Raw genomic sequence first — 72,089 nt, 5'->3', positions numbered from 1 at the left:
TACCGACTCCGAGCCGACCAGTCCTTGTTTTAGCCCCTTAATGCCGAGCGCCAGACAGGGTAACAACAAGTACCATCTTTTAACGTCTTTTGGTATGACGCGGCCGGGGATCGAACTCCGGACCTTCCGCTCTAAAGCGCCGCGATTCGCTGTGCCGAGTTGCGTCCCTTGGGCACGCCAGAAACCTATGATTGTGGGTTCGAATCCCGGTACGCCCCAATTATGTTTCTATGTTTGTCAGCACCATACCCGTGCTCGTGGGTTTCAGCGAAGTGGTAAACGTCTGAGACCTGCATCACTTCGGGCTTTCCTCCCACATTAAGCTGACACGCCGCGATGTAAATGGAATAATGTTAAAAGCGGCGTTAAACCCAACTCACTCACTCATAAGTTATCTCCCCCTCTAATTGACTTAGTTATTATGAAACATTGATAAAACAGATAAATGACTTAATAAGATGTTATGTTCAAAAACATACAATTTACACCACTTTATATGAGTCACGTTTATTTTTTCCGTTAGTATAACCTACCTGAGTGTTTAATAACCGTAAAATTATATTCAGATGTATTCAAAAATATCCTTTTTGCAGACAATCTGCAATGACTACACCTGAAAGGTCAAACCCCAAGAGGGACCAATCTACTGATGCAGCACGGGCAAGCAGGTCACGCAGGGGATGTATGGAAAATGCAGATTTTCAGAAAAGAGGTGATCAGGTAATATTGGAATATTTTATGACGTTTGAGACCGAGATCCGGTGCACGTATCCACCTAGCTGGGAACATCAGGGAACGTCCATGTTTAATTCCTGTGGTTTGGTCTAACTTGCTTTGTATATTTGCACGCCTTTGTCGTAGATTGGATTTTTTAAAATTAACTCCGACAGTCATTCGTCTGTCAGAATCCTTCGTGCAGGCGTTTCCAGAGTGGTAAGCAGCCTTTAGCCTTTAGTGGTAAATAGCCTTTAGCCTTTAGTGGTAAATAGCCTTTTGTTACAAATGAAACGTAGGAGAAATCGTTATATTGTCTGCTTATAGTGGCGTCATTTTGGGGTGGATTCTAGCATCTCCTAATATTTTCATGGAAGCGAATTACAGGAATACTAAAGACTTTCGTTACCTGTTCAGTTGTTGATTACAGGTGAAAAATGTATAGCACCAACATGATGCTGTTTTCATCCCACTGAACCCCATCAAACACACACTTTCACATATCGAAGATCACTGTTGAAACAAAGTTGATACAATGTTTTTCAACGTACGTATGAATCTCAGATAAATCAAATTTCAACATTGGAACAATGTCATGTATATGCTGGGTTTAGTCTACAGTATTAAGGTGAGGGGAAACTGTTAGACTATCTGCTAAGTGACGTATGTTAGGGCTGTGTCCTTTAGACGTGGATTCCAGCATCATTGGTTCGAATCTCAGGTTGAACCTGGTAGATATCAGTTTGTCAGCGTCATACCAAAGTGGTAAACACCTGGGACCTATCTTCCAAACACTGCGTGATATACCTGACATACATTTAATAGCGGCGATACTTCAACTGTAATTTTTTCACATTTAGCCAAAATTCCTTAAAATTGATAGGTAGCATTAATATTTTAATGAACGTGAATTGCAGATATTATTAGGAATTGCGGTACCTGTCCAGTTGGTGATTACAGGTGACAAATATATAGATCCACTGTCGTGCTACTCATGTCTGGTTTTATCTAATGGACCCCATTTATTGCTAGATGTGGAACCCAGGGCCAGGTACCTACAATCCATTACCCCAATCGGAGAGAGTTCGTTGTAGCTTCACATTCGGATCAAGACACAGTGATTTATACCCCTCGGTGAGTGAGTACGGGTTTGGTGTATGTGGGGTTGTCGGGAAATTGTTCCAATACCTGGGTACGAGGTAAATGAATGAATGTTTACTCATGTACGAGTCCGAGTCCGTAATAATCTTTAACGACCTTCACATATGTGAGATCAGCTCACACATTGCAACACATGATTCACTGATTGCTTACGATCATATGGTACTTGTGAAGCATTTTTCAGTGAATCCCCATGGGAGGCAATCCCTACGGGCGGGAATCACGCGGTAAGGGGAACCAATCGACTCGCAGCACCCAACCGGGTTCGAAGATGCATGGACATGACCTGCAAAATAATTCCACAGGGAGACAATATTTGGGTAAAGGTTACCTTTGTCTCCCCATAGGCTCAAATGGAACAAAGCGTGGTGTAGTGAGGACCTGTTTTGCACTGGGAACCAAACGAGTGAACATCTTCGGTCAGATCTGTGAAGGAAACATGTTAAACCCATCCCCATTTAAACGCGAGTAAATAAGAGGCTGGTGTCGAGCACCCTTTAGCCTTTAGTGGTAAACAGCCTTTAGCCTTTAGTGGTAAATAGCCTTTTGTTACAAATGAAACGTAGGGGAAACCGTTATATTGTCTGCTTAGTGGCGTCCTTTTGGGGTGGATTCTAGCATCTCCTAATATTTTCATGGAAGAGAATTACAAGAATACTAAAGACTTTCGTTGCCTGTTCAGTTGTTGATTACAGGGGGAAAATGTATAGCACCAATATGATGCTGTTTTCATCCCACTGAACCCCGTTTATTGCTTGGAAGGGATCCCAGGTCACACACCATCAAACACACACTTTCACATATCGAAGATCACTGTTGAAACAAAGTTGATACAATGTTTTTCAACGTACTTATGAATCTCAGATAAATCAAATTTCAACACTGGAACAATGTCATGTATATGCTGGGTTTAGTCTACAGTATTAAGGTGAGGGGAAACTGTTAGACTATCTGCTAAGTGACGTATGTTAGGGCTGTGTCCTTTAGACGTGGATTCCAGCATCATTGGTTCGAATCTCAGGTTGAACCTGGTAGATATCAGTTTGTCAGCGTCATACCAAAGTGGTAAACACCTGGGACCTATCTTCCAAACACTGCGTGATATACCTGACATACATTTAATAGCGGCGACAAATCAACTGGATTTTTTCACATTTAGCCAAAATTCCTTAAAATTGATAGGTGGCATTAATATTTTAATGAACGTGAATTGCAGATATTATTAGGAATTGCAGTACCTGTCCAGTTGGTGATTACAGGTGACAAATATACAGATCCACTGTCGTGCTACTCATGTCTGGTTTTATCCAATGGACCCCATTTATTGCTAGATGTGGAACCCAGGGCCAGGTACCTACAATCCATTACCCCCATCGGAGAGAGATAGTGGCCCCTCCTTCTCATTCGGATCAAGACAAAGTGATTTATACCCCTCGGTGAGTGAGTGCGGGTTTGGTGTATGTGGGGTTGTCGGGAAATTGTTCCAACACTGTTGGCACTAAGTAAATGAATGAATGTCTACTCATGTACGAGTCCGTAACATTCTTCATCACTACGACCTTTTTCGATTTATCAAACACACAAGTACTTAGTATGAGCAACGATCCACGCTGGAATGGTGAGTTGTGAGATCAGCTCACACATTGATTTGGTATGACGCGGTCGGGGATCGAACCCCGGACATTCCGCTCTCCGGGCGGACGCTCTACCACTTGACCACGGAGGCGGTCTTCTTTGTTATGAAATTCGATCATACACTATCGTGAGAATTAACCTTAACGTATTTGTAAGGCTATTTTCTTACCTTTCTTGTTTTTTTTATTAAGAACTCCCCAGGTCCTTGTTATGGAACACCACCGCCATCCTTGCTGAGTCCGGGGCCCAAGTTCTCCATCACCTCAAGACACATGCCATCCCGCTTTGCCATCGCAGTAAGTTATACAAAGGTGGAAATTGCTTGAAAATATAATGTTAACAAATCCCATGTTGCCTATTCAAAAATGAGAGTTTTACTGAAACTGATTTACATTGTGACTTGATTCTGCAAATCCGATATTCGCGGTCAATTAGCAATACATGTGAAAAGGAGTGAGTGAGTTGGCTTTTTAACGCCGGTTTGAACGGTGTATCAATTATATGATAGCGTTTCAGCTTGATGTGGGAGGAAAGCCCGAAGTGATGCAGGTCTGACGTTTACCATTTCGGTGAAACCCACGAGCACGGGTATGGTGCTGACAAACCTAAAAACATAATCGGGGCGAAACGGGATTCGAACCCACGATCATAAGTTTCTGGCGTGCCCAAGGGATGCAGCTCTGCACAGCGAATTGCGGCGCCTTAGACGACTGGTCTACACGTGGCCCCTGAAATTAGGAGACAAGCATATTTTCAATGTACAGTTCGATTACCTGTATATTTCATTTAATTTAATTTGGAACCGAGCTCAGTTATCACAAATGTGCATTTTATAACCTACACCCGTACCGTATCATTATTTCAAAATGCCGCCCGACAATGATTGAGAAAGAAGTATTTTTGTTTGAAATATTAGCTTCCACGGTGATGCGATCGAAACTCAGTCGTTTCAGTCAGAGGTGGTTGTTGATATTTGAAACTTCTGATTGACCAATTGGAATCGACGAATCGACTCTCCATCTCACATTTTCCACATTAATGACAGCATAGTTTGTAAATAATTACAGATACATTTATTGATTACGGAACAATTACTTGAAACACGGATGCCTCCTCGAATCCGGAGGATCAAGATATTATAATGTTACGATACAATATACTTAACAACACACACAAATATGAAAACACATAATGTTTATCGACATTGTAAGATACAAAGGTAACAAGTAATTTTCCTAATGAATTCTCACAGATGTGAGGCATAAATGACGTCATTCGGGAATGCTATGACGTATTTTTTTCAAAATTGAGATTGACAGCAAAAAGATACTTTTCAAGATATGTATTGCTTCAAAGTGGACATATTAGTCAGAACGATTTCGTGATTTAACGACGTTTTTCAACCAATCAGATTGCAGCACTACCGTCAATTTTACAATTTACAATGCCCTATACAATGATGAGCTTATTGTTATATTTTTACCACACCTGTCCAGTTTTTATTGATAGAGTTTGTCAACACTGTGCTAAAACAAACTAGCATCTTTTTTGCTTTGAAGTTTCAGGTATATTTTTGAAACGACTGAAACCTATTGTTTTAATCTGTTTTCTTTACAGATCGAAGAGGATTAAGTGTTATTTCCGACATGCGTACACACTGATCAGGAGCGGGAATGCCAACAGTCGAAACAAACAAAAAGCAAAAAACAAACAAAAAAAACCAGTCGGTTTATTGTCCAATGAAGTGCACTTATGCCCAACGAACAGCAAGTGCTTGGAACAGCAATACGAATAACAACACCAGTGTATTATGTCTGCGTTATGGTGAAGGCTCAGGAAAGTGACCTTGGAATGTTTGTAAACATATATGGCTAAAATTTTGGGGAGTAAATATGTACGTTCATGTTTTTTTTAAAAAGATTCCTATTTAGTAAATAAAACATGTTTATCTGGAGGAGATATGTGGCTTAATGTTGTATTGATCGAACATGTACATATGAGGAAGTGAGGATGTGGACAAGTTGTGGACAGTAGTGCGAATGTGGAGGAACAGCAGATGGGGTGAGGCGAAATGGGGTTTAAAGTCGCGTCCAAGATGATTGCACTTTTAAAGCGACGTGCATTCTCGAATCTCATTAAAATCAGATCTTAGTTCTCGCTACTGCTAAACAAAGATCTGAGGACATCCCATTACAGGTCACGTCAGACCGACCTTGCGCGAACTTTGACCGACCAATGGAATGACCAATCAGAAGGCAGCTTTCTCGTGCTTTAGGGCACTAATTTCAAATTGGCGACTACGCTTATATTTTGACAAATCTCGATTACAAATTTGAAACCTGAACAAAAGAACATTCTGGAATGGCTAATAGATGGTCTAGATTGTATGGATTCAGCCGTTAAACCCTTATCTATCGTTTGGAATATCCCGCGTTAATGTTTTCGTGTTTGAATGATTAGAAATCACATTCCGACTGTCACTTTGATGATCTGGTAAGTGACGCTCTGATTGGTCGGATGAAAGGTCGTTCTGACGTGACCCGTAATGGGTTGTCTTCAGATCTTTGTTTAGCGGTAGCGAGAACTAAGGTCTGATTTAAATAAGATTGTGCATTCTCGTGTGTGTGTGTGTGTGTGTGTGTGTGTGTGTGTGTGTGTGTGTGTGTGTGTGTGTGGCTGCTTGTACTAGTCCGGACTGATGCCGATTTATAGTGAAAATCCCCTGAGAGACCATGCCTCAAGTTTAACAGACAGAGTGACAACCAGTATCATCTTTTAACGTCTTTGGGTATGACGCGGGCGGGGATCGAATCACGGACCTTCCGCTCTCCGGGCGGACGCTCTAGCACTAGACCACGGAGGCGGTCAGAAAAGCAGAAGGATGAAGAAGACGTGGCGCTGTGGAGATGCTAACACCTTCCGTACGACACATACATACCTGATCCACCCCAGGGCCAGGGGACGACAAATAATGGTTAATATGTAATCCATTCTTTTATGACGGAGCTTATTCCATCCGCGATTGAAACGAAATACTTTTTTGCGAATTTATATATTTGTTGAGAATTCTCCCGGGGAGGTGTAATCACACACAATTAGCAATGAAACCATGAAAATTTCGTTAGTTTATGTTCATAACCCTCCTTAAAATGTGTCTGTCTTAGATCATACCTGTCCAATAACCCGGACGTGTAATAAACTAGGGGCGGTCGGGTAGCCTAGTGGTTAAAGCGTTCCCTCGTCACGCCGAAGACCCGGGTTCGATTACCGACATGGGTACAATGTGTAAAGTCCATTTCTGGTGTCCCCCGCCGTGACATTGCTGGAATATAGCTTAAAGCGGCGTAAAACAATACTCACTCACTCACTGTAATAAACTAATATCCAGAAGAAAGTATACCATGCGTTTGAAAGACTATAAAAGAAAAACAAAAGCGTGTAGAAAGTGAATTTGTAAAATATTTCAATAGAGTTGTGTTTGGAAATATTTCAATAGAGTTGTGTTTTAACATAAGGTCTAAACAATCTAAACGTTACGACTGACTGAGACAATGACAAATGGGGGTAAAACATGATACGTTTCACAATAACGCTTGTTCAACATGACTTTATAATCTCTGAAAGCACATTCAAAACCAAATTACTACCGAGTATGTCCACCTTGTGCATTAGTGCAGACCTGAACACGACGACGCACCGATGACGTCAAACATCGGATAACGTTGGGGGTAGTCCGCTGCCATTCCTCAAAGAGAAATTGTAAGGATATGTAACTGTTTACTAGAGCCGCTGGTCGTCTTCTGATCTGTCAGTCAAGGTGATCCAGTACATTGCGATTGGGTTCATATCAGGAGAAAATGCCGGCCAGGGTAAAACGTGAATGTTGGCGTTGTTCAGAAAGTTCTGTGTGAGCCTTGCAGGAAGTCAATGCCACGTGGCTGTTGTGACAGTGACAGTGGGTGAGACAGTGACAGTGAGTGAGACAGTGACAGTGAGTGAGACAGTGACACTGAGTGAGACAGTGAGTGAGACAGTGACAGTGAGTGAGACAGTGACAGTGAGTGAGACAGTGAGTGAGAGAGTGACAGTGAGTGAGACAGTGACAGTGAGTGAGACAGTGATTGAGACAGTGACAGTGAGTGAGACAGTTAGTGAGAGAGGCAGTGACAATGAGTGAGACAGTGAGTGAGACAGCGACAGTGAGTGAGACAGTGACAGTGAGTGAGACAGTGACAGTGAGTGAGACAGTGACAGTGAGTGAGACAGTGAGTGAGACAGTGACAGTGAGTGAGACAGTGAGTGAGACAGTGACAGTGAGTGAGACAGTGACAGTGAGTGAGACAGTGATTGAGACAGTGACAGTGAGTGAGACAGTGAGTGAGAGAGACAGTGACAATGAGTGAGACAGTGAGTGAGACAGCGACAGTGAGTGAGACAGTGACAGTGAGTGAGACAGTGACAGTGAGTGAGACAGTGAGTGAGACAGTGACAGTGAGTGAGACAGTGACAGTGAGTGAGACAGTGAGTGAGACAGTGACACTGAGTGAGACAGTGATTGAGACAGTGACAGTGAGTGAGACAGTGATTGAGACAGTGACAGTGAGTGAGACAGTGATTGAGACAGTGACAGTGAGTGAGACAGTGATTGAGACAGTGACAGTGAGTGAGACAGTGATTGAGAGAGTGACAGTGAGTGAGACAGTGAGTGAGAGAGACAGTGACAGTGAGTGAGACAGTGAGTGAGAGAGGCAGTGACAGTGAGTGAGACAGTGAGTGAGACAGCGACAGTGAGTGAGACAGTGACAGTGAGTGAGACAGTGAGTGAGACAGTGACAGTGAGTGAGACAGTGAGTGAGACAGTGAGTGAGTGAGACAGTGAGTGAGAGAGACAGTGACAGTGAGTGAGACAGTGAGTGAGAGAGACAGTGACAGTGAGTGAGACAGTGAGTGAGACAGCGACAGTGAGTGATACAGTGACAGTGAGTGAGACAGTGACAGTGAGTGAGACAGTGAGTGAGACAGTGACAGTGAGTGAGACAGTGATTGAGACAGTGACAGTGAGTGAGACAGTGATTGAGACAGTGACAGTGAGTGAGACAGTGAGTGAGAGAGACAGTGACAGTGAGTGAGACAGTGAGTGAGAGAGACAGTGACAGTGAGTGAGACAGTGAGTGAGACAGTGAGTGAGACAGTGAGTGAGAGAGTGAGTGAGACAGTGAGTGAGACAGTGAGTGAGACAGTGACAGTGAGTGAGACAGTGACAGTGAGTGAGACAGTGAGTGGGACAGTGACAGTGAATGAGACAGTGACAGTGAGTGAGACAGTGACAGTGAGTGAGACAGTGAGTGAGACAGTGAGTGAGACAGTGACAGTGAGTGAGACAGTGAGTGAGACAGTGACAGTGAGTGAGACAGTGGCTGAGAGAGTGAGTGAGACAGTGACAGTGAGTGAGACAGTGAATAAGAGAGACAGTGAGTGAGTGAGACAGTGACAGTGAGTAAGTGAGACAGTGAGTGAGAGAGACAGTGAGTGAGAGAGACAGTGAGTGAGACAGTGAGTGAGACAGTGACAGTGATTGAGACAGTGACAGTGAGTGAGACAGTGAATGAAACAGTGACAGTGAGTGAGACAGTGATTGAGACAGTGACAGTGAGTGAGACAGTGAGTGAGAGAGACAGTGACAGTGAGTGAGACAGTGAGTGAGAGAGACAGTGACAGTGAGTGAGACAGTGAGTGAGACAGCGACAGTGAGTGAGACAGTGACAGTGAGTGAGACAGTGACAGTGAGTGAGACAGTAAGTGAGACAGTGACAGTGAGTGAGACAGTGACAGTGAGTGAGAGAGACAGTGGCAGTGAGTGAGACAGTGAGTGAGACAGTGAGTGAGACAGTGAGTGAGACAGCGACAGTGAGCGAGACAGTGACAGTGAGTGAGACAGTGAGTGAGACAGTGACAGTGAGTGAGACAGTGAGTGAGAGAGACAGTGACAGTGAGTGAGACAGTGAGTGAGAGAGACAGTGACAGTGAGTGAGACAGTGAGTGAGACAGTGAGTGAGACAGCAACAGTGAGTGAGAGAGACAGTAACAGTGATCGAGACAGTGAGTGAGACAGTGAGTGAGACAGTGACAGGGAGTGAGACAGTGACAGTGAGTGAGACAGTGACAGTGAGTGAGACAGTAAGTGAGACAGTGACAGTGAGTGAGACAGTGAGTGAGACAGTGACAGTGAGTGAGACAGTGACAGTGAGTGAGACAGTAAGTGAGACAGTGACAGTGAGTGAGACAGTGAGTGAGACAGTGACAGTGAGTGAGACAGTGAGTGAGAGAGACAATGACAGTGAGTGAGACAGTGAGTGAGACAGTGACAGTGAGTGAGACAGTGACAGTGAGTGAGACAGTGAGTGAGACAGTGAGTGAGACAGTAAGTGAGAGAGTGAGTGAGACAGTGACAGTGAGTGAGAGAGTGACAGTGAGTGAGACAGTGAGTGAGACAGTGACAGTGAGTGAGACAGTGACAGTGAGTGAGACAGTGACAGTGAGTGAGACAGTGAGTGAGACAGTGACAGTGAGTGAGACAGTGAGTGAGACAGTGACAGTGAGTGAGACAGTGACAGTGAGTGAGACAGTGACAGTGAGTGAGACAGTGACAGTGAGACAGTGACAGTGAGTGAGACAGTGACAGTGAGTGAGACAGTGACAGTGAGTGAGACAGTGAGTGAGACAGTGAGTGAGACAGTGACAGTGAGTGAGACAGTGAGTGAGACAGTGACAGTGAGTGAGACAGTGAGTGGGACAGTGACAGTGAGTGAGACAGTGACAGTGAGTGAGACAGTGACAGTGAGTGAGACAGTGAGTGAGACAGTGAGTGAGACAGTGACAGTGAGTGAGACAGTGAGTGAGACAGTGACAGTGAGTGAGACAGTGAGTGAGACAGTGAGTGAGACAGTGACAGTGAGTGAGACAGTGAGTGAGAGAGACAGTGAGTGAGTTAGACAGACAGTGAGTGAGTGAGACAGTGAGTGAGAGAGACAGTGAGTGAGAGAGACAGTGAGTGAGAGAGACAGACAGTGAGTGAGAGAGACAGTGTGTGAGAGAGACAGTGACAGTGAGTGAGACAGTGACAGTGAGTGAGAAAGTGAGTGAGACAGTGACAGTGAGTGAGACAGTGACAGTGAGTGAGACAGTGAGTGAGACAGTGACAGTGAGTGAGACAGTGAGTGGGACAGTGACAGTGAGTGAGACAGTGACAGTGAGTGAGACAGTGACGTTGAATGAGACAGTGAGTGAGACAGTGAGTGAGACAGTGAGTGAGACAGTGACTGAGACAGTGAGTGAGACAGTGACAGTGAGTGAGACAGTGAATGAGAGAGACAGTGAGTGAGTGAGACAGACAGTGAGTGAGTGAGACAGTGAGTGAGATAGACAGTGAATGAGAGAGACAGTGAGTGAGAGAGACAGACAGTGAGTGAGAGAGACAGTGTGTGAGAGAGACAGTGACAGTGAGTGAGAGAGACAGTGAGTGAGACAGTGAGTGAGAGAGACAGTGAGTGAGCGGGACAGTGAGTGAGAGAGACAGACAGTGAGTGAGACAGTGACAATGAGTGAGACAGTGAGTGAGTGAGACAGTGAGTGAGAGAGACAGTGAGTGAGTGAGACAGTGAGTGAGTGAGACAGTGAGTGAGAGAGACAGTGAGTGAGAGAGACAGTGAGAGAGAGAGACAGTGAGTGAGAGAGACGGTGAGTGAGAGAGACGGTTAGTGAGAGAGACGGTGAGTGAGAGAGACAGTGAGTGAGAGAGACAGTGAGTGAGAGAGACGGTGAGTGAGAGAGACAGTGAGTGAGAGAGTGAGTGTTGTTTTTTTTAACAGGATGGGGCATGGTATCACATTTACCGAATTTTCATATATTATTTTAAACCAACGTCAATTGTGAAACTTTTTATATACTCCTAATGCATTCAGTCAGATATTGAAATAGCAAACTACATGATTGTCAATATAAACGTTACATTATCTTCAGTCTTGTAATAATTTGGAAATGAAAACAGAGTGATTTTTTTCATGTTTGGGACACAGTTTTGCTCATAACTCGCTTTAAACAATTTTGCTTATTATTTATTTATAAAATAAGTATTCCAATATGCAAACTGATTTTTTAGAGCGTGTCTGCCACTAAAAGAAACCATAAACAGCAATTTCTAACGCATAAAGGACATCTTGTGAGGAAAATGTGGTTGTGTTTTGTTCTACTGTGGGAAGGGTTTACTCCTTAAATAAGTCGCGTTTTAAAGGTTGGCCGTTACAACATACGCTGGCTGGCTGTGTGGCACGTCTAGCTCGGTACGCCTTCAGCAAATTAACGTGACAATATCTCACTTTCCTGCCTTGATCAGGTGTACGAATAATATACCCTACATCGTTAACCTGGCCTGTAACTGTGTAAGCACCAAAGAACTTACCTTTGAGGAAGAACGTTGGATGGGCAGATAGAGTTATACTTGATCACCAGCTCCGATATATCTAGCACGACCTTCTCGTCAAAGTGATCCTTAGCCTTGCAATGAACAGTATAGAAGTATTGCTTAGCTAAATTGGTAGCTTGTCAGAGCCTATCCTCTATCTAAGCCACATAGCTCAGCAACTTCTCGGACGGATGCACAATCTTATTAAAATCAGACCTTAGTTCTCGCTACCGCTAAACAAAGATCTGAAGACATCCCATTACGGGTCACGTCAGAACGACCTTTCATCCGACCAATCAGAGCGTCACTTACCAGATCATCAAAGTGACAGTCGGAATGTCTTTTCTAAACATGCAACTTCGAAAACGTTAACACGGGGTATTCCGAACGACAGTTACGGCCCGTACGATTGATTCCGTCAAAATCATCGTCTATCTCTCGCTTCCATGGGATAAACATTTGAACGGAAGAGGCGTTGCACGGTACGTTGGAAACACTGCCATACAATCTCAACCATATATAAGACATTCCATAATGTTCGTTTGTTCAGTTTTCAAAATTTTAATCGAGAACTGTGTCAACATATTTTTCAAGCGTAGTCTGAAATGGAAGTCGCCATGTTGAAACGAGTGCCGTAAAACTCCTGAAAGCTGCTTTCTCATTGGCTGATGTCGAATTCGTGTTAGTCATTTCAGTGGTCGGTCTAAGTTCGCAGAAAGGTCGTTATGACGTGATCCGTAATGGGATGTCCTCAGATCTTTCTTTAGCGGCAGCGAGAACGTAGATCTGATTTTAATGAGATTGTTGGGGGTATGACAAGAGACCAACTGAAATAGGGAAAAACCTAGAAGTTCATGTCTAGCTTCTTGCTCATACGGAATTCCAACATCCCAGTCCCTCTCGGGGGCACGGGTGGCCCAGTCGTCTAAGGCGACGTGATTCGCTGTTCAGAGTTGCGTCCCTTGGGCACGCCAGAAACCTATGATTGTGGATTCGAATCCCGGTTCGCCCCGATAGTGTTTCTAGGTTTGTCAGCACTATACCCGTACAATCCAGTGATTGACATCTGGAGCATCGATCTACGCAATTGGAATATGATGACATGCATCAACCAAGTCAGCGAGCCCGACCACCCAATCCCGTTAGTCGCATCTTACGACAAGCATAGTCGCCTTTTCCGAAGACCTATTCTACCCCGGATCTTCACGGATACAATGAGACAGTAGACACGTGTTAGAATACAGTATCATATCACAGCCTTGCCCACAATTGACACTATTTTCAAAAGAGGCCGGGGTAATAACCTGGTTCGGCTTTCCTGCTGCTTGACAAACATGACAAAGCGAACAGTAATCTTCTACGTCACTGTACACCCCTGTCCAGAAAGAATCGGTACTGACCCGCGCACAGGTTTTAAAGACTTTGACTGGGCAAAGAAATTCTAAACTTCCCCAAAATTCTAGGTTCTTGACCAATGTCGTATCTAGACTCACAAACATTAAAAAGTACTTGACCAAAAGATGACCACTCAGTAGCAAGACGACCGGTAAACGTCTAGCGGAGCCTGACTGTAAAGACACATGATTTTGTCACGTTTTATACGAGTGCGCCGACGTCGGAGTGAACAACGTGTCCTGATCAGCTCCGGAATGCAATAGCCTGGTGAGGTCGCCAAAGCGTTTCCTAATAAAGGGTAAACCCTTCCAAAAATGACCTCAAATTCATGAACTAGATGTGCTCGATAGTCCCACAAATGCGTGAAAATCAAAGTGACAAAAACATTTTCAATACATGAATAAGTTTGCATACATATATAAGATACCATATATCAAATCAATACATTATAAAAGTATGCGATTATACAGCTAGAGAATAAAATTTATATGGGTCACAAATTCTCTGACAATGAACGTTCAGACACCGGAGTACGGAGATCGCCGGAGTTTGCCGAACGTATAACGCCGCCAGGCAATGAAAGGTTTTATTACCGGTGACGCTATTCGCAGTCATCGCTTGTAGAAAAAGACAAGACTAGTTCCGGCTTGAATGCGGATTCATTATTGCGTAACAGACACAACGACAGACACTATCAAACAAACAAGGAATAACTGACTCAAGCCTGCGTGTTCAGAATGATATTTCATTCTTATTTCGTTTTATATATGTTGTCAGTATTATCTGCAGCTGATGAGTGTGTCAAGGTTGGCACCTGTACATGCAACACATCAACACGGACCATCAACCTGAACCCGTTATCAGCAAACACTGGACCAAGGTAAGAAAGTGGGACACGTGAATATGTGCTGAATCTTGATAGATGCTTTTCTATACTTGATGCATTCCTCCATGTTGAACTTCCGGATGAATGGTATCAAAACGACTACCGCTTGCTACTACCATAGACCATATAATAGATATGGTCTCGGCTCCTACCAATATGTAAATCTAACGTACCAGCTGTTCAAGACGCATTTCCTGCTTGTGTGATGTCCTTTCAAAACCTCCTGTGCATAAAGACACAACAATAAACAAATTATTCAGTTATTACATCTATGAGGGTTAAGGTCGGGTCGGGTCACCGTGGCCTCGGTCTCACACTTAGCAGGGGGCGTGGCCAACAGAGGTCACGTAGTATGGCGGTTACACATGGAGCTAAACCTGCACATGATATGCCTCACAATAGATATGTGTACCCTTCTCACACACAGGAGTCCCAAAGAGGGACAGGTCAGCCGAAATTGCTAAGGCAGAAGGCGACCTCTTAAACACTTAATGCAACAACAACACATGCTATGGGTTTCCTCCTGACGAACATGCCTCCATAAATGATTGCTTACAGTGGTCCCCTTAGAAACATTTAGTAAATTTTGATGAATGGGAATTGTGTGATGTATTGCTAGATTCAGGTTGTGTGTGTCTTTGTGTGTGATGTAGTTTTTCTAGATCAAGGTTGTTTGTTGCTATGTGTGCAGTGTTGTGCTAGATGCAGGTTGTTTGTTGCTATGTGTGTGGTATTGTATTGTTGGATTAAGGTTGTTTGTGGCTATGTGTGTGGTATTGTTATGCCAGATTAAGGTTGTTTGTGGCTATGTGTGAGGTGTTGTTATGCTAGATTAAGGTTGTTTGTGGCTATGTGTGTGGTATTGTATTGTTGGATTAAGGTTGTTTGTGGCTATGTGTGTGGTATTGTTATGCCAGATTAAGGTTGTTTGTGGCTATGTGTGAGGTGTTGTTATGCTAGATTAAGGTTGTTTGTGGCTATGTGTGTGGTATTGTATTGTTGGATTAAGGTTGTTTGCAGCTATGTGTGTGGTATTGTTATGCCAGATTAAGGTTGTTTGTTGCTATGTGTGTGGTGTTGTTATGCCAGATTCAGGTTGTTTGTGGCTATGTGTGCAGTGTTGTTATGCCAGATTAAGGTTGTTTGTGGCTATGTGTGAGGTGTTGTTATGCCAGATTAAGGTTGTTTGTGGCTATGTGTGAGGTGTTGTTATGCCAGATTAAGGTTGTTTGTGGCTATGTGTGAGGTGTTGTTATGCCAGATTAAGGTTGTTTGTGGCTATGTGTGAGGTGTTGTTATGCCAGATTAAGGTTGTTTGTGGCTATGTATGTGGTATTGTATTGTTGGATTAAGGTTGTTTGTGGCTATATGTGTGAGGTGTTGTTATGCTAGATTAAGGTTGTTTGTGGCTATGTGTGTGGTGTTGTATTGCTAGATTCAGGTTGTTTGTGGCTATGTGTGTGGTGTTGTATTGCTAGATTAAGGTTGTTTGTTGCTATGTGTGAGGTGTTGTTATGCCAGATTAAGGTTGTTTGTGGCTATGTGTGTGGTATTGTTATGCCAGATAAAGGTTGTTTGTGGCTATGTGTGAGGTGTTGTTATGCCAGATTAAGGTTGTTTGTGGCTATGTGTGTGGTGTTGTTATGCCAGATTAAGGTTGTTTGTGGCTATGTGTGTGGTATTGTATTGTTGGATTAAGGTTGTTTGTGGCTATGTGTGTGGTGTTGTTATGCCAGATTAAGGTTGTTTGTGGCTATGTGTGTGGTGTTGTATTGCTAGGTTCAGGTTGTTTGTGGCAGGTTGTTGTAGTGGTAGACGTCTGTTGTTTGTGACTATGGGTCTGATGTTGTATTGGTAGACGTATGTTGTCTGTTGACTAAATCTGTGTGTAATGTTGTATTTGTAGAAGTCTGTTGTTTGTCACTATGTGTGTAATGTTGTATTGGTAGACGTCTGTTGTTTGTGACTATGTGTTCAATGTTGTATTGGTAGACGTCTGTTGTTTGTTGACTAAATATGTGTGTAATGTTGTATTGGTAGACGTCTGTTGTCTGTTGACTGAATATGTGTGTAATGTTGTGTTGGTAGACGTTTGTTGTCTGTTGACTGAATATGTGTGTAATGTTGTATTGGTAGACGTCTGTTGTCTGTTGACTAAATATGTGTGTAATGTTGTATTTGTAGATGTCTGTTGTCTGTGCCTATGTGTGTAATGTTGTATTGGTAGACGTCTGTGTTGTTTATGACTCTATGTGTAATGTTGTATTGGTAGACGTCTGTTGTTTGTGACTATGTGTGTAATGTTTTATTGGTAGACGTCTGTTGTTTGTGACTATGTGTGTAATGTTGTATTGGTAGACGTCTATGTTTGTAACTATGTGTGTAATGTTGTATTGATTGACGTCTGTTTTTGTGACTATTGGTCTGATGTTGTATTGGTAGACGTCTGTTGTCTGTTGACTAAATATGTGTGTAATGTTGTATTGGTAGACGTCTGATGTTTGTGACAATGTGTGTCATGTTGTATTGGTAGATGTCCTTAGTTTGTGGCTATGTGTGTAATGTTGTATTGGTAGACGTCTGTTGTTTGTGATTATGTGTGTAATGTTGTATTGGTAGACGTCTGTTGTTTGTGGCTATGTGTGTAATGTTGTATTGGTAGACGTCTGTTGTTTGTGATTATGTGTGTAATGTTGTATTGGTAGACGTCTGTTGTCTGTGCCTATGTGTGTAATGTTGTATTGGTAGACGTCTGTTTTTTGTGCCTATGTGTGTAATGTTGTATTGGTAGACGTCTGTTGTTTGTGCCTATGTGTGTAATGTGCTAATCAACTGATCTTTAATGGAGAAAATCCAAGACTGAATTATGTAAGTATCCATCATCATTACAAGAGTAAATTTTGTGATTACCTTTCTAGTGATCCTTGCTGCAAACAGACATTGTTCATCTCGTGTCATTAATGGCCGGTCGGGTAGCCTAGTGGTTAAAGTGTTAGCTCGTCACGCAGAAGACCCGGGTTCGATTCCCGACATGGGTACAATCTGTGAAGCCTATTTCTGGTGTTCCCCGCCGTGATATTGCTTGAGTATTGCTAAAAGTGGCGTAAAACCATACTTACTCACTCGCCATTGTGAAAACTTGTAGCAAGACTGTCAGCACCTAACAAAAGGAAATGATCATAACCATAGGACATAAACATCATATTAAAACAGACCGCACTGCACCACCCGGGCCTTACAATTCCTATATATATAACCCTTCCGGTAGCGCCCTCTACCTTGAATAACCTCCCTATATATTTGGCTTTACCTTCAACTGAAATCAATTTCATTCTTATTCACTCTATTCAGAGAGCACGGGTGGCCCTGTGGCCTAAGGTGCCGCGATTCGCTGTGCTTGTGGGTTTCACCAAAGTGGTAAACGTCTGAGACCTGCATCACTCCGTAGTTTCAAGTCACCAGGTCGATTTTACCGAGAGGCAACTAACGGGATCATGTGGTCAGACTCGCTGACTTAGTTGATGCTTGTCATCGTATCCCAATTGCCCATTATGTCAATCATTGGATTATCTGGTAGCCTAATGGCAACTGCTTAAAAAAATTACTAGTAAAAACAAATTGCACTGCTGGCGTCAGGACCAACAGACTTCAGAAGCTGCAGGCCCCGACGAAATTCATCAGGCCCTCATTCATAAAACTGCAGCTTCTTGTGACAAACGGACGTATCAGGCCTTGTGCCACAAAACAGTTTTAGCGCTACGACAATCGTAAACCTGAGATCGTTTTGTGGAACAGACCCAGAACTTATCAGGTTTCCTTCCTTTCAGATTCACCATTCCTGGTATAGACTCGGACAAATACTTCTACAATCCATGTAAAGATATTACAGAGGGAGGTTCAACTGGTGTGGTAAGTTAGCATCAAGTTTGTATTTTGCCTTTGATATTGAATGAGTGAAAAAGTTTTATTGTTTCCAGATGCCTCTTTGAGTGTTAATTAGTAATTATCATTTTTACACTGGTTAAATGTCACTTGTAAACTGGGATATGCTTTTGTGGATATTGGGGCGGGAGGAGGTTGATTTTGCTTTAAGTTCAGCGTTTTGTTTTAACAAGAATCAAAACATTGGACGCTTTGAAGCATTTGATACCAAAGCCAACAATGAAGGCAACGACTGTCCAATCAGCTGGAGAGGTTATGGCATCGGTGTTCTGGGATGCCGAGGGTGTCATCATGACGGACTATCCCCTAAAAATCCAAACAATAAACAGAGCATATTATGTTGCACTTTAGAAACGATTACTGGATGGATTTAAGACCAAGAGATGTGGGAATCTGAAAAAATATGCGTTCGTCCCATCTGACAGAGACCAAATCAGTCATTGCCAGGGCTTAAATTTACGAGCGTGTCTTCTCATGTTCTGAACTTAGAATTAGGTTGGTGTGGAAGTCCGTTTTTTTTAATGAGACATGCTCTTTTTGAGCCTTGTTTTATTATGTTTCCGAAATGGACCGATACATTCATTTATAAGATGTGCCTATAGTAACAACGCATCAGTAATAGACACATCGTCTGAAGAAAGATCGTCGATGGTCCGAATTCTGATATGTATTCATTCATATTTAAACTGAGGTATATCCTAGGCCTGTTCTTCCACTCCCTAGCCACATCTTCCCCCATCCCACCGGTACCCCTCTGAATTCCATGTTATATGGCAGTGTATTTCATTGTTGATCAATGATTGTGACTGTTACATTTCTGTCGGTAGACGCTCGTTGCATTGTATTTGGGCAGTGATTAATCTTCAGGAATGGAGTGCCATTTAATGTAAGCAGTCGTCGGGAAGTTACTATATTAAGATGCTAGAGTGGTGTGATAAATTCCGGAAACGGCGAAATTCGTCAGCATTGTATAGAGCCTTACAGCATTGTTTAGAATAGAGTTGGACTGTATATCACTGCAAACACGAAAACGTCGTTTTTTTCCGTATATGGTCATTGGACGGAAAAACGACGTTATTTGGACGTTTTCAAACCATCGTTTTTCCGTCCAAATAACGTCGTTATTTGACATCGGAATTTACTGGGAGAGAACGATAGCGTTAAGCTCCTCCCTTTCTTGATTGACATTGTCAATCAAGCAACAGCGTCTACCGGTATTTCTACTTCTCAGTTTTCATTGGTCAGTCCCCGCGTGTTAGATTACAGGCCCGCGTTTGACACTGCACTCGAAGCGCTTAGCGGAAGTACTGAAATCAATTGTTCTGCGCATGCGGATTACTTAATGCCTTGACCAAATTTTCCGTTCTGTGCATGCGCGATTTCGCGTATTGTTTCCTAGAATTAATGTCACCACTATTTTTACAATGGTTGATAAACACAGTCACGTGAAGGTTCGGAATCGTAACGAGTAACTCCATTTAAATTGAAGAGTATCCCCAGTGATATGGGAGATTCCAAGATGAAACTATTCTATGGCTATCTAGGCTGCCACCCAAACCGATCTAAACGGGACCCGATAGCTTATTGTATGCTATTTAGTCATATGGAAGTGGACAAGAACTATACATTGTATTCCGGCCGATTGTTCTTGCATTTACTTATAAGTCAGGAAAATGGACTTAAAAGGGGAGTTGTTGAATGTAATTTTTTTAATTATTAAATGTTGCCTATACACTAATCTGGACGAACTTCTCATTGTTCTGTTTATGTCATCCTATATACTATTAGTATGTTACCGTTCTAAAGTCATCCTCTCACATAACATTATATTGTTCATAGTATCAAAGTTTAATCAACAATATCAAGAGCAGCGATTTAAACCACTGAAACACCCAAACACAAGGCTGTTATCAAGCGCTAGTGCAGACGTGATGCATCGTAAAACTGTATCGTGATGTCTTCAGAAATACAATTATACTACGAGATAGTACGGCTAACGCGTGACTCACCGGTGGAACAAAGACAATATCGCTAATACAGATATAACGTATTTGAATGTTAATACTAAAGACAAACAATCATTTTTTTTACAGTGACGATATAACACGTATACACGTTTATTGTTAACTTTCATCAGTTTTGCTCTTCATTTTAATAACTTTGTTTTCACATATATATGTAGCAATACCCGACAAGCATGTCATACATAATTATGGGGCAGTTTTCAATCTTGCACTGACTTACTCAGTGTTCATGAGCGAAGTTTATTGGCTTGTGTGTAAAACCCCGTTTTTCTGGTAATCCTATTATTACTTAGTTTATTTCTATCTAATGACACCCTGTTCTCTGGATCATGGCTCCGTGACTTTCCATAACAATTAAGATGAACATTCAGTTCAAGTAAATGAATGAGTTTGTTTTGACGCTACAGTCAGTCAAAAAACCAATGCTGTGAGGTTTGATAACACACTTCCACCAGATCGAACATCGTGGATCCTCATTTTCTGCCTAAAGAGAATCATAGTTCATATGCTAATCCATCTGCGAATACCCTCCCACTCAAGATGACCTTACTTGTTGCTGAATCTATCATCTATCCCCCAAATCTCACCCCCACGCCCCCCCCACACCCCCCCCCCGCCCCCCGCACGCACGCGCGCACACACGCACACGCACACACACACACACACACACACACACACACACACACACACACACACACACACACACACACACACACACACACACACACACACACACACACAACTGACCTAAATAACCTGGACAGGAAATACTGCTGATAGCCTCTGGTCAACTCAGCCGCGCCACCGCAGAATGTCCGTCCAACTCTGCAGGGGGCATTCTCAGTGGCTTCAAACGTGCTGAAATGTTTTCGCCTTGCATCCACGATGGTGGACAAGTAACATCCAACAAGCCCACATTTACGCACGCATGCACGCACGCGCACACACATATTTGGATTTACCAATCCCTGAATTGAGAAGACGTGCGTTACGAAGCTCCTCCAAGTCATCATCAATATCCGTTTATGTCTGTGATATCATTACCCATCCAAAGCCGAATATACATTTATTGTGTTTTCTTGACAACAAATGTTATAATTGGGATAACACTTTCTGAGTAAAGTACAGATTCTCGTACTTTCTTTGGTTGAGTCCCGTCCGGGATTTGAACCCACACTGTGAGTGAGGCACCCAATCGCCAGAACACAATGTTGGCGATCTAACCCAGCCACCGAACCAAAAATGTTAGTCCAGATGACGTATACTTTGTGTACTCCTCTGACAAGAGAAAAATGGCACGGCTTCTATGACCGAAAGCTTTGAACCAACAATGCCTTTAAGAAAGTGGTCAACAGTAACACACATTATATTTGGATACCACTTTCTCAGTAAACTACATATTTTTAGGGTGGAGATAATAGACGTTGATGGTTGATTATCAATGGACAAATTAAAGCCAAAACTTAACTTATGAATGATTGGTAATGGGAAATGGACAATGGGCAAACGGGAGGCGGGGTAATCAGCGCCATGCCAGTTATCTGTTGGCTTCCCTTGTTGCGTTCCCATCTTTGATATCTTTTTACTTTTGTTGTTCTTACAGGTACAAATATATGTTCTCTGCCTCATAGCATTTAATAATATGCACCTGATGAAGGAGAAAGTATATATTCCGAAACGCAGTGTTCCTCCGTTGACATCCATAAATATTTTTCCTTGTGTGTATCAGTTCTTAATGCCCTTCAAAGACTCAATATAGCTTTGTTTTTAAATGTGGTGATATTTGCGTAGAATATAATATGGTCATGCCTATATACATTTGGGTCTTTGTCTACATAAGCATTTAGACATACAATTTAAAGCTAAGGACATTGCTAATTCTGCAGGCATGAAGTACACGCCATAGCAAGCTGTGATCTTTATTCATACTTTAGATATTCGTAATGGAGATCTGTAACTGAAGTTTACCGTAATCTTCCGCAACTCTCACCTCCTGACCAGTTGAACGTCTTAGTGCATTCAGATCCCATTGTAAAATTCCAGGCTGCCCCTCTTTCTGTGATGTTTTGACGGATGAAATCTATTGCGTTATAATAATCTCTGTTTGCTGATATATAATATGTACATGTTGTAAAATATTTACGATATTTTAAACGTGTAATTCGATGCATATGCAATGCAGTGTGAACATAAGTGCGGATGCACGAAGGCGGTTATAGTCATAGTTATACTGCGATGGATGTAGGGGAATGGTAGGGGGGTGTATGTATGTATGAAAGCACGAATACCGATACATGAGGGCGGATATAGTTATAGTTCGATGGATGTTGGGGAATGGTGGGAGGGTGGATTATGTATGAAAGCATGCGCATGGATCCATGATGGCTGACGTAGACATACTGGTGGGTAAAGAAGAATGTGTGTGTGTGTGTGTGTGTGTGTGTGTGTGTGTGTGTGCATGCGTGCATGCGTTGTGATACGAGGGTTGGCGAACATGTTGTCAGATGATTGTGTGAGTAAGTTAAGTGGTTGAGGATGTGGCGGGTATGAGTATTCGTACATGCAGACTTGGGGTTGGGGGACTGGGTGTGCCTGTACTGAGGTCTTTTGTTTCACTCACTTATAGTGTTTTCTTTCACTCAAATACTGTTTTACGCATTTTAATGACTGAAACTGTAGTGACTCAAAGGTCATACTGGCCGGGCATTCAACATATCTACCCCAACTACATACGTAGCCATTTATATGGTGTACAATTCTTCTTCTACCTCTCTCACACACACACACACAAACACACACACACACACACACACACACACACACACACACACACACACACACACACACACACACACACACACACACACACACACACACACACGCGCATTAATTGTTTTATTAAATGTATCTTCGAGAGTCAGTAAGAAACTAGAAATAACTGCCTTTGTTCTGTAAACCTCACCAAGTTTCAGCTTTCGCCTCTTCCTTTGTGGACTGAGGTTTCACATTTGTAAAATGATCTCTCTTATCTGTCTGTACCATCAACTTAACTGCCCTCACCCCCTGCAGTTTTCCCGTCCCATATTGCCAAGCAGGTGACCCACAAGGAGGAATACCGCCCTCCCTCAGTCCAGTGATACTGTTCCTAGCACAATATGTTGGGGATACGTAGCCTTACTGTGGGCAAACATTTTGTAACAATTTGGCAAACTTTGATATGTAAACAGCAAATATTATTCAGTTTTATTTCAACAAAAACGGAAAAAATCGGATCCTACTTATTTTGTGGATACCATAACAATAAATCAAGCCAATAGATCGTTTGAGCAGGCATGAATATAAAATATAATTAGCAAGTCGATAGTCATAATTCCCTCTGTTGGTCCCACGTGAAATGTTCTTCACGAATAGAATAGATGGCTGATAGACGTTCGACCGAATAATATCATTTGCTAACTTCAACTGTTCTCCTAATTTCCATGAATGTATGTTACATAGTTCATATGTTCATGGGCTTCTACACTGAATGTATAATGTGGAGGACTACTTCGCTTGAGGATAAGTAACATAAATAATGATGATAATTATGATAGTATTGCCATTATTATTCCTTCAAATTATTAAAAAAAAAGTTATTATGTTTTCATAGAGAGAAAGAGGTATGGAGATTGTGAGATTATTTTTAGCATCGGAATTGTTAACATAATTCTTAAAGATATTATGTTTTGTTTGTTTGTTGTTAAATGCTGCACTCAGCAACGTAAGGATATTAAAACATTACATTTAGGTTCAGTTGTATTTTTATATTTGTATCATTTTGCAAATGTTACAGAGACCTGATAAGGGATATATAATAATGTATAGTCGCTATTCTTAAAGTAAGAATATGTTAGATTTATCAACCAGAAATATTGCACACAAGAGGATAATCATATTTCATGACACTATTCAACGTCGAAGTCAACGATATTTGTGTATGTTATTGCTACATGACACGGATACGTCATGATAAAGCAATTAGAAATTGGCATTTGATGATATAAGATAGCTACGCGATAAATCACAAAGAACAAAGAAGGAAGCGATATTTATTTCACGATAAAAATTGTTCTATCATGACGTCATTTATTGAGATTCGAACATGCACTCGCAACTTGAAAAGTAAAATTTGTAAATTTGACCTTATTTTTGAGAGGTATGTGTCTAGTGAGTTGTTCACAATAAATGTTGCTGGAGAATCCGAAAGTGAGAGTGATATGACAATCGGTATTGGGAGATAAGGTACAGATGATTGACGAGAAAATTGTGAGAATATGCGGGACCAAACTCAAATCCTAAAATGGATTTATCTAGCATGGCCGCTGTCGGATTCTATTCAAGGAATCATCATTATTTAAGTACGGGTAAATATTGTAAAGCGTGTATTTTTTCCTAATTTAACACCCTAAAAGAGGCTGTACGTAATGTTGATATCTCATATAGAAATAAACGAGTCTCGGTCGTTGTTTATCGTACAATAAACAACTCCCACTCGTCGTTTGTTTCTTAATTACATGACCATATACACTAACTTTATATCTTTTCATGTTTATCGGTCAACAAAAGCGACATAAGCATTTCCATTATCATGAGAAACCCTTGCCAAAAGTAGCGCCAACTGCACCATTGCGACAACATCAGGAGCATGTTTCATGACTCACCATAATAAATGATGACATTGGATGCTCGCAAAAACGCGAGCTCATTCCGATCCACTAGTGGCACCCGCCACAAACACACCCAAAGGCAAGCCAATTGTTCACCCGAAAAGGCAGAGAATTGCATCTGACATCATTTTTGTCATTGATACGTCAAACCTGGAAATGCCGTCTACACGTCCAACACAAAGCCCAAGCCAGGACCCAAATCCTTCAAACCGGGCCAAAGTTTAATTAATTACATACATTTCCCCCTAACCTTAAATAATCTCTACTAGTTCTGAAGTAAATCGTATTTACCCGTATGAATCGTCTTATGTTATTTATTGCCGATAAACAGAATATGCACACTTTCTGAAAGTACTGTGTGATAAGTCACGCACCAAACCTATACTCTCGATATACATGCTGCTCTTACTTAAAAAAGAATAACAAGGGTTAACAGGATACGTATATTAAAATACCATGCTTTCCTGATGTGCTCTCATTCTAATTTGAAATAATGGCATAAATAGTTACCACTCATCTTTCAATATTTTTCAAGGTTGGGTTAATCACGAACATATTTGAATATGTACAACATCTATACTTACTTATCTTTATACTTAAAGGCATCAGGTTTGTCTGTCATAAGACCCCGAAACAAATATGTCCAACACAGCCCAATATTTGGCTCTTGGCTCCTTGTTCTTATATTTTATAAATATTGTTTAAACAACTGTTTTTTTCTGTAAAATATGTTCATTTCAGAAATTAGATGTTATTCTAGCATCAGGTCTGTGGTACGTTTACTGCATCAGCATTACATTAAAACGATATTACATTATATAAATTCATACAGAGGAAATGCTTAACATTTATCTTTTAGGGAAGAGTGCAGGAAGACTTGCTTTATACATATAAATGTGGACATATATGTATGGACATTTGGATGATACAGATATACCTCCTTAAAGATAGTACAGTGTTCGTAGATGACTGTAGACAATGGAATAATTATGTGAGTAATCGGGTTAATACCACGTTCAGCAATATTTAGCCATATTGCGATATTGGTTTCCAACATACAAGACGGACCATGAAATTATGACTTGAATTTGGACCTGGCTTTCTGGTGTGATGTAACACCCCAGAATCTCCGGTAGAAAAAGGGCTCAAAGCACGAATTAAGATCACGAGATGATACTGATGTATGCATCTGGACACATATTTGCGTAGTATTACTACCTTAATTCATCAGTATATATGTATTTTGCATAAAAGGATATTATAGGATCGACGCTGACGCGCATATAACCTATTCACCAGTGCTGTAATATTTCATTTCTTCTGACACATATCGACACGAGAAATTATATTTAAATTTAAAAGGAGCCCAAGTGGGATAGAAATTTGTGGGAAAGTGGGAGTCTGAGCTGTTGAACAAGGCTTGTTTCATTTTGGGCTATAGCATTGCCGCAAGGCCTGGGCGGAAGGGAACACCTGTTTGCACCCATCAGATACCAATCACAGCTTCTCTCTCCAAACAAAAACAAAATACGAAAAATGTCGGAAGTGTATTCTTCTAATTTTCTATTTAGATACATGTTTTAACTTTAAAGTAATTATATGTATCTCATGTATTATTGGTATCTGTGATGCTGGTACCGTTTTGTTGCCATTGTGTAGCTTTTGTGGAGTTATTATGAATATCAAATACATGCCTTGAAATATGGACTTCCATGACGAAAGAATACAGAGTATACATAACTCGCAATTCTATATATTCAGCAAACAGCCCAAAACCGAAACTCCACAACATATCTGATTACACTGATTAAGGCTGTCCCAGTTCTCCATGCGATACTGACGCCTGTTCGTCTCCCAGACCATACAGAATAAATTTAAAAGGAATCCAGCTCAAGTCTAGAACGATTTGGCAAGCCTAGATTGCCTTAATTCTATCCATGAAAGTAAGCATTAATAAAAAAATATTGTTCTTGTCTGCTTCAAATTATATTTTGTAGATACTTATTTTAACTAAGAAAATTGTACTGACACCGGCGCTGTCCCTATTGAAGCTATCCATAAGAATTTCGAATTGCCGTCCATTGTTCGATGTCAATACATCGATGACAAGTGAGGATATCATAACGTAATCGTTGATGCCGCGCTACACTTTGATAAAAATTATAATCAAGTTGACTGGTGTGTACATTACTACAGTGAACATGTACATGATCATGCCCTAATAATCAAATGCCGTAATGTCAAATACTAATTTATTATTGTGTGATGAATTTAACTGGATCAGTGGTAACATGTGATATTAATATTCCATCAATTTCTTTCCTGGTTGGTCCATCCATGTCTACAAAATGAAAATAATACAATTAAAATGGAGCATAGAACAATCCTTAATTTCAGGCTAGAGCTGTGGAAATCTAGACTTTCCCAATCATTATAGACTTGAGTTGGTCTCATGTTTTACATTATTCTCTTGGGTCAACGTCACAGCTCATACCATACACTAACAAGACCAGCTTGCCCCCCGCCGGAGCTCCCGGATTTTGGTTATATCATCTAACATGGCCAACTCTGCTCTTAAGTAAACAAGAACCTAATCAGCGAGGGGTCCTTTATCATCCCTATGTGGCTGCTTATGAAAATCTGATATCTTTTCCCAAAGACCTGGTTAATAATATATTTTCTGCTGAATATTCGAAACAAATAGAGTGAGTTGGTACTACATGTACATATGTATACGGTTCTATTTTAAATGACTGCAGCGCTCCATTATGAAAACAATTTGTTTTAACGCCGCTCTCAGCAGTATTCCAGTGATATATGACGGCGGTCTGTTGTATATGAAATATATGCAAATTGAATCTTGAATCTTGAAAGTTGTAACATTTCCGCAAATAAGTATCACATGCAGTATACAGTATATCAACTGCAATATACTGTATACATCAGTATACAGTGTGTCGCGAGCTCTGCGCTGGGCTGGAGCACACATTTCCTACACCTCTCCCTTCGGCAAACACCTCATGAGGGTTGCAACGAGGTCACAGGTCAGGCGTGCACTCGTCAGTTGTCTAATACGGTCAAGAGTAAGATCTTCCGGAAGACCACTGCACTGGAGGTATGTGGATTATTGAGGAGGTACTACGTGTTTGGAACTGGGAGTTGAACACTAAGCACTTTTAGAGAAGAGCTCATAATAAAACGTTATGGACTCGCGGACGGACTTGTGTTTTCATTTCAAGACGTACATTTATCAGGTTGAACTTCCTAACTGTAACAATAACTGAACTTTACGCCTTTTTATACACATTTGTGATGGGGCGACAATGCGACAACGAGACACATTTTGACCTTGAAAATGTCGCGTTACGGCATCGTCGCCCTTTTGTAAAATAAAGAAAAGGATTATCAAAGAGCGACAATGCGAACACGCGACAATGCGACAAATGGCCAATTGTCGCGCTTTTGTTAATTTTGACAGGTTTTGCTTGTTGTTGTAAAGGCGTCAATGCGACAATGCGACAACGAGACAATGTCCCTTCCATAGTAATCCGTGCAAATAAAACTGAGTAATGAAATAGAAGTCTGACATGCCAGTTAAAAGATAGAGTGTTGCAGCTTCTGATTTCATAGATCTTCAAGAAGGGGTTATCAATAATGGGATGGGTGATGAGTTCAACTGCATACTCTGTGATTAACAATAATGCTCCGAGTCAATACATTTTGTCAAATGTATGACATGTATTACGTGAATAAACATATTGTTTATACTCGTCCATGTTTTTGACGGACAAAATAATTTACATGCTCGGTAAAACTGAGGACGGGCATCATTGTGTGTTTCCGTGCTTTGTTCAGGTGAACAATTGACTTGTCCTTGCATGTGTTTGTGACGGGTGCCACTTGTGTGGCAGGATACGCTCACCTTTTCCCGAACACCCATTGGATGACCTGAACCACTTCGGATTTTTATCCCACAGCAGTCTGATACACCATGATATAACTGAAATACTGAAATACTGTACAGTTGAAAATGATGTTTAATGCGATTACCGTAGTGTGTTACTGCAACTGTTCATATTTTGTGCAGTGATGTTATGTAATAAGTAAAAGAAAGCATATTCAATTATCCAATTGATTTGAATAGAATATACTTGCGTCAGTGTATTTTATTAACGCCCCAAATCGTAATTTAAACACATAAAATAACAGATCACGCATGGTGCCTTGACTTACTACTAGATTTAATGGGCCACCCCGGAATAAAATAGTTCCCCCCAAAGCGAGGAACATATGTTTTAGTATGTTTACAAGAAATATATTCCAAACAATATCCTCATAAGATGAGAAGATCTTTTACAGAATTACCTCAGTAAGTCAATTACAATGACAGCGTCGTAATACATTTACATCAAGTACAATACGTCAAAATGGCCGACACGATAAACGTGACGGGAGATATTTTCGAAGTTGTTAATTAACCTGTGGCTATTTCAAGCCTTTGGCATCACTGATCAATTGGCCGATCATTGAAAGGTGATTGTGAAGATGTGTCAAATAGATACTAAGGTAAATTCATAGATTTCTGTAAATTGTCACTGCGACAGTTTGGATTTTTTTCGTGTTTTTTTTCTCTCTGGGATGGGTTGTAGCGAGGGTATCCTTAAATGGGCTTGCAACCACGCTTCTGTATGAATTCGTACCAGGGAATTCCAAGGGTTTTCCCCAGGAATGTGGAAGTAGTCAGTGTTTACGGCTTTTCAAGAATACAGTCACGTGAAGAACGTCATGTGAACGACCTCGCGTCCAAGTCGTATATCTTGTAAACTTCACATTAAAAAATTAGTTATTGTTATAACCAAATGAAACACAACCCATTATCCGATAGGGGTAACTGTACATAGCCGTTACCACAATAAACTTAGTAACATTGTTTGGTTTGACTTCTTGGCGCGTGTCTGAATTCCATTAACATGTTACATATCCTAAAACTAGCTTATCAGCAAATCTCGCTGCACTGCGCGCGAGAGATACTAGAGCAAGGCATGCCAGAAATACGAAACCTAAAGCTTCCGAAAGGAAGCCTTGGACATCACGTGCGTCGGGGGACCAGCGCCATCTGATTGGCCGTTAACAGTTGTACAAGGCGGAGCAAAAAGCATCGTTTTTCCGTCCATTTTACGCTTGAAAAACTCGACCCTTTTCTGGACACTTTCTAGACGCTGACCAATTAATCAATTTTAATGAATTTTTAGTCGTTTTTCCGTCCAATGACCATATACGGAAAAAAACGACGTTTTCGTGTTTGCAGTGTATATGGGCACAAGCGCATGCCCCTTGCACCTCTCACGCTGTTCATCACATCAAGACCAGCTTTCGTTTGAGGGTCATTCATCAGCCCTGATTCCCTATCTAGCCCATCACTGACTTTTGACATCACCACTGTATTTTTGCATTTGATACTGACCACTACCATCATATTATACATTGCCATTGAATATTGTACTAACACTCTTTTGTACTGTCATTGTAATTCCTGCGCAGTAATTTGTATTGATTTGTAAACCTAGTTAATTTTGTATTACATTGCTGATTGACTTTTCATGACAACAGTTGCATCTTCCATACAGTAAACTACGGTTATACCGATCTCAAAGGGACTACTAATTTTAGTTCGTTATAACCGTAATTCGTTATAAGCATATATACAGCATAACTACAGCATATAGTCATGACTAAAAAGTTAGTTCGTTATATCCGTTAGTTCGTTATAAGCGTGTTCGTTATAACCATAGTTTACTGTATATCTATTTTTACAAAATAGCGACTTGAAATTCAATCAGACACAATGAGGGGACTCAGCTTAAAATGTTGTTGTTGAATTGCATTTGATTTGTTGAGAATCTCATTATTTCATTACCTCAACAGAGAGATTATCTGGCGTCAGCATTCCTTCGTCACGCTACAATTACGTATATTGAGTGAGCTCCTCCTCTATTTGCCATTTCATGCCAATAAAAACCATTATTGAATAGGACAGAGAAACGAATACACAAACACCTTCATCAATATCTTGGGCATCGTAGAAGTTTAACATTTGTCAATCATCAATTGACATAAACATTCTCATGTTCCATAATAGAAACATTTCCATATTGTGGAACAATATTGAAAATATTTGAAGATGAATGAACATAAAGTTACATAAATATCCTCATATTCCATTATAGAAACCTTTCCATATTGTGGAACAATATTGAAATTATTTGAAGATGAATGAATATAAAGTTTCCCAAAATTTGAGAAATGTTTGAAGATGTGGGGAGGTATTACCACAGGGGATAAGAACTGGCCTAGGATGAGATAGAACTGTCCTAGGTTATGGCCAAGAGAAGGGAAGATCTTGCCAGGGGTGGGAAAGAACTGACCGAGGCCGCCATCTTCCTGGTGAAGAACTGGCCAATGGGATGTTTCGGCCTATCACACAGGTACATCTTCCCGAGACCAAGAGAGTAAACTGACTTTAACTAGGCTGGATTTCCTGGGCTCGATCGTAGCGCCACCAGTACGAGTAATACGAGTTTTGTCCCTTCTAAGCCTCTCCTATGGACCAATCAGATTCCACCTCTCATATCACCTGCATTTGTTTCAAACAAAATGGCGGCGCCCAGTCAAGACGATCTGATCGATAATCATTATCTATATTGTGATAAAACGGGTCTTACATCGCGAAATGCATCAAATCACGTGAGCACCTTGATTAAAATCATGAAAAGACTTGGAAAATATCTGTTGACAACGAGTTGGCGGTGCACATGCTTTGCAAATCCTGCAATCGACCGAAATCTGCACGACATTTTACGAACCGGATTTCGATTTCGATACACGATTTTGATTGGACTATGCATAGACTCGTTAGTCCAGCCAAATTCTAACTCCATAATACCAGCCAAGTTCGGCAAGGGTGGAAACTGGCCTTTGATAGTCAGTGAACTCTCTTGCCTCGGGAATATGCACAGGTAATACCGCGCACCTCTCCTCGCTATGTAAGTGCACCGCCACCGTGGTCTAGTGGTTGAGAGTCCACCCGGGGAGCGGAATGTCCGAGGTTCGATCCTCAGCCGCATCATACCAAAAGACGTTAAAAGATGTTACTTGTTGAAGTATTATGAGTATTTCATGCTTGTTCTACCATGACTCAGGTTATGCAATAACTGGATTAGGCCTATAATGAGTCAACTTTTAGTGTTGACCTTGACCTTAGCACAGTCTTACTTCTTTTTCTATCTTGACTTCAAGATGATTCAACAACAAGGTGGAGTGTACTATGTAACTGGAGATGACAATACAGCAACCTTTAGTGGTGACCCTGACCTTGGCACCTTGACCTTAAGCTATCAACATGCAGAGAGCGGGATCATCAGGTTAGAAAACTGCATGGATTTTACATGTTAATTGATGCTACTTAATGGTTTTGGTGGTTGATACATGTCATCGTAACTGGTCAGTGTGTATCGTTTCTCATGATATCGGACATTGGATTGTTAGTTTTGTACCGGACTCCAGAATATTGCTGATTGCGTCGTTAAAGAATCATGCACACATGCACACATGCACCGGCTCACACAGAGAAGGCTTTTTAATTATCACAGGCAGTCGTCCATTGCAATAACACCTTCACTTTATTGCTATTCAGTTAAAGCTTGGGGTAATCAATGGCTCCATCTCATTTTCTGGCTCCATTAAAGTCATTATTTTCTCCACAAACATCTTAATATTTCGTCTAATTTCTCAATCTTTACCTGCCATGCCATTTTTTTAGAATCCTAGATAAATCACTAATGTTAACGAAGTTTATATATATGTTCAAATATACTTCTCGAGACAAGTCAAAGAACACCCGGAAATGGAAGGCTGTGTGTTGCAATACTCACCAACCATCACAGACAATAGTAATATGAAAAAAACAGGTGTTCTTTGACTTCTTTGGAGATGTATAATTATGCATGTCATTTGTCATCATGTTGCTGTTTTTTCCAGAAATTCAAAAGTGAAGTTAGTTTGCATGGAAGGTACTAATCAACTGATCTTTAATGGAGAAGATCCCAAACTGAATTATGTAAGTATCCATCATCATTACAAGAGTAACTGTGTGATTACCTTGCTGGTTATCTTTGCTGCAAACAGACATTGTTCACCTCATGTTATTAATGGCCGGTAGGGTAGTGGTTATAGCGTTAGCTCTTCACGCCGGACACCCGGGTTTGATTCCCGACATGGGTACAATGTGTGAAGCCTATTTCTGGTGTCCCTCGCTGTGATATTGCTGGAATATTGCTAAAAGTGGCGTAAAACCAAACTTACTCACTCTTGTCATTAATGGGGCCACGGGTGGCCCAGTTATCTGAGGTAACACAATAATTCAGAGTTGTGTCCTTTATAAGGCATGCCAGAGACCTATGATTGGTACAAACCCCCGTTTACCCTGGATTCTTTCTAGGTGTGTCAGCATGTTCAAGGTTTGTCTGTGTTTGTTGGTTTAACCAAAGTTGTAAACATCGCAGACCTGCATCACTTCTTCAAGGTTTTACTTTGACCGACAATACTAGGGATCCAGAGTACCCCCCATTACACATTTCAAGGGTCCTTACGGGAAATATGAAGGTTCTGTAAATTAATGAAATTGTGTAGTCTACTGTACTGTAAGATTTAATAATTACTTCAATCACTTAAACTTTCTTGTCAAGAATCTGGTTTAATGAATACTATTGTTTGTCCCTCGGAATGCAATTATTTCTGTATCCATTCTATGCATTTGTGAGAATTGGATGCACATTTCTGCGTTGCGTCAATACTGCTTCCTGCTTCATTCCCACATTAGGCTGACACATTGTGATATCACTGCAGTTGCCCGAAGTTAAACTCACTCACTCACTCAGTTACGAGCTGTTGTCCTGTACTGGTGTCAGGAACCATTGTTTATTCTGGGTTACGTCCTCTGAATCTGTATAAAGTTCAGTTTACCCGGCCTCGCGCCATGAAAGCAACAAGACTGTCAGGCAATGTTAAAGTGTCGGCGTTATGCCAATCCTAACGCTTAGATCGCTTTTTGTGAACGGACCTCGGACCTCTAATATTAGTACTGCGCTCTTATCATAATATATCTATTATATTAAAATATTGAAATTATGGAAATGTTGAGGGTGCCAATCCCCCATTCCAGACATCCGGCATACCATTTTATCTATCTTGGCATCCAATTTAAGGACTCCTTTGACATATAAGTGTACACAGCTGGTACAGGTATATTAGATTTGGATTTTCACATAAGATGCAAGCAGACGCGTGTTCATAGGCGCAGAGATAAATATTTGATTAATTTGTCACTCGTTGCAAGAACAAAAGACGAAAAATAGATTTTAACATTGAAATATTAGCAGTTAGCGTACCAGATAAATATTTTATGGCATCCAGCGTCCAGCACCGCATCCTCAATACCACTTAACTGGATCTTGATATTCGGCTTGCAAATGGTTCCAAGATACAGTTGCACAAAGTAATCTAGCGCTACAGTTGTGTAGAAGTGTAACAACTACCACAACCGAAGCCCTAACATTCGAGACCTTATAGTGAGTGAGTGAGTGAGTGAATGAGTATGGTTTTACGCCGCTTTTAGCAATATTCCAGCAATATCACGGCGGGGGACACCAGAAATGGGCTTCACACATTGTACCTATGTCGGGAATCGAACCCGGGTCTTCGGCGTGACGAGCGAACGCTTTAACCACTAGGCTACCCGACCGCCCCTCGAGACCTTATAGAAGATCTATAAGCACAAGGAAGTCCTATCAGCACTACGAGTGTCGAATATTTAGGTATGGAAGTTCATGCATGTTGCCCCGACAGTTTTACCGCAATACACCAGAGTCAGGCACAGAGATGTTGTTGTCACGTGCAAACTCTCTCCCTAAACTACGTGTATGAATACAGTTTGTTGTGTTTTAAAAAAAAAAATCATAATGGAATGGCTTATCGGCAGATACTTGAGATGGAGATTCTCTGGCGTTGACATTTTGAATTCTATTATCACAGTTAACAGGAATATTCAGTGTTCCATCCTTCTCTGTTTGTGTTTCAGCAATTCACTCTCAACACTGGGTATGTGTGCCCCCAGAAAACGCTGAAGTTTCCGCTGTATTTCTTGAATATGCTGAATACTCTGTGGTAAAGAATGTAAGAATTTGGACACAACACCTAAAATGTTTTTATTAGTTATGTTTCAAATTTCCTGTTGCTTTTGCATTACACCTTAGTATAAGTACATGTACATATATCTATTTCGTTTTATGTAAACAGTAAATTGCACCTAGATTAGTACTTTTGCAACAAAGGAAAGTTGCAATATATTTTGTCAAAAGGTGTTATTCAGTGAGCTCCATTTGAATGTCAGTGATTCATTTTGTGTTTATAGATTAAAAATTACTTTGATTCTGATTTGTCTCTAATGTTCATGGCAGTCTTCTTTTATATCTGATGGTGCACATTCGCTCACGACCCCCCACAATTTGTGATTGTATCAGTTCAGAACAATAACTGTAATGTGCTGTCTACGTATCCCATTCCCACGATAGCTAGTGAGTACCATACGGTTGTATTGGAGGGCTGTGGTATACTTGCCTTTGTGCCTCACTCACCTTTTTCAAGCGACCTCAAATATATATTTGCATCACTTCGGGCTTTCCTCCCACATTTAGCTGACACGCCGTGATATAACTGGAAAACTGTTAAAAGCGGCGTTAAACTCAACTCACTCACTCACTCACTCACTCACTCTGCCTCTCCTCCCTTCTCTCTGCCTCACTCTCCCACTGTTTCTGTCTCCCTCTCTCTGCCTCTCTCCCTTTCTCTCTCTCTGCCTCTCGCCCTCTCCCCCACCCCTGTCTCTCTCTGTGTGCCTCTCCCCCACCCCTGTCTCTCTCTCTGCCTCTCTCCCCCACCCGTCTCTCTCGCTCCCTCTCCCCACCCCTGTCTCTCTCTCTGCCTCTCTCCCCCACCCGTCTCTCTCGCTCCCTCTCTCCCACCCCTGTCTCTCTCTATCTGCCTCTCTCCGTCTCCCCCCCCCCCCTTTCTCTCTCTGTGCCTCTCTCCCTCTTCCCCCCCCCCCCCCCTCCCTCTCTCTCTCTGTGTCATATTCACAATGGTTTCACTTTGTACAATATGATATCCCTGTAAAACCGGTCCCCAGATTTCTGGAATGTTTAAATGCAATTTGAGGGAGAAAAATCATTTTACGCGATTAGTTAAGGTCCTTTCAATTTTTATTTAGCATGAACACAACACTGCACGCTGCAAACGTAGCAGCGAATATGAATATGCGTGCGATCATACCTGCCAACGTGGCTTCAAGAAAATATATCGATCTGATTGGTTATTACGTCATCACGTGACAGACTGCGCCATGACGTGTGATGTCACCCTGACACATGGGCATGGGACAAGGACGTACAAACGTTTCGACACAGTGTGCGTCTCGTCCTCCATATTGTGTTAGTTACTTTGTATTTTACCATCCTCCCGGGTCAAAGGAGTTAACTGACTATAAAAGTCCCGTTTCCACCATTGCCGAACTAGGCTGGAATTATGGAGTTACCTCTTGGCTTGACTAACGAGTCTATGCATAGTCCAATCAAAATTGGGCACCGAAATCAAAATCTGGTTCGTAAACTGTCGCGTGATTTGATGCATTTTTCAATGTAAGACCCGTTTTATCACAATACAGATCTTGATTATCGATCAGATCATCGTCCTGACTGGGCACCACCATTTTGTGTGAAGCAAAGGCAAGTGATACGAGAGTTGGCATAGTCCAATCAAAATTGCGTTACGAAATCGACATCCGGTCCATATACTTCAGCACAAATTTCGGCTTATTGCAGGATTTGCAGAGCGTGTGTCAACTAGGCGTCTACAGATTTTTTGCAAATCTTTTCATGTTTTTAATCAAGATGCTCAAGTGTTTTGATGCACTTTGCAAGGTAAGACCCGTTTATCACAGTAAAAATCATGGTTATCGTTTTGACGGGGCGCCACCATATTGTTTGAAGCAAATGCAAGTGATGTGAGAAGAGGAATCTGATTGGTCATTAGGACGGACATAGAAGGGACACAACTCGTAATAGCCACGTATACAGTCACTTAACTTCCTTGCCTATAGGGAAGATGGTATTTTAATGGTATGTACACTTTTGGAGGCGATGCAGTAGGCGAGTGGTTAATGCGTTGGCTCGTCATGTTGCAATAGGCGCTGGTTCAATCCCCCCCGTGAGTAAAATGCATAGTGCCTTGCTGTCCTCCACAGACGAGCTTAGTGAGCGAGATTTTACGCCGCTTTAAGCAATATTCCAGCAATATCACGGCGGGGGACACCAGAAATGAGCTTCACACATTGTACCCATGTAGGGAATCGAACCCGGGTCTTCGGCGTGACGAGCAAACACTTTAACCACTGGGCTACCCGACTGCCCCAGATGAGCTGAGAGCAACTAAAACGACGTCATTTGATGTCGACATGTGTAGAATGTTTGTGTTATGATGGGAACAAAATGTATGTCATTACCAGATGACTTCAGTTGGAAATGTTACTCATAGCATCGACCCTCGCCGCCCGGACACGAGGACACCCTGCCAGCCAAGTGGCCAAGCCTGACCAACCGATCAATGTGTTCGCCTCTTACGACTAGCATTCTTTTCTTGTGTTTATTTGTTTGTTGTTCTTTAACGCCACACTATTCCAGCCAGTAAATAATTGAGTCAGGACCAGAGAATCCAGTGACTGACATCATGAACATCAATCTATGCAGTTGGGATACGATGACATGCATCAACCAAGTCAGGGAGGAAAAGTGCACTCAGCAAAATTCCAGCTATATGACGGCGGTCTGTAAATAATCGAGTCTGGACCAGACAATCCAGTGATTGATATCATGAGCATCGATTGTATCAACCAAGTCAGCGAGCCTGACCACCCGATCCCGTTAGTCGCCTCTTACGGACAAGCATAGTCGCCTTTTACAACAAGCATGCATTGCTGAAGACCTATTCTACCCTTTGTTCAAGGGTCAGAAGACCATCATCAAGGATATCTCTAAATGCTTCATATCCTGAGTTTGAAGACTGCATGCAATTCCCACAAGTATGTACACTTTGCTCATCAACGATGCCACATCCATTTTGCCACGTGTGAGAATGAACCACACAAAAAGATAATATCAGACATTGTAAAGGAAGAGACTATATGGATGTCAACTTCTTTATTATGAGGAACACATCGTTCCGGGGTTCATCCTTACTCCTTCATCGGGTTATGAAACGGAAACACTTGGAAACTGATTTGACCCAAAAATTACAAGCCTTATCAAAACATTATTTGACTGAAAACTTTCCCCGAAACACTGCAAACGTAAGGCATAAAAACACATCTATAATACACGTCACCTGGTGTGAGATACTCACTGATATGATGCATGTGATACCCGAATTCAATACATCACCATCGAATAACCATTTCATGTTTGTTTCATTCTAGCCACCATCAAACGTGGGCGTATACTTTCTTTTGCCCGGCTGTTTAGTGTTTTGCAAATATATTCTTGGATGAATACGTTTTGTTTAACGCCGTCCTATTTCAGTAAGTCTGTGCTGGGGAACGAGTTAAACCAAGATATCAACATGTCGCAATTAGACAACATTAATTAATCAGGTAGAAATTTTCCGCTGTATGTTCTGCACAATGATGATATATGACAGACAGACAGACAGATTTATTCAGTGATCAGGCCTCCAGCCCATAATACATGTTGACATAATGTAGATCATACATGCTTATATACTATGGCGTTATGTTAAGACCCATAGTTTTAGAATACGTTAGAACAGTGATGAGTTACGTATATTCATAACTTTAGATAGAAATAGTCCAACGTGTTTTAAAGTTCTTGTGGAGTTTGTTGACATAAGGTTTAAAAACTGTTGAAATGTGCTAAAGTTGATTTCACTTTCAGCAAAGCGTTCTCTACTTGCAGCTCGGTATCTGATGATATATACTAACTTACCATTGTAAAAATAGGTCAAACTATATATATTATTTTATATATGAATGTGTGTGTGTGTGTGCGTCCGTGCGTGTGGATCTGTGTTTGAGACAAAACATTTTGTTTTGTTTTGTTTTGTTTTGTTTCAGTCAGCGCATCAAGAAATACACGAACCAGCAACGCGCTATTTTCAGAACATCCAGTCTGTCACGAAACGGTTTCTCCTTTTCAGCTGTTATGTCAACGCGCATGTGTTGACGGGGAAATTAGCTCAGATCGAAGACGAAGAATACGTTGAGTCCAAACTTCTTTAGTCGGCAATAAAACAAAATACAATTACTGATAGAAATATGTCGAGCGGAGATTCCAACTCAACAAGTACAAGTGAAGTCCAGCAAGGAGGCGTATCCTACTCGCGGCTGTACATACAGGTGCTGTCGGACTAGCTAACAGTGTTGTTGTTGTTGCATTAGGTGTTTAAGAGGTCGCCTTCTGCCTAGGCAATTTCGGCTGACCTGTCCCTCTTTGGGACTCCTGTGTGTGAGAAGGGTTCACATATCTATTGTGAGTTCGGTGTTCACATAATTTCTGTTTTTGCATTGATATGATTTCTATTTTCTTATATTGATATAATTTCATTTTTATCCTTGGCTGCTCTGTTTATATACGTTCGAGCAGCTGTCCATCTCTCAGAAATAGAGTTAGTTTGGCCTTCGCTATTGCATCTCTTGGCTTTAGGAGAACTATGACAGATAGCGGATCTAACTGCAATTCTTGTTTTAACCTAGCCCGGGCAGGGGCATGGTCTTGACATTCCAGTAACACGTGGTCAATGGTTTCAGCCTGATTGCAAGATGAACAAACCTTGTCATAGTGCTTTCTGTGACCAAGTCTGAGGCGTGAGATAGCAATTTCAATTTTCCTTTCATTTGAGTATGAGTTTGGCTTTTGTTGGACCTTGGGTTGAATTTTGTATAGCCATCTGCCGATCTTACTTGCGTCCCATTAGGCTTGCCATCCTCCTGCTATGGAGGCTTTGATTTTGCTTTTTATCTCTAGTTTACTAAAGGGAATATGGTGTATATCCGCTTTGTCTAGAGCTAGCTTCGCCAGTGAGTCTGCTTTTTCATTTCCATGAATATCTATGTGAGAGGGGATCCAACACAGCTCCACCTGTTGCCCTTGGTCCGATAGTTTTGTATATTCATATAGAATATTGTTGACTGTGTTTGGCCTGGAGTTTGAGTTTCTGCCACTGATGGCCTGAAGTGCACTTAGCGAGTCTGATAGGACGACTGCCTTTGCTTCCGGGAGTTCCGGTATGAGTTTGCCATGGTGAATTGCCTCCAATTCAGCCGTGAGTACTGACTGACCATCAGGCAAGCGAACTGAATGTGCTTGGGGTTTGGAGCTGTGGATATGGATCCCGTAACCAACACTGTTGTTGATAGGATTCTTGGATCCATCAGTGTATATATGGGCCCAGCTGTCCCAGGTAGTTTGAATTTTAGTGATAGCTACTGATCGTAGTAGGGTTGGGTTTTCTCTTTTAGTGACTTCTGATGTTAAAGCAGTGTCAACTTTGGGAGTTTTTAAAGTCTAGTGAGGGTGTAACCCTTTGTAGTGACTTTCTGGAGGCTGACTGTCATCGCAATTGTGACTTCGAATGAGTTCACGTACTAATATCCCAGATGGCTTTAGTGAGGGATTTTTTCGAGCTAGCGCGTCATCTCGAGTGTTTTTGTCTTGCCATATCTTTTTAACCTAGCTAACAGTAAAGATGTAAACATATATATACCCTATTGGACAACAATAGACAGACGAAGAGACAATAGCGTTGCCCTGGACATGGAGCTTATGGATGTGATTACAGTCACGGCCCAGGGGAAAATGGATTAAGGCTATAAATGTCATAATGTGAAATGCTGTGTAAGACAATGTTACAACTGACCGCATGGATTACGTCATGTTGAATAGTCCAGATTTCCTAAATGATATGTTCTCAACATTGTACAAAAGGGATGTTGTTCAGAAGCTACAATTTTTTAACAATGCGTTGTCACTCTGTGACAGTTATATGAATAAACAAATCAGTGTATTTTCGACCGAACACGCCGTGTTAAGTGTTCAGAAAATTGCAATAAAGAGTTATCTAAATGTCAGACATCATTATTATCAGCAACATGCAAATAACAACTGCCATCAATGCAGTTATGCTTTATTTTCACCGCACTGTCGTCTCGCACAATTGTGAATTCACTCACTCACACACTCGGCTCAGGTTCGTGCGAGATCTGTTTACTTCATTGTAGTAGAATGTAAATGGGAATAAAGGTGATGCGTACAGCTGTGGTCGAATGACAACCAACCCATTGAATATAGCCTTCATTAATACTCGGATCTGTGGCAGCTGGCAGATATCTGAAATGTTATTAAAAACATTAATTTGATCGATATGCATTATTGTGAATTCATTAGATAAATACAGATATGCCCCCGTAGTTAAGTATACCATGAGTATTATCTGTAGACATAGTCTGACTCGGAAGCTTCACATGTCATGATTTCTGGTGTTCCCCGCCGTGATATTGCTGGAATATTGCAAAAAGCGGCGTAGAACCATACTCACTCACTCACATGTCATGAAAGCTTTTGAGAGAAGGAAGATTAAGAACGGTGTTGGCATCAACAATTTATGGAAATATTAATTCTATATTTAATATTAACAACAAAAGATGAAGATCGTGTTTGATTACTTTCAGATACCCTACTACAAAATGATAGCGACAAAACCCTTTCCATATCATTTTTTTTTTTGTTCATTTCGTTTGTTTGTTGTTTAACGCGGCACTCAGCAATATTCCAGCTACATGACGGCGGTCTGTAAATAATCGAGTCTTCAGGAACGAACTTCAGCAACCCATGCTTGTCGTAAAAGGCGACTATGCTTGTCGTAAGAGGCGACTAACGGGATCGGGTGGTCAGACTCGCTGACTTGGTTCATGCATGTCATCGTATCCCAGTTGCGTGGATCGATGCTCATGATGTCAATCACTTGATTGTCCTGGACATGGAATCTATGAGGTGATTACCTACACGACCCGTGACATAACTGGTTAAGATTATAAATGTCATCATGCTAAGCAATGAGTTGCTGTTTGGGACAATGGCACAATTGATCGCTAGTACACGCGTGGATTACACTGTGAGAATTAGTCTAGATTCCCTTGACGATGTGTAACTCATGATCAACACTATACAGTAGAGAAGTAGTCTAGTGGGTTTAATTAATATAGTATACATACGTTATCCAAGCAGTGATATTAAGTCCCTCTGTGACGCATGCATGAGGTCCCCTTGGATCATATCAACGGAGCAGAGCGGTTCAATAATAAAGGCACAAATAGAAAAATAACTGGTAATAAGGTAATAACACGAACCCAATTAAGTGCGTTTAGAGTGAACCAATCGCAGTTGCGTGGTCTGGTGACGTCTGGGGTCTTATTGGTTTGGCAAAGTTGAAAGCACCAATATACCAATATTCCCCCCCCCCCCCCCCCCCCCCCACCACCACCACCACCCCGGAACACCCCTCTGGCTCCGCCTACGGTCAGAAATATGTAACAATTAAACATGGATCGCACGACTATGTCACTATATGCGTGTCGGCCACACGGTGGGGAACCCTGTTTCTAACTTGTAGAACTGAACAACCTGATCCTTATGAGGCGCTGTATTCCCACTTATGATCATGAAAATACAAGTTGGGGACAAGTGACATGCATCAAGTATGTCAGCGAGCCTGACACCCTATCCTGTTAGTTGACTTTACAGGGATGGGTTGCTGGGGACCTAATTATATAATTCTTACCCGGAATTTCTATTTGTGAGGGTACATAGTTCTACGCCGTTTTAGCAATATTCCATCAATACAGCGGGGGACACTAGAAATGGGCTTCTAACATTGTACCCATGTGGAGAATTGAACCAGGGTCTTCGGTGTGACGAGCAAACGCTTTAACCACTGGGCTACGTACCTCACTGCCGGGGTGGTATTTGTATTTATTAAATAGAATTAATGCTAAAAAGAAATAACAAAAATGACAAATTCATATTTTTTTTATATAACTCAATCATTCGAAATCTATTTATCGTTATCTAAAAATCGAATTTGTGATATCAATAATTTGGATGCAGACTGAAACGGCAACTCAGCAAAACGTCACCGATAATAATTCACTTCCTGGTGCATACTTCAGTAAATTATATAACTAGTCAACAATATTGTTGTCTGTACCACGTACCACGAGTTTGGATACATTTTTTGTGCAAAACTTTGAAATGATAATTATACAGCGAGTACATTTACATACAATTGAAGATTCCGGGGTGGAATATAGGTTTTCAGCAACCCATGCTTGCCGTAAAAGGCGACTAACGGGATCGGGTGGTCAGGCTCGCTGACTTGGTTGATGCATGTCATCGATCCCAATTGCGTGGATCGATGCTCACGATATCAATCACTGGATTGTCTGGTCCAGACTAGATTATTACATACCTCCGTCATATAGCTGGAATATTGCTGAGTGTGGCGTTAAACAACAACCAAACCAAACAAAACATACAATTTGAGGAATTATGAAAAGACAAATTATACTGATATCTTAAATTCTCCATTATTTTAAGATATCACAAAAAAGAATTATTGACCTATCACAAAGTCGATATAGATCTAATCCGAATTGAGATATCGAAAAGCATTTACGTTTTTAGATGTCACAAATTGGATATTAAAACATAAAAGACAATTATGTGTCATATATATTCAGTTGTTCAAATATACAATCCTATCAAATGCAGTATTCGCCATGAATGTTGACAGAACAAAAGGCATGCACTGATAAGCGCAGATATATAGCGTGTGGACATTACACTGTGAAATATACACAGTATAAAATGCTTGCTCTGAATCATGCAGGTGAAGGTAAAATCAATTGTGAAATAAGGTCCTATATTTCAGCCAATCAAGAGCCAGTGTGATATTCACTGCTGAGACGTAAACATAGAAAATGGAACCGGTGATTGTGGATCGAGTCTTGCGAATGATATTTCATTCTTATTTCGTGTTATGTATATTGTCAGTATTATCTGCAGCTGATGAGTGTGTCAAGGTTGACACCTGTACATGCAAGACATCAACACGGACCATCAACCTGCACCCGTTATCAGCAAACACTGGACCAAGGTAAGAAAGTGGGACACGCGATCACGTGTCTGAAACAACTCGTCACGAGACCTGTGACTTCAGTTTGCAGACGAATATCTGCCGTTTCACGGAAACCATTTAGCCGAGATTAGATTAAGTACATATAAAACAACGACACCCTTAATTTACAGTGGGCTACATCAGTTGACGAAGTGTATTTATGTATAGGTTCCTTAAACCATTCTGTGAGGTATTCAGATTATACGTTGTATATTAAAACTCCTGTAACTGGTCATTGAACGTGGACCAACGATTACCGTATCGTGGTCAAAGGTCTGTATTTAGTAGGGCTGGCACGAGTCCAGGATACCCCCTCCCCCCCTCCCCCAATCTCTTACACGACCCTACCCGAATACCCACTGTAGGTCTCAAGAGATGTCTCAAAACGTCCTGGCAAAACGTATTTAGATACATGTATTGGGCCTAAACAATCTGGTCATGCATAAACTGAAGTTGACTGAAGTTCGACTTTACTTAACCATATGAAAAATTGGTTGGTTGTTTAACGCTGCACTCAGCAAAATTCCAGCTATATGACGGCGGTCTGTAAATAATCGAGTCTGGACCAGACAATCCAGTGATTGATATCATGAGCATCGATTGTATCAACCAAGTCAGCGAGCCTGACCACCGGATCCCGTTAGTCGCCTTTTACGACAAGCATAGTCGCCTTTTACGACAAGCATGGGTTGCTGAAGACCTATATGAAAAGTTAGAAGGAATGGGTGCATAGTCTGAAAGAAATGCGAACATTAGTGATCAGAAGAGTCCTAGATAATTTTTTTCATTAAACAATATATCACATGACTAAACACGGGTCCAGGTAGACCTGTGGGTACCCGGGTCCTACTCAGTACCCACCCGACCCGGGTACCCGAGTTACCAATCCCAGCCCTAGTATTTAGGTATGTGGAACCATTGATATAGAAAAAATATGTTCAACAAAAATCATGAAAATAGTTCTGTTTGTTTTATTGAAATATTAGAAGGAAGTTACAGATGTATCTGAGCAGAACATCTTGCTTATATGATTCATATTCAGGGACCTTCAATCCTCCCCTTGGGCAGTGAGTGAGTTTAGATTTATAGTCACATCGGCAATATTTCAAGCATATCGTGCCTAATTCTAGTTGTAGAGTAATAATGCATAATTTTAAATTATAAATTCTGTCGACGAAGGACAGTGAAAGAACTAGAGTATCACAGCTATAGATATAAAACTAGTAAGTAACCATAAAAATGTGACTATTTGGCACAATACATTATAAAAATTGGCCAGTAATCACCAGCAACCAAAGTTAGGCCACCATACTAGGGACCATGGGGACTTGCGGTACATCTGCTCCCTGCATGGTACCCAAGTAGGATTTACACCATCCCTCTGACTACTGGTGATTTTTCGAAAGTTTTAGCCAAAGCATTTAAAAACAACAAGTATTCTGCGATTAAAAACATGGAAAATGAAAAATACCCATTGGGCAGCTTGAGGTTCCTACAAAACAAAAGTCTACCTATAAACATATGTAAAACAACAACTTAATTATGTTCTTCTAATGTTTCATACATTGTCTTCACTTGCAAGTAATTATTTCAATTTTCAGTATTTTAAAATGTGAAAAGAAATAATGGATGGAGAACTGTTGAAGAAGATGGTCACTGCAGTAAATAGGATAAAACTAATCAAGATTCAAAACCAACACAATATGTAACAATGTGTTAGTTGAGTTAGTGATGTGTTTTTAGTCACGCACATTAGCAATAGCATACAATAAACATCAATATTGTATTCGACGTAATAAGCGCCCAGGGCGCTCTCAAAATTAGAAATAGGGGGCTTTGATTTAAATATAATTTTGGTGAGAAAAAAACTGAGTGAAAAGATTGTAAATTTCGTGGTTTATGCTGACAGCCTGAAATGATACAAAAGAAAAGTCTGTGTGTAGTATAGCTGACAGATATATTAACCATTCTCAAAGAGCTTTGGAGGCAATATTACTTTACATTAATAGCTTAGAAACTAAAGAATGAAAAAGATGTTTTCAATAGCTTGCTGATACTTTCAAAAAAGGCATCAAATACACTCCAGCCATCCCATCCTTTGAAAGAATTGATTGCTCCTCAATGTAATGAAATCGATAAATACAAACACAAATGAATGCAACTATATTTTTTTTTTAAATCAACAAATATTAGTGTAAAACATTCATAACAAGAAAAGAACAAAGTAACATCTCTCCTTGAGCATGAGGAGAATTTGAAAAACTGCAGTTGAAGAATACTACAAACAGCCGTCCGTGATTAAATTGCACTGTTCACTCTCCTTGCTCACAACCAGAATGCGGACGTTACCCTGGATATAATCCTCCTTCAGTTTGTATGTATACTCTACTGGTTCAGTCCTGGTTTCACCCTCCTCAGAAACATCCTCATCCTAAATAATGTTGTACCACATGTTGTAACCAGGCACAACACCTAACACAGTTCCCTCCCTTGCATGTGCCTTCATCAAATGTGTGTCCCACCCTTTTGCCAATCAACAGAGGCACAGCTTCAGTGGACGTCTCATCTTGAGATCCGGACACATCCAAGGCTCCTGATATCAAGCATGAAAGATTCTTCTGCTTCAGTTCTTCAACAGACAATTTCTGGTAGGAATTGCCAACTTTTGTGGTAATATTCCAGATTTGGGAATCCTGGTGTCTGTCCAAGGACTTGTTTCTTGAACTTTATCTGGTATTCAAGAGCTTGTCTCTTGTTAGCTTCGGTGCCAAGTTCCTCCACGTTAGCATCAACAGTTGTTGTCGTTTGTCACAGTCCAAAGTAGATAATGTCAGATGTCACCTTTTCCTTTCCATGAAGTCTTCTCTTCGCAGCTCTGTCTGCTTCTTCACGTCTTTTCCTCATTGCTAAGCGTTGTTCCTTAACTGCCCTACATCTATCCTGGAATTTCTTTGTTATTGACGGAGCCATTTTCCTAGCAGTCTCAATGAGCTGTATCACTTCCCCGGGTGACTTTGCCTCTAGCCAATCATGTGTCTTATTGTGAGAGTACATCAGAAAAGCCTCATTAGCCAAGGCTGTTGCATTGGGACGGTGACACATGAGATAGTCCAGAACACCAAAGACAAATTCAGGTAATCTGTTTTGTGGACTCACTGATGCAGTTGAATTCCTTAATAGATCAACATCTTCAAAGTATGTTCCACCTGGAAATTGTTCTATCATGGCCTTTTTCAGCAAAGCATGAAAAGCTGTGAAGGTAGCCAGTGTGTCAGACATAGTCGAAACTGCTAAGAGAAATGCTTCATCATCATCATCATCATCATCTGTTTGGACAAGGCTGTCGAAAACATCGTCCCTCTTCAAATACTCACCTGACGGAAAACCAGAGGGATCTGTAGACATCCTCTCGAAGTACTGCCGGAGGACAAAATAGTGGCTATTCATGTCCAGGACATGTTTGTTCTCTTCAATCAAACGCCACGGGGATGAAGTAACTGTCTTTGGGAATAAGCCAAGAACTTTGATCCCTGTCACAAACCCGTGACATGACTGGAATACTGGCATTAAACACAACTCAACTCACCATACACATGCTAACTGTCACAAACACTGAGTTTTGTAATGCTTGAAGCAGTTCCTTTTCTAGTCTGTTTGAAGCAGGGTTGAATTGGTAAAGAACTCATTTATCTTGTTTCTATGACAAAGGGCAATCTCTGCAACAACGAAAACAATGTTGAACCTGTTACCTCTGAACTGTGGGAATCTTACTTTGAAGTCATCCTGTAACTGCATCCACACTGAAAAGAGAGTTAACTGACTTTAAAAGTCCAGTTTCCACCCCTGCCGAACTAGGCTGGAATTACTGGGCTGACTTGGTAAAGAACTCCTTTATCTTGTTTCTGTGATAAAAGGCAATCTCTGCAACAACGAAAAGTCACCCTGTAACTGCTTCCACACTGAAAATTGGCCATAGCATCCATTATTTTCATCAACACCGCACACAAAGAAGTTCGAACACATTCTCAATAAATTGATAGTTTGTGCCTCATCACAAAATTGTTCGATTTTTTCTTCAAAATCCCACTTTCAAATTTCCGCAAGACTTCTGCTACACAGTCAGCAAAGTTCACCAGTAAATGTAGTCTACAAAAGAAAGAATTGACTTTAGAAGTTGCAGCCTGCTCTTCTGTGGACAAGTGATCCCAAAATCCAAGAATTTCCCTAAATATGTCTGTCCTGTACTTTTCCAGAAGATCTATGAAAGCAAGATTTGTAGCTGCACGATCTGACATCAGGTTCAGAATGTTTATCAATTCCAAATAAGCTGGAGATAGCACATCACTATTTTCCTCACGTTTGTCAGTATCCGAGATGTCGGCTAGAATTTCCTTGAAAGTATCAAGAGTTGTTTTGGATGACTTGTTTGCCATTTCCCATCTTCCCGAGGCATGAGAGTTAACTGACTTTAAAAGTCCAGGTTCCACCCTTGCTGAACTAGGCTGGAATTACTGGGCTCGATTGTAGCGCCACCAGTGGCTATTACCAGTTATGACCCTTCTAAGCCTCTCCTATGGACCAATTAGATACACTTTTAATAACAGGTCCCACACTCCCACTAGCAACATTTTCAGATTTCAAATCAAATACACATTTGATTGTCTCATCACTGAAACGCCACCTATTTGTATTAAATAGGTTAATTTTGCTGTCATCCCAAAGCAAAAGTTTCAAAATATCCTGATGATTTCTTCCTATCAGAACATTCCTTCTGTAGTCTTTCATTATCTCCACGGGGAACAGGTCCATGTCCATAGTGTTAATTTCCCTCTGTAGCATTTGTAGTAGATTCTGATTTTGTTTCCTAGTGCGATATTGACATTTTGTGAATTGAAAGTACTCAGTTCTTTTACTTCTTTTCGGGACGGTTCTGTAGCCTAGTGGTTAAAGCGTTTGCTTGTCACACCGAAGACCTGTGTTCAATTCCTGACATGGGTACAATGTGTGAAGCGTATTCCTGGTGTCCCCCGCTGTGATATTGCTGCTGGAATATTGCTAAAAGCGGTGTAAAATCAAACTCACTCGCTCTTTAACTTCTTTCACCAAGTCATGAATAGTTTTTCGCTGTTTACTTTTTTCTTCCTTCAAATAGTTCACCTTGCTATCATGTCTTTCAAGTTTCCTTTCCAGTTGTTTCTGGGGAGGTCGGGTAGCCTAGTGGTTAAAGCGTTCGCTCGTCACTCCAAAGACCCAGGTTCGATTCCCGACATGGGCACAATGTGTGAAGCCCATTTCTGGTGTCCCCCGCAGTGATATTGCTTGAATATTGCTAAAAGCGGCGTAAAATCATACTCACTCTAGCAATATTACAGATATATTGCTTTAAATTGCAATTGCATCCTAAAATATTCGGCGTGCTTCAAATTGTCACTTATCTAGAAAAAATGTCAAATACATAATTACATTGTTATCATATATGTTAGTGTTTGATTAGTGTTTAAAACAAATTAGACATTAATTATTTAAGATGTGTTACAGTACACATTGTGGTTTAACACCTTCCAAATTAGAACATGAAAACTAGGAAACATGAAATATATTCTCTCACCAAACTTGTCACCATACTCCATAATTTCTCTTTTACCTTTAATCTGCATATATATGTTTCAATGCTTATATATAAGAATGTTAGTTTCTAATTGATGGTTCACTTACTAATAATGTTGTTATACGATGGGTGTTCATTAAAGATTTCCCCTGACCCATTTCCGATGGACCTAGTGGAATGAAACTTGGCATTGGTATTAGTCTTTCTCCACATAGGAACCACCAAGAGTTACACACTTCTCCCATTGTTTTATGCAACTATGGAGACCTCGCTTGTAAAAACCCTCATTTTGCGCCTCAAACCAGGACTTGACTTCAGAAATCAGTGTTTCATCATCTGTGAAACGTTTTCCCTTCAAAAATGACTTCATTGTTGGAAAGAGATGGAAGTCAGATGGTGCAAGGTCAGGAGAGTTAGGAGGATGTGGAAGGATTTCATAGCCACAGGACTGCGCTTCTGTCTGGGCAACATGAGAGTTGTGTACTGGAGCATTGTCTTGCAGGAGACAGACACCCTTGGTCAGCATGCAGTGCCTCTTAAGCTTGATAGCGCCCCGCAATTTCCGCAGCAGTGAAGTATTATAAGCTATTGTAATTGTGGTACCCTTTGCCAAGAAATCCATCATCACTACTCCGTGCTGGTCCCAAAACACCGTGAGCATGACCTTGCCTGCAGAGGGTTGGACACGTGCCTTCTTTGTGGGTGGGGGACTCCACATGCTTCCATTGCATCGACTGAACTTTAGTTTCAGGATCATAGTGATGGACCCATGTTTCATCCTGTGTGATAAGTCTGTCAAAAATGTTTTGCCTGTTTTTTTTGGAACTTGTCCAAAAGATCCTTTGAGCAATTGACTCGTTCCTGCTTTTGGAAAGGTGTGAGCAACCTGGGAATCCATCGTGCAGACACCTTATGCATGTTCAAATTGTCATGGATGATTTTTTCCACAGACCCTACACTGATCTTGACATCTTGTGCTAACTGGCGAACATTTATTAGTCGGTCTGCCCAAATGGCGGTCTCCACTTGATGGATAGTGTCCTCATCAATGACTGAATGGGGGCAACCAGGAATGGAAGCTGTTTCCACAGATGTCCGACCACACTTGAACTGGCGATGCCAGTGTTTAACAACGTCATATGATGGGTCATCTTCTCCATAAATTGCTTTCATTTCAACGAAAGTTTCGTTTGGTGTGCAACCTTTTAAAAATATATAAACCTAATCACTGCTCGGTATTCTACTGGCTCCATTGTCACACCCTACTCGATCATAACACCTGTAAAAGTGGTAAGATTAGTAGTTCGATGCTGCAAATTCAGACATTACCAATAGATACATGTATCATTACACATGTGAAATTTCAACCAAATATGATAACCCTAAGTGGTTTAGGGGAAATCTTTCATGAACACCCCTTGTATGTACATAGTGTGCATTGTGGTAATTTGAAACAGGTCCGTGAAGATCCAGGGTAGAACAGGTCTTCAGCAACCCATGCTTGTCTTAAAAGGTGACTGTGCTTGTCGTAAGTGGCGACTAATGGAATCGGATGGTCAGACTCGCTCACTTGGATGATGCATGTCATTGTATCCCAAATGTGTGGACTGATGCTCATGGATATTGCTAAAAGCGGCCTAAAACCATACTCACTCACTCACTCACACACTCAGACAGAGTAGAAGAAACTATCATTCTAAAGTAGGGCGGGAAAAGGCGGGTGGCTACCACTACTGGTACTTTGATGGGAGTTATTGACTCACAAACTGCCTTTGGTATTACTAGCATTACTCAAACAGAATCTTGTATAGATAAGGGTGGTCCCAGTTTTAATTTAACTTATGATGTTTGGGCATCGCTTGGGATGATAGCAGGCTCGCTGACTTGGTTGATGCTTGTCATCATGTCCCAGTTGCATGGTTCCATGCTCATGATGTCAGTCACTGGATTGTCTGGTCCAGACTCGATTATTTACAGACCTACGCCATATAGATAGAATAATGCTGAGTGTAGCATTTCAAAACAGCAGCTACTACTACTACTACTACTATTACTACTACTACTACTACTACTATTCTATCTGGTGTCTGAGAGGGGTTCTATATTGTCTCCGATAAGGTCGATGGGAGGGATCTTGCTCCAGTAGAGGTAGACAATTACAAATAGACTTGAGGGAATTTGTGGAAAAACAGATCCTGGAAGAAATAGCAGCAATTATGTGGTGTGTGAGAACTGAAGACGATAACTCATGCTTTGCGTGCTATCCACAAAATAAATGATGCCAGGCGTCCCAAGGATAGAAGTATGAATTCCTGTGCAACAAGTGTTCTTGTGAATACAAGAGCCTGTGTGATGCCGCCGTGAAAACTCATACAGCCAAACACATATCTAACTAAGGTGGACCTTACTGCTCAGATAACATGCATTCCTCAAGTCACCAGTCTAAAGTGGACTTTTCAAGGGAATAGGGCCCCTACTTACCTTCACGCTGCAAAATTATCTTTGAAACCCTCAGTGCGGCGGTGTGCCCCATTATGATGTCTAGGTATAACATAATTTGTTATCGCACATCTAGATGACTTTCTGGTTATTGAGCACTACTGAAGGGAGTGTAGCAGAGGTCTCGTTCATCACACCACACATTGTGACCAGTGTTGGAAATATAAAACATTGCCACGCTGGCATCAGGACTCACAGACTTTAGAATGTGCAGCCCCTGACTAAATTCTTTAGGCCCTCATTCATAAAACTCAGTTTATTGTGAAAAATATATCAATTTCACACAAAATTACTGCAGGCCATAGGGACCCATACAAATTTAAAACAGCTGGCCAGATGCAAGATCTGCCTACCACTTGTCTATGGGCAGGCGCATATTTCGAAAATTGATTGTGACACAAAAGTTATGATGTCACACTCACATATTTCAAACTCTCTGTTGTGAACCGACTCTGTGGTTAGAGAGTGATAGAGAGTTCGCCTGGAGAGCTGAAGGTCGGTGGTTCAATCTCTGGAAAGCGACATACCACAAAATGTTCAAAGATTACAAGGCTTAAACAAGCCTCCTAACTCGGAGCAAGTGAAATGTGGGATATCCATGTTAAACTGTGGCATGGTATCTCAATTATCTTGAATGCACCACACCTCACCTTGTCACTGTTAAGGTGCTCTTTAAGACAGCATATGCCCCAGCTCTCTGTTACTCAGAATCTCAGGAATGGAATAAGAATACCTGTCCATCTGCCCTCACGTTTTGTTTCCTGAGCAGAACTGAAAAAACATGAGAGATATCTTAACCAAACTTGGCACATAGATAGGTCTAGTGGTGAACTGGTGCCTTTTGATATTTTGGCATGATGGGGATAAATTATTAATTTATTTTTCATATTTCCATAGCAACGACTTTTACTTCGACTAGATATGGTGGAAGTGCTCCTTTCCGGAAGGCTTATATGCCTTGCACACAACCAGACATGTCATATTGGCTGGGGATTTGAGTATTTCATGCTTGTGTTTGCTTGTTCTTATCATGCCAGTAGACATCCACTGCCAATCTGTATAGCCATCCACTGCCTAGCTGTTAGTGATCACCAGGACTTATCAGGCCTTGTGCCACAAAACGGTTATAGCGCTACGACAATTGTAAACCTGAGATCGTTTTGTGAACAGACCCAGAACTTATCAGGTTTCCTTCCTTTCAGATTCACCATTCCTGGTGCAGGCTCGGACAAATACTTCTACAATCCATGTAAAGATTTTACAGAGGGAGGTGTAACTGGTGTGGTAAGTTAGCATCAAGTTTGTATTTTGCCTTTAATATTGAATGAGTGAAAAGGTTTTATTGTTTCCAGTTGCCTGTTTGAGTGTTAATTAGTAATTATCATTTTTGGACTGTTTAAATGTAAAATAGGATATGGAGTTTTGGATGTTTGGGCGGCAATTGGGTTGAGATCAGCTTTTAGATGTTTAGTTTTAACAAGAATCAAAACAGTGGTAGCTTCGAAGAATTTGTTACCAAAGCCATCAAAGAGCCAAAGACTGTCCAATGAGCTGGAGATCTAGATCTAGAGGTCATGGCATCAGTGTTCTGAGATGCCGAGGATGCCATGGTGGACTATCTTCCAAAAATCCAGACTATAAAAGGAGCATGTTCATAATGTTTGCACTTTAGAAACAATTACTGGATGGAATTAAGACCAAGAGATGTGGGAATCTGGGAAAAGGTGCACTCATTCAGTCTGCCAGTGGCCAAATCAGTCATTGTCATGGCTACAATCCACAAGTGTGGCTTTTCATGTTTTGAACTTAGAAATATGTTGGTGTCGAAGTCGGGTTTTTTAATGAGCCATGCTCAGTTTGAGCCTTGTTTTATTATGTTTCTTAAATGGACCGATACATTAATTTATGGCATTTAGTCTGGCCAGGGATGGGAAACAGCTGTCCAGGCCAACCTTCTCCAGAGAAGAACTGGCCAGGGGGATGTTTCGGGCTGTTACCCCGGTAGTACTGTGCACCTATACTCGCTATATAAGTAACGCAACATAAATCCCCATTTCACCTCACCTGCTTTGCACAGATAAAGTAGCTAGAAGTTACGTGAATGCTTGGCAAAGTGTATGTATCAGAAATCTTGAAATGATGTTTTGAAAATTATTGATCGAATAATATGAAATCTTATGATAGTGTTTTATAACTTTTATAATCAATAAAAGATGTTCTTCTGTGTCTCTGGTTTACTGGTATGAATACTTTATTGTCCCTCACAACGAAGTTGAAGGGGGGGGTATAGAAATGGGTGCTGTCCACCCATCCTTCCGTCTGTCAATCCATCATGTTTTGTTTCCAGAACAGAACTAAAAAAACATGAGAGATATCTTAATCAAACTTTGCACATAGATTGGTCTAGTGGTGAACTGGTGCCCTTTGATAGTTTGAGATTTAAAAAAAATATATTTTCGACTTTGGCAGTAGTGCTTGTTTTCGGAGCAGATCTTGAAAAACGTACAATATTTCTTGCCTTGCACACAATCGGATACGTCAATTTTTCGTAGGGGATATGAGTATTTCATGCTTGTTCGACCATGGCTTAGGTTATGCAATATCGGGATTTTACTGTGCCAACTTTAAGTGTTGACCTTAGCACTGTTTTACTACTTTTTCTATCTTGACTTCAAGGTTATTCAACAACAAGGTGGAGTGTACTATGTAACTGCAGATGACAATACAGCAACCTTTAGTGGTGACCCTGACCTTGGCACCTTGACCTTGAGCTATCAACATGCAGAGGGCGGGATCATCAGGTTAGAAAACTGCATGGATTTTACATGTTAATTGATGCTACTTAATAGTTTTGGTGGTGGATAGCATGTCATTGTAACTGGTCAGTGTGTATCGTTTCTCGTAATATCGGACATTGGATTGTTAGTTTGGACCGGCCTCCAGAATATTGCTGATTGCATCTTTAAAAAAACCATGCACATGCACATGCTCACACACAGAGAGCTTTACCATTATCACAAAATTTATCCATTGCGATAACACCTTCACGGTATTGCTCATTCAGTTAAAGCTTGGGGTAATCAATGGCTCCATCTCATTTTCTGGCTCCTATAAATGTCATTATTTTCTCCACAAGCACACACCTTGACCATGTTGACGTTAACGGAAATAGCAGATCAACAAATTCGTACTGTCGAAAAGATTAACTTACATTGTTCAGTACGGATGGTAAAAAAGAGTGTTCATTGTTTTGTAATCACTTGATGAGTTTTGGTCATTTTTATTTTAAAAAAGTTGTTTACATTCATTTTGGCAAATCTGTGAGTGCAACAGCTTGCTTACTTCACCACATTCTGTCTAATGCGGTTTCAACTTCCGTTTACCCTGTTCCATTGGGTTCACTTGGGTAGAAGCTAACAGTTTTAGTCCACTAGTCCTTATTATGATAACATATAGCAAATTCCTTAAAAATTGGCAAAAATCTACTCGTCCTTATGATACCTTAAATAATGTGTTTCGAACACCCGCAATTTGAAGGCTATGTGTTACAATGCTCACCAACCATCACAGAAAAACTATAGTAGAATAAAAAGATCAGGTGTTCTTTGACTTCCTTTGAAGTAGTATATGTTTGTGATGTTTCAATATGCTGCTTTTTTCCAGAATTTCAAAAGTGAAGTTAGTTTGCATGGAAGGTACAAATCAACTGATCTTTAATGGAGAAGATCCCAAACTGAATTATGTAAGTATCCATCATCATTACAGGAGTAACTGTGTGATTACCTTGCTGGTGATCTTTGCTGCAAACAGACATTGTTCACCTCATGTCATTAATGGGGCGGTCGGGTGGTTAAAGTGTTTGCTCATCAAAGACCCGGGTTCGATTCCCGACATGGGTACAATGTGTGGAGCCCATTTCTGGTGTTCCCCGCCGTGATATTGCTTGAATATTACTTAAAGTGGCGTAAAACCATATTCACTCACATTCATGAATGGGGGCACGAGTGGCCCAGTTGTCTGAGGTAACATAATAATTCTTTGCACAGTTGTGTCCTTTATAAGGCTAGTCAGAGACCTATGATTGGTACAAACCCCCGTTTACCCTGATTCTTTCTAGGTGTGTCACTCACACTCACTGTTTTTTCAGTGTGAGGTTCCTTCCTTATTTTAATATTATTTAAGCTGATTGCCCGTATGTTTGATGGCCAAGCGTGAGAATGGTTTCCTTGCTACTATTGATGGCCAAGCGTGAGAATGGTTTCCTTGCAGCTATCATTGTATTGTTTTAGTTGACAGTCTGTTGGTACTAGTATATACGTTTGGCTCTTTGATGAAAAGAAGTAGAAAACAGATCAGTGTATCAAATAAGGGGATTATGCTGATAGGATATTCTTAAATAAAACAACAAGATTGTCACTAGTATATAAGTAATTAGTGTCATGAAACCCATTCATGCGCGTTGCCTCGTGTCTGCTCTTGACAAGCTTGTAAAGGACACTGATGGGATAATTCGTGGCTGGCGCCAATCTGGGCTGCCTGACAGGATGTGAACTGACCACTACTCAACTTCACTTTGTGTAGGTGACTTTGTTATTTTGTCTAGTAATTTATTTATCTATTACCTTTGTGACTGATTGATGTCAGTGGCTGCTATCAACTTGTAATAATCTGATATAATTGTTTTTGATGTAATACTAGTAAGTAATACTGAAGTGATTTATTTCGTTTGTTGATTGTTTCCTTGATTAATGCGCATAAAATTAATACGACCTTCGGTCACTCGCATTTTTCGCATTAATATTCTGCTCGCATTAATTTCCTGTTTTACAGTAATCTGGAAATTCACTAGTGTAAGCATGCAGACAAGCACTTTCAGTAACACAAATACAAAAGTCAACTTCACTTCAAAACGGAAATAATTATTACAAATACAATTTAAAACCAGCTTTAGACTCACACGTTAAACTTTTGCAGTGTATTTGATGAATTCTATGGCAGATATTCACCGAGTCGGTATTTCTGCGAAATATTCCGAGACCACGGAATACGGCAGGGACTGGATAGAGTTGTATCTCAATCACTCACTACAAGTCCAGGGATTAAACAAGGAGAAATATGCTTTCCTTGGTTGAATATAAGCTTCATGAATGAAGACAATTTGGCATGTATTTATAAACAGTTGTAGCAGCATCACGAGGGTGCATGTGGTTTTATGCATCCCGTGTCAGGTGTTATACCACGAGCCGGTGCCGGAGTACAAGGGATTTATTCTCCCGCTGAAAAATGTATTTCCCTCCAAGGCGGGATACATCGTATTTTATACATTTTCCCGAGGCAAGGGAGTTAACTGACTATAAAAGTCCAGTTTCCACCCTTGCCGAACTAGGCAGGGATTATGGAGTTACATTTTGGCTGGACTAACGAGTCTATGCATAGTCCAATCAAAATCGCGAACCGAAATCGAAATCCAGTTCATAAACTGTCATGCAGAGTTTGGTCGATTGCAGAATTTGCAAAACATGTGCATCGCAAACTCGTTGTCAACAGATATTTTCCAAATCTTTTATGTTTTTAATCAAGGTGCTCACGTGATTTTATGTACTTCGCGAAGCAAGAACAGTTTTATCACAAAATAGGTCTTGATGGTCAATCTTGAGTTGGGTGCCACCATTCTGTTTGAAGCAAATGCTGTGATACGAGAGTTGGAATCTGATTGGTCCATATAGGAGAGGCATTGAGTGGCTATAACTCGTAATAGCCACTGGTGGCGCTACGATCGAGCTCAGGAATTCCAGCCCAGTTCGGCAAGGGTGGAAACTGGACTTTTAAAGTCAGTTAGCTCTCTTGCCTCAGGAAGATGTATACAGATCACTTGAACCAATGATATCTCATAATGGAGGTATGATAATTAATATTATCCCTATACAAGGGTTTGCATCCTTTAGGACACTAACAGGTGACTTTCTCCCACACTGACTCTTTTCCAAACCCAGGAGCTCATCATTTTAGTTTGTTTTTTTGTTCTCAACATTGGGATTTTATGATGTCATTAAAAGCGATACAATGAAGTTATTAACACATTCAATAAAAGAAATAGCCATTTTTCTTAAAAATATATTCCAAATTTGGTGTGTGCATATTCCTAAGTGCATACAATTCACAAGAAAATACAATGCTTTTAGTTCTACTGTAGAAAATATTGTAACTTTGATGTCGTCTGACTTAAGAAGCTTAATATGTCTTCAAATCCAAGTAAGTTAACTTAAGCCAGGGCCCCATTCCACAGAACGATCTTAGCACTAAGATGATTGTAGCTGCCATACTCAACATAGACTTATGACAATTTTAGGGCTGAGATTATCAAAAGTCTGATACTTTAACATACACTTACGACAATTGTAGTGCTAAGACAGTTGTAACTCCCTTATTTTAACATAAACTTACGATAATCGTAGGGCTAAAATTAGACAATTGTACCATTTTTTAACATAGACTTGTGACAATTGTAGAGCCAAGATCCCATGTTCTTTTGTGTTCTCCAGTAAAATGTAATACCTGTTTTGTATTGTTTCAGAAATTTACGTTGAACACAGAATCTGTGTGCATCCCTGGGAGTCAGTCGGGCCTGAGTACTGGATCAATACTTGTTATTTTGTAAGTATGGCCAGGTGCCTGAGTGGATTAGGCTAAAAAAATATTCTTGGTTCTCAGGCACCGCCCGCATCATAAAGTAAGCCACACGTTAATTTCCATTTTTTTAAAAATCCTTAAATATTCCAAATCCAACGATAGTCAAATATTGTATTCCAGTAATTTACTCATCAAGGAATACATTAATGTAGTAAGGGCCTTGCCCAGGTTAAATGTAAACAATTGTTTTTTTGCTTACACACTAGTTTGAACAAAAAAGACTTAGACACTGGCCGCTAGACTAAAATCTAGTCTTTGAAATGAACATAATGTACATAAAAAAAACAGTTGTTCAGTTATCTTAATAAAAATATAAAAAAAAGGAGCCCAGTGACTCTCTTCATTTTCAGATACTGCAGTGATCTAGACTTGCCAAACATCATAGACTTGCATGGGCTATATTTGATATATATTTGTATCAGGGTCTTATGACAGACTAACCGGCCGCCAACACTTTATGTTAAAAAAACATTGCCTGAGAACCAATTCTTTTATTTTTTTTAAGCCTTAGATCGCTGACTTTTTGTCCTAGTGCTTAGGTGCCTCGCGCAGGGAGTGTGGGTTAGACTCCCGGATGGGTCTCAACCCCAAAAGCAAGGATCCAGAAATATTTTTTTATCATTTGGACATTTGCATTTTGGCCACGCCCACCTCATATCTGAGGTGCTTGATATTCATGAGTGAATAAAAAGAATAAACTCAAGTGTCACTTTTCATAACATATATACATGATATATAAACAATTTAATAACAATTCAAGGACACATAGATCAAATCTATGCAATTTCAACCTATCAGAATGTAGGTTTGGCTATCTTGGCTAACGGTTTCCACTGTATAACTTTTGGCTGCATCTAGCCTTCCAGCGTCGCAGTATTGTTGTTGGGTCAAAGTCCATCAATTATTGCCCATAAAGCGATATACCCATGAGTCTGTCCAGTGTCTCCGTCAATAACCTACATCTCAGTCGCGTCTTAATGAGGTTTTGTTCCGAAAATCCCCTTTTACATTCTACACTGGTCATGGGCAGTACACATGACATTCATGATATGATAATGTAACATCGATATGCGAGGTAACACTTAGTTATGAGATTAACTTTCTTCTTTGTCATGTGACGTTACCAGACAAATATCCATTTTTTCTCCTTTTTTTTACATTCAAGATTAATGGTAGGATTACAACTACTATGAGGGGCGGTCGGGTGGCCTAGTGGTTAAAGCGTTCGCTCGTCACACCGAAGACCCGGGTTCGATTCCCGACATGGGTACAATGTGTGAAGCCCATTTCTGGTGTCCCCCGCCGTGTTATTGCTGGAATATTGCTAAAAGCGGCGTAAAACCATACTCACTCACTCAATTACAACTACTATAATATTGGCGCTAACAAACATAGTGTGTATGAATGTTATTGTTATTTTGATCTTCTCTAAGCGATGTTTACGACAGATATTAACAGGTAAACAAATATGACGAAATCTGTAAAATCGTTACTCTTACCTCGCATGATTCAAGGTATTTATTGCTAAGTGTTGAGAAGCTTCACCCAGTTGACAGGCTTCACTCACACAAAATTTACTGTATATGACAAAATAAGCACCCAGGGCGCTCTCAAAACTAGAAATAGGGGGAACTTATTAGAATGTTATTTTGGTGAGAGAAAAAACAGAGTTGAAAGACCTTTAATTTTGTAGTTTATGCTGACAGCCTGAAATGTTTAAATATGACAGATATATTTTTCCAGAATTTAGTTGCCCATAATTAGGAGACATATAATTCATGAGTGCGTATTATACACGAATAAATAAGTCATGTGTACATTGATCAATTGCTAATTTGGATTGTTCACTAGCCAATATATTAGCAAATATCGCCGTGAGTGCTTATTAGAGCGAGGCGCTTATTACGTCAAATACGGTACTCATTTAAAGTAATCCTTGGGCTACGACTCCAGTCAGTGCCACTTACCTGTGATGATTGATGTTGACCGATAGCAGATCCTTTGCAAATCAGTATACACCAATCAACAACATAAAACACATGTCAGTCTGGTGGCAGCTCTTTATTTTGTATCCTTTGTTACAATATCGGGTTGTGATGTCTTGCTTCTACTTTTCCGAAAATGTCATGTTGGCAAATTTAATATGTCCTGTTTGCACTATTTCAAATCAGTCACATTCTGACAAGTTCGGCGCCCAGACCGGTTTCCGGATCCCTGCCAAAAAGTACGGGAATCTGTACATTACAAAGAAAGTGTTATCCCAAATATAACATGTGTTTTCAGATATGTGAGATAATTTATATATTTTGTAACTCTACGATGAATACGCTTTTAGAAAATACTATGTGTTATTTTCTGAAAAATATGTACATAGGAGAAAATCGCTGTCAAAAACAGAACATTTTGCTCGATTTTTCCACATTTTTCTCCCAATTTGACCGTTTATTATTTTTCTTATGACATTTTTTTCATGTCATTCGATAACTAGTAGAATGATCAATAACTGTACCTAATTTTGTTGTATTATTTTCACAAATAACGCTTGTAGAGACATTTTTGTGCAACATGCGGAAATCCATGGTCCACTGACAGGCCGTCACGCATACGAGTGACCCCTCTTGGGGGGTCACTTGTACGCGAGACGGGAGAGCCGTCTCGCGTACACGTTACGTCCTCTACTGGTTATATGATACTAATGTGGATACAATCTTGAGGAGCCAGGGTAAAAAAGATAAATGCACTTCTTGGCAGTGGCTTTGAACTTGGTATTTAGAATACAAGGAAGAAATGAAAAAAATTGAAATAGGGAATACAAATGAATCACAAATATGCCAAATTAGCAAAGCAAATTTGAATATCCAGACATAATCAATAAAATATACCTACAAGATATACCAGAAAAATCAAACATATCTTTTGCAAAAGTGCTGTGTTAGAGAATCAGTCGCTTACAGACTCATATTTGGTATGTTTCTCACTAAGCGGTCTGAGTGCGATATTGCTGAGTGTTGTGATAAACAACAAACAAATCATCCTGTGCTGTTAGTTGCTGGTTGTGGCAATAGGGCAGCAAGGTCAAGGTCAATAATGAAATTTACTTTTTTCATTTTGCAGATTCTTTGTGCTTCTGGTGGCGTATTTGATAGCAGGAATCTTGTTCCTGAGGTTTATCCGAAAAGCAGAGGGATTAGAGTTGGTTCCGAATTATGATTTCTGGACTGCTATACCTTCCTTGATACGGGTAAGACTGAACTTCTTGGACAGAGCTTGTAGTATATAAGTAGCCTATATTCCAGGTATCTCCCTGAAGTTTATTGGTCTGCGTACAGTGAAACCTGATCGATAAAATCAGGGAGCCTGTCCATCCAATATCCAATATTGTTGCCTCCATGGTATAGTGGACAGAGCGTCTGTTGGGAGAGCAGGTCAGTGGTTGGATCCCCGTTGCCATCCTATCAAAAGACGTTGAATCTTTGTTTGTGCTTTCAATCACAGGTATGTCTGTGAAGACCTACAAACAGTCTGCTGTGATATTACTGGCATATTGCTGCCTGATGCATTAGCTCACTCACTATTTGATTTGAAAAAGTACTGTTATTGTTGTGATATTTGAAAGATTGTTGTTATGATGATAGAATTTGGAATCTGAGTGTGACAAGTCTTTTTATGTATCAAGTATCATATCTATCAAGGCCTATCAGTGTAAAGCAACCCAATTACAAATACCATATTAAGCTCAGCCCCAATAAGCATCCCCTTACCTACCTGTATTAATCTTTGTAAGCACCCTCTACTACGACTGAAAATATGCATGACAGACATGTTTTCTTGTGGATATTACAGATTTTTTTGTACATGAAACAGCAGTGTAGAAGGGGCATTTTATCAAAACGTTTGATGTTTGAAATATGTTTCTTGACTACCAAAGCTCCATCTTTGAAAACAACTTTAACTTGTGCATGGTTTTGATAAGCAATGATAAGTTCCCCTGGGTGCTTGTTACGATGAGTATGGTGTCTGAGTACGCTGTCTATGGTGGAGTGAGTGAGTGAGTGAGTTGGGTTTAACGCCTTTTTTGACAGTATTCCAGTAATATCACGGCGTGTCAGCTTAATGTGGGAGTAAAGCCCAAAGTGATGCAGGTCTTAGACGTTTACCACTTTGGTGAAACCCACTAGCACCGGTATGGTGCTGACAAACCTAGAAACATAATCGGGCCGAACCGGGGTTCGAACCCACAATCATAGGTTTCACCAAAGTGGTAAACGTCTGAGACCTGCATCACTTCAGGCTTTCCTCCCACATTAAGCTGACAAGCCGAGATATAACTGGTAAACTGTTAAAGGCGGCGTTAAACCAAACTCACTCACTCACAACAAATGTTATGGCTTTGTAGTGGTAACTTGTATTTCACTAATAACCTAACCAATATAGGAGAAGAGCATTCATGGTTAGTATTACATTTTAAAATTACCTCAGTATTTAGGGAAATAAGACCTTTCAGAAACAATCCAAATTTTGAACAAAGTAATGATTTTTCCCCCAGTTCCCCCAATTTGACTGCCAAGGTGGCATTAAACCAACTCATCCACTGTTTTCTCTATTTTGCAGGATGGAATTTATTTCACTCTCCGAGGATTCAAGACTGAATCAACATATGAGAAGATTTGATAGTCTCTTCATGTTTCTTGTTATTTGTGTGTGAGAGGAACTCAGGTTTTCACAAGTGTCACTGGTGCATAGTGCATAGTTCATAATATCAAAATCTCATGTGTGAAATCGAACTTATTTATGCATACGTAGTTTTCTAAACATATTCCAGAATGTATATATTTTTCAAATAATAGATGATAGCTATGTGTATTATATTTTCAAGAAGACATGTTTTGAATAATTCCATGCAAAGATTTCTTCAACATGATATTTTCCATCTATTGCTTTGTGTCAGTTAGAATCGTAAGTTGGTTGTGACAAGCAGAAGGTCTGCTAAAGAAACCGCTAGGTGGATACTTCCAATAACAGAGGGGCACAGGTGGCCCAGTTGTCTTAGGTGCTGCAATTCACTGTGCAGAGTTGTGTCCCTTGGATACGAATGATGATGGGGTTGAGTCTTGGTTCTGCCCTATGATGTTTCTAGGTTTGTCAGCACCATACCCGTGCTCGTAAGTTTCACCGAAGTGGTAAACATCTAAAACCTGTATCACTTCGGGCTTTCCTCCCACATTAAGCTGAAATGCCATGATATAACTGGAATACTATTAAAAGTGGCATAAAGCCCAGCTCACTCCACCAAAAGTTACGGAACTTTTGCTGATCTCCTTAAGCAGTGGTCTGAAGTTGTCTAGTTGTTGCAGTTGGTGTGAGTGAGTGAGTGAGTGAGTGGGTATGGTTTTACGCTGCTTTTAGCAATATTCCAGCAATATCACGGCGGAGGACACCAGAAGTCGGCTTCCCACATTGTACCCATGTCGGGAATCGAACCCGGGTCTTTGGCATGACGAGCGAATTCTTTAACCACAAGGCTACCCGACCGCCCCTGTTGCCGTTGGAGATGGATGAGTTGGAGATAAGGGTGCATGGGCAATGTATCTCTTTGAATGTTTGATAAGAAAGATTTAACACAAACTTTCTACCGTAAAGCTCTTCAATTCAGATATATATCCAACCTGCTTTTGTATGTTCTGTAAGATAAGACTGTGTTGAATGATGTATGAGAGATTCAGCTTCTTTTTGTTAGATCTGAAGTAGATGTGGATCCACATGTGATTCCTGCCACTGTTTGCCCACTAGGGGATACCAAGTTTTGGCTATTAGATCTGAAGTAGGCGTGAATCTGCCTGTATTTTGGCCCTGCCACTGTCTGCCCAGAGGTTCCAAGTTTTGACTTTTAGATCTCATGTAAATGTGAATCCATATGTATCTAGATCCTGCCACTGTCTGCCTAGAGGTTCCAAGTTTTGGCTCTTAGATCTGAAGTAGACGTTATTCCATATGTATCTAGGTCCTGCCACTATATGCACAGAGGCTCCAAGTTTTGACTCTTAGATCTCAAGTAGACGTTATTCCATATGTATCTAGGTCCTGCCACTGTCTGCCCAGAGGTTCCAAGTTTTGACTTTTAGATCTCATGTAGATGTGAATCCATATGTATCTACGTCCTGCCACTATATGCCCAGAGGTTCCAAGTTTTGACTTTTAGATCTGAAGCAGACGTGAATCCATATGTATCTAGGTTCTGCCACTGTCTGCCCAGAGGCTCCAAGTTTTGACTCTTAGATCTCAAGTAGACAGGAATCCATATGTGTCTAGTCCATGCCGCTGTCTGCACAGAGGTTCCAAGTTTTGGCTATTAGATCTCAAGTAGATTTGAATCCACATGTATCCAGGTCCTGCCACTATATGCCCAGAGGTTCCAAGTTTTGACTTTTAGATCTCATGTAAATGTGAATCCATATGTATCTAGGTCCTGCCACTGTCTGCACAGAGGCTCCAAGTTTTGACTCTTAGATCTCAAGTAGGTGTGAATCCATATGTATCTAGGTCCTGCCACTGTCTGCCCAGAGGTTCCAAGTTTTGGCTATTGGATCTGAAGTAGACGTTATTCCATTATGTATCCAGGTCCTGCCACTATATGCACAGAGGTTCCAAGTTTTGACTTATAGATCTCATGTAAATGTGAATCCATATGTATCCAGGCCCTGCCACTGTAAGCACAGAGGCTCCAAGTTTTTACTCTTAGATCTGAAGTAGATGTGAATCCATATGTATCTAGGCCCTGCCACTGTCTGCCCAGAGGCTCCAAGTTTTGACTTTTAGATATCAAGTAGATGTGAATCCATATGTATCTAATTCCTGCCACTGTCCTCCCAATAGGAGATTCCAAGTTTAAGCTTTTAGATCCTAAGTAGTATACTGACACACTAAAATTGCATATTTGATTTTTTGTAATATTTTGCAAAATGGCCACAAAAATCACTCGAATTTGCTCAGAGCATTTGGGCATGAGATAATCAACACAATGTCATCGTTGGGGTTCAAGTCTCATTTGATTTGTTTCGATATAGACTTAAGCAGAAAAACACAGCTTGTCTGATGCTTCAAATTTTGATTGTGTGTTTTTCTGTGTGCCAGTATATGAAACTCCTGCCATGGTCTGCACATATATTTCAAGTTTTGGCTGTGAGATCTGAAGTGTATGTGGATCCATGTGTCTCCCTACGTCTTGCTACTTTCTAATAACAAGTTACAGCTTTCTGATTTATTATTATCCCCCGTTACGAAGTGGAAGGGGGATATAGGAATGGTAGCTGTCCATCCATTCATGATGTTTTGTTTCTGGAGCCGAACTAAAAAAACATGAGGGATATCTTAACCAAACTTGTCACATAGATAGGTCTTGTGGTGAACTGGTGCCTTTTGATAGTTTGGGATTTTTTAAAAAGATTCTTTTTAAGTTTCCATAGTCACGACTTGGACTTAGACTGAAAGTGGTGGTAGTGCTCGTTTCTGGAGGGATGATGCCTTGCACACAACCAGTCATGTCATATTGGCGGGGAATATGAGTATTTTATGCTTGTTATATGTTAATTGAATACTATTACTCATTCTTATTTCCCTTCGATGGATTTATGAGTGTTATCCTAAACCCAAAGTGTTTAAGCAAAGTGTGAAAGGTAAAATATACTGTAAGTCATGAAATTAATGCGAGCCTTACTTTAATGCAAAATACATAATAACAAATCTCATAATAAACAATGTAATTGGCGCTAGATTAAGACAGTGCTTCTTACCATGTTCATTGTCAAGTGTGGTCAAATTGTTTACACATGTTGATCAAACAGTTATGACTGTCGCAAACCAGGTAGGACAGCATCTTTGTTCTTGGTAACCTTGTCAAATAATCTTACATAGTGATAATGTCGAGGGCCCTGTTCCACAAAGCGATCTTAGCTATAACATGTATAAGGCGATAGTAACTCCCATACTTTAACACAGACTTACGACTATCGTAGCACTAAGATGGCTTTGTGAAACAGGGTCCTGTACAGTAACAGCAGCCGCTAAAGGATTTTGCAAACTGTTTTAACAACACAAGCTTCGTCAGTGACCTGGGCTATCTCTTTTGAATATACGTTGTCTGAAATTTCCTGTTTTTGAGTTCCTGAAAGTTTTATCACATGTAAAGCAGTTAAGTTAAGTTGTGAGATAACATCATATCATCCCACACTATATGATTGAATTCCATGTCTACAACCTTAATGTTATTGTTTGCTGATTTACTTTTGAAGGGTACTCACATTAAGCTGGTGACATTAACTTCATGATTTACAGTACATTGATTTTTGTCAAGGAAAGAATGATTGATATATTTATTTTGTTTTGTTTGTTGTTTAACACCACACTCCGCAACATTCCAGCTATTTAATAGCGGTTTGTAAATAATCGAGTCTGGATCAGACGATCCTCTGGTAGACATCAGTCTGACCACCCGATCTCGTTAGTCTCCTAATTTTAATCTCTGGATCTTATACTGCCCCAAGTTTGGCCTGTTAGATCTAAAGATGTGGAGCCGCATGTTAACTTTATTTTGCTTCTGTACACTCTTGCTATTCATGCAATAACTAACATGGTAGAAGGTAATATATTGTCATGGAGATGTACATTGCAAGCATTGCATTTGATTGGCATTTCTTTCATTTTGTTTCCATAAACCAAAGAAAACATGCCACGCCCAAAAGCAGACTACGATTTTGTGATTGGCTGATAATAGAATGGGAGGGGCTTGTGATGCATTATTGTGCTGAATGATGTCACTCCTTTCATACTGTGGACAGTTTTTTGTGTAAATGATTAAATAAGAAAGAAGTCTGTAAATTTATTATTGGTGGTGTATTCATTTATAAGAATTGTCTTCTATGTTTTTTGCATTGTGGATTTACATAGTATGCACACCAGTTTTTTACGTTTTTACATACATAAGCGCTATTGATACTGAATTCACTTCTTTATTAATTTAATACTATTTGTTAGTCTAATGGTAATTTGGGGGAATGGGTGGCCCTGTCCTCTAAGGCGCCATGATATACTGTGCAGAGTTGCGTCCCCTGGGCACACCAGAAACCTATGATTGTGGGTTCAAGTCACAGTTCACCACGATTATGTTTCTAGGTTTGTCAGCACCATACCCGTGCTTGTGGGTCTCACTGAAGTGGTAAACGTCTGAGACCCGCATCATTTTGGGCTTTCCTCCCACATTAAGCTGACACGCCATGATATAACTGGAATACTGTTAAAAGCGACGTTAAACCCATCTCACTCACTCACTCACTCTCTCACTCTCTCATGGTTATTTCCATTTCATTGTTTACTCCATGCTCTGTGAATGTTATCCTACCCAAAAGCTATATATTTATACATGTTTCTGCCAAGTGTGTAATTCCTGTTTTAAGATCTAAAAAAATATGCATACATTGTTGTTTGTCAGAGAAAGAATGAAGGATATTTACTTGTATACTGATAATTTTGTGTGAATTTAGGAAGTATTTGCAGAAGGCTGTTTGTAGTTCATTGTGTGCTGTAGCTCCAGGCCATATAAAGTGCCTCTGTTTGCCTCAGCCACTTGCTCATGTCATGTTCCAAGGATGAACCAGTTTGTATGATGCAATACATAAAGAATTTTTGTTTATTTAAATATATTGAGTTTGTTAATCATGTAATAATGATGATGGTTTTTTGTTTCTGTTGTGAATGATAGGTTGATTGTAGGTTATTACCATATATAACACTTTTCAAATAAGATTCCAGAAATAAAATTCCTAACTTTTATAACTGATAGGTCTTTGTCTTATTACTACCATACAGTCAGTTTATCACTGTATTAATTACATGGTGTAGCTTCCAGAAAGGGGTTGAATATTGTACAATTGAGCTGTTTACCACATGGTGTAGTTTCCAGAAAGGGGTTGAATATTGTACAATTGAGCTGTTTACCACATGGTGTAGTTTCCAGAAAGGGGTTGAATATTGTACAATTGAGCTGTTTACCACATGGTGTAGTTTCCAGAAAGGGGTTGAATATTGTACAATTGAGCTGTTTACCACGTGGTGTAGTTTCCAGAAAGGGGTTGAATATTGTACAATTGAGCTGTTTACCACATGGTGTAGTTTCCAGAAAGGGGTTGAATATTGTACAATTGAGCTGTTTACCACGTGGTGTAGTTTCCAGAAAGGGGTTGAATATTGTACAATTGAGCTGTTTACCACATGGTGTAGTTTCCAGAAAGGGGTTGAATATTGTACAATTGAGCTGTTTACCACATGGTGTAGTTTCCAGAAAGGGGTTGAATATTGTACAATTGAGCTGTTTACCACATGGTGTAGTTTCCAGAAAGGGGTTGAATATTGTGCATTTCAGCTCTTTATGAGGTGGTGTAGCTTTCAGAAAGGGGTTGAATATTGTGCAGTTCAGCTGTTTACCATGTTTTGTAGCTTTCAGAAAGGGATTGAATATTGTGCAGTTCAGCTCTTTATCAGGTGGTGTAGCTTTCAGAAAGGGGTTGAATATTGTACAATTGAGCTGTTTACCATGTTTTGTAGCTTTCAGAAAGGGATTGAATATTGTGCAGTTGAGCTGTTTACCATGTTTTGTAGCTTTCAGAAAGGGATTGAATATTGTGCAGTTCAGCTCTTTATCAGGTGGTGTAGCTTTCAGAAAGGAGATGAATAATGTTCAGTTCTGCTATTTACCAGGTGGTGTAGCTTCCAGAAAGGGGTTGAATATTGTGCAGTTGAGCTGTTTACCAGTTAGTGAACCTTTCAGAAAGGGGTTGAATATTGCGTAGTTGAGCTGTTTACCAGGTGGTGTAGCGTCCAGAGAGGGGTTGAATATTGTGCAGTTCAGCTGTTTACCACTTTTAGCTTCCAGAAAGGAGTTGAATATTGCGCAGTTGAGCTATTTACCATGTGGTTTAGCTTCCAGAAATGGGTTGAATATTGTGTAGTTGAGCTGTTTACCAGTTAGTGAACCTTTCAGAAAGGGGTTGAATATTGTGCAGTGGAGCTGTTTACCATGTTTTGTAGCTTTCAGAAAGGGATTGAATATTGTGCAGTTCAGCTCTTTATCAGGTGGTGTAGCTTTCAGAAAGGGGTTGAATAATGTTCAGTTCTGCTATTTACCAGGTGATGTAGCTTCCAGAAAGGGGTTGAATATTGTGTAGTTGAGCTGTTTACCAGGTGGTGTAGCGTCCAGAGAGGGGTTGAATATTGTGCAGTTCAGCTGTTTACCACGTGTAGCTTCCAGAAAGGAGTTAAATATTGTGCAGTTCAGCTGTTTACCAGGTGGTGTAGCTTCCAGAAAGGAGTTGAATATTGCTCAGTTGAGCTATTTACCAGGTGGTGTGGCTTACAGGAAGGGGGTGAATATTGTGTATTTAGATGTTTACCATGTTTTGTCGCTTCCAGAAAGGGCTGAATATTATGCAGTTGAGCTATTTACCATGTGGTTTAGCTTCCAGAAATGGGTTGAATATTGTGTAGTTGAGCTGTTTACCAGTTAGTGAACCTTTCAGAAAGGGGTTGAATATTGTGTAGTTGAGCTGTTTACCAGGTGGTGTAGCTTCCAGAGAGGGGTTGAATATTGAGCAGTTCAGCTGTTTACCAGGTGGTGTAGCTTCCAGAAAGGAGTTGAATATTGCGCAGTTGAGCTATTTACCAGGTGGTGTGGCTTACAGGAAGGGGGTAAATATTGTGTATTTAGATGTTTACCATGTTTTGTCGCTTCCAGAAAGGGTTGAATATTGTGCAGTTGAGCTATTTACCATGTGGTTTAGCTTCCAGAAATGGGTTGAATATTGTGTAGTGAGTGAGTATTGATTTGCTCTACTTTTAGCAGCATTCCTGCAATATCACGACGGGGAACACCAGAAATGGGCTTCACTTGTCATACCCATGTGGAAATTGAACCCAGGTCTTTTGTGTGACCAGTGATCGCTTTAATCACTATTCTACCCCACCGGCCCTTGTGAAGTTGAGCTCTGTACAGAGGTGGTATCACTGCCAGAAAGGTGTTAAATATTATGAAGTCGAGCACTGTTTACCAGGTGGTGTAGCTCCAAGAAAGGGGTTGAATATGGTGTAGCTGAAGATCAATGAAGATCCGGATAAGAATAGGTATTCAGCAACCCTTGCTTGCTGTAAAAGGCTACTATACTATCCTAAGAGGCGACTAACGGGACGGGTTGGTCAGGCTTGCTGACTTGGTTGATGCATGTCATCGTATCCCAATTTTGCCAAGTTCGATGCTCATGATGTCAATCACTGGACTGTCTGGACCAGTCTTGGTTATTTACAGGCTGCCGTCATAAAGTTGGACTATTGCTGCGTTCGGCGTAAGTAAGTACCGCCGACCTTCTCCCCAGATAGACGCTCTGGGCATCAAGTGGATATGGTGAAATTGAATTTATAGAATTTATGTGTATATTGCCATTCATAATGTTTTGCAGCAGCTGCTGTCAAGCTGACACATTTTTTATTACGTGCCCCTGAAGAGATCACCCGCTTTAATTAACATACAGCTGTATTACACATTGTGTAATACCAAAAGACGTGCTTATGTACTTTCGGAACACGTTTCATGAACAAATATTGAAAGCTCTCAACATCCATAGAGAATACCACACTCATTCTCGTTAGATACCATTTTTACGAAACCAGTGGACTTTCTATGGTGTCTGACCGAGCGAAAGCGAGGTCAGATACCATAGAAAGTTCACGAGTTTCGTAAAAATGATTTCTATCGAGAATGAGTGTGGTGTTTTATTTATTACCCACGTTAAATATATATTTAAGTGTAAATACATAACAACTTTCGTTCGTTGACAGACCAAACTGAAACCGGTTGCAAAATCTGGTTGCGCATGAATATTGATATATGCCCAAATATGGGCATTGTTGACATGTCTATGCATACGCATTAACAACATACGCCTGCAGTTGTGTTTGCAAACAAAACAGAACC

General features: G+C 40.6%; 3 protein-coding genes across 3 annotated transcripts in view; all 3 read left to right on the top strand.

Moving 5' to 3' along the window:
* LOC139464524 (uncharacterized) overlaps positions 1 to 5,462 on the top strand; it is a 6,573-nt gene extending 1,111 nt beyond the window's left edge. The window contains exons 2-6 of the mRNA XM_071246049.1: positions 594 to 720; positions 1,747 to 1,848; positions 3,207 to 3,311; positions 3,702 to 3,806; positions 5,128 to 5,462. Of these exons, the coding sequence (XP_071102150.1) occupies positions 604 to 720; positions 1,747 to 1,848; positions 3,207 to 3,311; positions 3,702 to 3,806; positions 5,128 to 5,142 (444 nt within the window). The 5' untranslated portion in view covers positions 594 to 603 and the 3' untranslated portion in view covers positions 5,143 to 5,462. The remainder of the gene's footprint in view (positions 1 to 593; positions 721 to 1,746; positions 1,849 to 3,206; positions 3,312 to 3,701; positions 3,807 to 5,127) is intronic.
* Positions 5,463 to 13,945: 8,483 nt separating this feature from the next.
* LOC139464522 (uncharacterized) lies at positions 13,946 to 35,415 on the top strand. Its single transcript, XM_071246047.1, has 5 exons — positions 13,946 to 14,246; positions 18,080 to 18,161; positions 32,221 to 32,345; positions 32,962 to 33,040; positions 35,060 to 35,415. Exons 1-5 carry the CDS (start codon positions 14,104 to 14,106, stop codon positions 35,147 to 35,149), a joined length of 519 nt encoding a protein of 172 aa, XP_071102148.1. The 5' UTR covers positions 13,946 to 14,103; the 3' UTR covers positions 35,150 to 35,415.
* An 8,657-nt stretch (positions 35,416 to 44,072) lies between these two features.
* On the top strand, positions 44,073 to 68,411 carry LOC139464950 (cation-dependent mannose-6-phosphate receptor-like). Its single transcript, XM_071246580.1, has 7 exons — positions 44,073 to 44,256; positions 53,587 to 53,668; positions 55,061 to 55,185; positions 56,048 to 56,126; positions 58,959 to 59,038; positions 62,189 to 62,315; positions 63,686 to 68,411. Exons 1-7 carry the CDS (start codon positions 44,081 to 44,083, stop codon positions 63,743 to 63,745), a joined length of 729 nt encoding a protein of 242 aa, XP_071102681.1. The 5' UTR covers positions 44,073 to 44,080; the 3' UTR covers positions 63,746 to 68,411.
* Positions 68,412 to 72,089: the final 3,678 nt, after the last annotated feature.

The sequence above is a fragment of the Haliotis cracherodii genome, unplaced genomic scaffold (assembly GCF_022045235.1).
Source record: "Haliotis cracherodii isolate W230 unplaced genomic scaffold, xgHalCrac1.p SCAF_17, whole genome shotgun sequence".
NCBI classification, from domain to species: domain Eukaryota; kingdom Metazoa; phylum Mollusca; class Gastropoda; order Lepetellida; family Haliotidae; genus Haliotis; species Haliotis cracherodii.
The sequence above is the reverse complement of the archived record's forward strand: the minus strand, read 5'-3'. Positions and strand labels throughout refer to the sequence as shown.

Coding starts and splice junctions, on each gene's coding strand:
- LOC139464950 (XM_071246580.1), top strand. CDS start 44,081: ATGGAACCGGTGATTGTGGATCGAGTCTTGCGAATGATATTTCATTCT. Junction 53,669..55,060: donor AGGGAGGTGTAACTGGTGTG/GTAAGTTAGCAT, acceptor CTTGACTTCAAG/GTTATTCAACAACAAGGTGG. Junction 62,316..63,685: donor CTATACCTTCCTTGATACGG/GTAAGACTGAAC, acceptor TCTATTTTGCAG/GATGGAATTTATTTCACTCT.
- LOC139464522 (XM_071246047.1), top strand. CDS start 14,104: ATGATATTTCATTCTTATTTCGTTTTATATATGTTGTCAGTATTATCT. Junction 18,162..32,220: donor AGGGAGGTTCAACTGGTGTG/GTAAGTTAGCAT, acceptor CTTGACTTCAAG/ATGATTCAACAACAAGGTGG. Junction 32,346..32,961: donor GCAGAGAGCGGGATCATCAG/GTTAGAAAACTG, acceptor TGTTTTTTCCAG/AAATTCAAAAGTGAAGTTAG.